Source organism: Erpetoichthys calabaricus, chromosome 5 (genome assembly GCF_900747795.2).
Source record: "Erpetoichthys calabaricus chromosome 5, fErpCal1.3, whole genome shotgun sequence".
In the NCBI taxonomy this organism is placed as follows: domain Eukaryota; kingdom Metazoa; phylum Chordata; class Cladistia; order Polypteriformes; family Polypteridae; genus Erpetoichthys; species Erpetoichthys calabaricus.
In genome coordinates, this window is record NC_041398.2 from 113521938 (window position 1) to 113584982 (window position 63045).

The 63045-nt window shown below is 37.8% G+C and overlaps 1 protein-coding gene across 2 annotated transcripts; it reads left to right on the top strand.

Annotated features, from left to right (window-relative positions):
• Positions 1-15242: 15242 nt before the first annotated feature.
• On the top strand, positions 15243-59351 carry smim14 (small integral membrane protein 14). Of its 2 annotated transcripts, XM_051928072.1 has the most exons (6): positions 15252-15384; positions 21622-21724; positions 26120-26203; positions 28960-29008; positions 50344-50492; positions 57118-59351. In XM_051928072.1, the coding sequence occupies exons 3-6, from the start codon at positions 26129-26131 to the stop codon at positions 57154-57156; spliced, it is 312 nt and encodes a 103-aa protein (XP_051784032.1). In that variant the 5' UTR covers positions 15252-15384; positions 21622-21724; positions 26120-26128; the 3' UTR covers positions 57157-59351. The 2 variants fall into 2 exon arrangements, with proteins under 2 accessions (XP_051784031.1, XP_051784032.1); XM_051928071.1 differs by lacking the exon at positions 21622-21724 and having other exon boundaries at positions 15243-15384.
• The last annotated feature ends 3694 nt before the right edge of the window (positions 59352-63045 follow it).

Here is a 63045-nt window from a genome sequence, read left to right on the forward strand (position 1 = left end):
ACTGGGTGAGGAATTCTAACCTGAAAGGAGTGGCATTCAGTTAAGGGCTAGTTCATTTTTACATTTAAATTTGTTAGAATGGGCTCTTGATCTCTGTAGCATTATAAAGGAATATGCAGGTTAATTAAATTTGTACGGTACGCCTGTCCAAGTCTATCTACATAACTCATACACTTTGGTCTGCTTAATAAGGTCCAGGACTCTTCTCTCTTTTCCTAAAAAATGCCTTTTTTAACTAAATACTTGTGTTTTCTAAGATAGTTCTTTCCACAAAAGCAGGAAAAAGTTAGCAAAGACTTCCTGTGTTCTCTTCTTCTGAAATTATAACTTTTTGTTTGATTGTTTACTAACTATAAAACACAAAGATTCTGTTTCCCATTAAACACATAATTTTCCCTCTGTTTTTTTCAGATAGACAATGAAGTTTTCCTTTGTGTTTTCACAGTACACTGTACACTAATGTTTTCCACTCCTTTTTCCATCCAAACACAAAGCTTTCCTTTGTTCTACTTTAAAATGTATAATGCAGCACAGTAAATATAATGAATAATTGGTATGTTACTGTAATCTTTTCTTTAAATGGCTATGCAGATATAAATGTGACTTTTTTATTATAGGTACAAAGTTACATTTAGATTTGGCTTGCATATATACACATATATAAATGTATTTTAGCTTGTACTTGGAATATTAGAAGTTATAAGACCTAAATGGCAGTCTTTTTGAAAAGTAAATATCCACAAAAGAATCAGAGAACAAGATTAGAACTGAAGGTCAGGCACAACTTGAGAATATGCACCTTAATAAAAGGATAAGTGTCTGTGTATCCATCCAATTGCTATGTGTCTGTCATTCCAAAAGATTGGACATTTTTAGAAATAAAATGTATTGCATTTGTCATTCCAATAGATGGTGCATTACAAATATTAGTGCTGCTTTTATGAATTTCATACTAAATGGCATATACAGTAACAGAGAAATATGCATTATATGGTGCACTACAAATGTTAACACTGAGGTCTACGTTGATTGCTTAGATTTTCTTTCACCCTTAAATAATGGTTCTTCAATGGCATTTTATGGTTCTTTATTTGGTTCCTCATATAATTATTGCTTGACTAAGCACCATTACATTCTGAGAATGGTTCTTTGCATATGAAGTTTGTTATTTATGCTTTGAAAAACTTCCTAATACTGTATGTAGAAAAAACAAAATCTTTAATATATGGTACGCTACCTAGCTGGACACTAACAGATTAAGAAAACCAACTTAGCCTGTGTTATTGTATGCAGCAAGAATCCTTTGAAAATCATGATTTATTGGTATTTCAGAAAATGATTACTGTCTATCCATGGTTGTTTACCATATGGAACTTGTTATGAATCTAAATAAGTAAAGGTTATTTTATATCTTCATGTGGATGGGTCTTTTGGGAAACAAAAATGGTTCCCGTATGGCATTGATCTGAAGAAACCCTCTGGTACCTTTATTTTTTAAGAGTGTAGATGGGTAGTACAGTTAGTTTTGAATAAAAAGAGAAAGAGAGGGAAGGAGGATTGTATATAGAATTTTATCATTAATTGGATTTACTTTTGTAAATAACATTTAAATAAGAAAATAACAGAACTTGATGATGCTCACTCACAGTCTTTCTGTCTTTCTTAATGTTTTCATATCTCAGTGCTGTCATTTTTGCACATCCCGCCTTTGAAGATTTCTTTAGAACCATGCTGTCTGGACACTACCTGAGAGGCAACACTTGGACTTCAGATGTGGCATAAGGCGCTATATAGGCATCGACCCGACACAGACTGACACCGGAGGCATGTGAAATTAAAAATGTATTTTCTTCAGCCGTGGGGCACGTCTTTCCTGTGTCCCACAGGCCCTACACAGTCCCCAAAACACACAAAAGAAAAACACCAACACACGCTCTTCTTCCTCCACTCCTCCCAGGCAGCTTTATCCTCCTCCTCCCGACTCTGGCTTCTGGAGTGGTGGCTCCTGGCTTCTTATATAGCCCACCCGGAAGTACTTCAGGTGATAATTAACCTAATTCAGGCTGCACTTCCGGGTGTAGCTGGATTACAGCCCATACGGGCTCAGGAAGCCGTGCAGCTCCCCCTGGCGGTAGCCACGGAGCCCAACAGGGATGAGCTCCGGTTTTCCAGAATTGTGGCCCCTGATGCAACCCGGGGGCTGCACCAAAGTGTTCCAGGGGAAGAAATAAGCTTCCAATGGCTGCTCCCCCAGATTCATTGCCAAAGGGGCATCCCGGCCGGGTGTGGGTCCCAGGCATCCGCCACACAGGCAACAAATTTCTCTTGCATATTTTGTACAAGAAATTCTTGCTTGATGATGTGGATATGTATCTTCACAGAACTTAATCAGGATTAAATTCAAACAAAGTTCTGTTTTTTTCTAATTATTAAGTTTTGGGCTATGAGACAAAATAACATTTCAGGGAACATGTGTCCCCTACAAAATACACAAATAAAGTTTTCATCTGAGTTAAAAGCCTATGCTATAATTAAACTAACTATTTTCAAATCAATCTCCCAACTTGTAAAGCTTTTTCTTGTGCCTAATTCTAAGGTTTCTCTCAAAATAGAAACAAATGCTTGCTGTTATTGTAAAGTTCAGATGACTGTGTTCTGTTTGCCTGTAAACTTTTGTTTAAGCCAGCAAACATGATATGATGTGTGCTTGCACGGAAAAACAATGCCTGTAAATTACTATCATACAATCCATAGCATGCCCAATTACCCCTTCAGCATACAAGCCATGAGCACCAAAGCATAAACCAGACTGAATATAATATACAGTAACACCAAAAATCAATGTAGAAATGTCTAAGGCATGTCCAAGGATGCAATTAAATCCTAAAAGAATTGGTTCTTATTTACAAAGACAGGTGTGCTCTTCTTGTCAAAGTAGACCAAATACAAAGGCAGATGTTCATAGAAGTTAATGGAAGGTTTTGTATTACATTAAAGAAACAACATATAAAGTAATACACCACTTTTCAGACACAAACCTAATTATTCTGTAAGTGCAGAGCCCACATAACAAACAGGTACTAATGATCAATAACCCCAGGAGCTAACTGAGCCAGTGCCGTTTCTGGAAGCTTTGGCGATGATTGCTCCTGTGAAACTTAACAAAAAACTGAAACCACCTTCCATTAATTCACAACAGAATCCATTACACAGCCTCACAGCAAAATCAAACAGTGTGTGGCACACACAGAGGAGCAAGCTATAAAGAAAATACTACCATCAAATAAGGCAGATGCTGAAAAACATTTTAACTAGAGAAAGGCTGATTCATCAGACACTAAAAAACTGTTAGAAAAATATCTTAAAAACTGTTTTGAATAAAGAGAGCTATAATCCAAAAGTTTGAGCACTTATTTTTGTGAAAAAGAGGGTGAAACTGAGTGAAGGTACTTAGCCTTGTGTTGTTCATTTATTGTCCCATGTCTGTATGTCTGCATATACCTTGTCATCTGTTATCATTATATCATGAATAAAACTAGAGTGGGCAAAATATGATTTTGCATTTTGCAAGAAATCTATTATTTGAAGAAAAACAGCAATCTATTATTTGAAGAAAAACAGTCTATTGCTATATCCAAAGCAAGAAAATGTTAATTGGTGATATGTATGCACATTCTCCAATTTACAAACTATCTCTTAGTAGTTCTGGTACTCTGGTGAAGTCTGAAACAGAGTTATCTCATATTATTTATAGTCCTCTGTGTGCATGATTTTATATGTATTTTTTCCCCTTGGGTGCTGCAATTTTATGTTTCTGGTTTCAATGGTGCGGTTGTTGTATGTGTATGGAAGTTATAAAAATGCCAAATGATCCATTAGGTCATGGTAGAATTTTTAGAAAACTTGTTGCATAGTTATGGCAGTGTCTAAATGATAAAGAAAAACTCTCAAGATACTTTATTTTAGGTACTAACTTTTAATTTTAATGTTATTGTGTACATGGCTGTCTTTCTGGAAGCTCACAACAGGATGTAAATCCTGAATAGCTTGTTCCAGAATTGTTTACAATTACGGTATTTCAAGCACAGGTTTTGGCTCCCAGATGGACTGTTTTGTCACCTTGCATATATTCTACACAAGAAAACATTGAGCTTTACATTTGTGGATTGATTTGTGAATGACTTACAATGAGAGACAGCTGCTACATTTTGAATTTGGCAAAAATATTTAACAGTATTTCTTCAAAACTTTAAAATTGATTTTCCATATATAAGCCCATTTCTGAATTTTGTTCTTCTGCAGAATTTTCCCTGCTTACTAGTCCACTCATTTATGTGTTGTCTTCACATTTAACAAAAACATTATCTAAATTTGTTTACTAACTTTTATTAACCTTATTCCACCAGTACTGGGTATTGGAGGCCAGTGTAGTTCTGAAAGCTTTGGAAATTAGAGCTTTAGTAATGTATCAAAACATCATTGATGACCTTCACCCTGCCAAATTACTCTGACAATTCTATTGCAGATCCTTAAAATAAACCCCTCACAAACACTTTGCTTATTGGACCCTTTTATTCATCGTAGTGAACATATTTTTAACATCTAAAGTCATTATGGAGAGTTTTCTGACAGAAGCATGTCTGCAGTTGATAGATAGCTTGTGCGGTTTCAAACGCTGTGGCTTGTTCCTGTGAAATGTAAATCTACACTATTTATGTCAGAGAGATGTTTAAAGTTGTTTGCAGTTGCTGTTCAGTTACTATGCTTTTGTCCTCATATTAAATATTTATTTGGAAAAATAACTATTTGCTGAAATAAGTATGCAGACATAAAAGATGAGGTGATTTTTTTTACAGAAAAAAATCATTCTTCTTTATTAGACTGCAGGAATCACGTTGAAGGGCTGAAAGGAATGGCACAATGCATCAGAATTGCACTTCACTTAACATCTCAATTTTTAACTTCATTCTTCAATACCTGAACAACATTCAGCTCAGATGATGGTGTTGCCCTAAACAACCAGTGTGATAGTTTTTTTCCAAGGTATGGTAAGACATCAATAATTATGCAGCTACAGTATTTTCACTTTCCCATTTGTAATTATAACATATCAAGACAAGGTCTGACTAATCTGGAGGTGGTGGTCCTTTAATAGGATAATGAAGCAGGCACAGACTGCCATTGAATCTTTGTCTGAACACCTTGGTTTTAAGTCTCAGCAATATCATCCAAGTTTGTGTCAACATATATGGCTTTTGCTTCTCAGGACAGATCTAGCAAGTGTAAGATGTGACAAAATCACCTGTCCACTAAGGAGAAAAAGTATTTCACAATAGCCAAAGGCATTGCCCTACTAAGCCAGATATGAACTATACTATATATGCCTTCCCAATATAGACAAAAATATCAGGTAAATAGTGACAAAAGTTCTTGAAAGCATGACAATGAAAGACATTTCTCATTCAAAAAACAAAGGAAATTAACTATTGGCAGTAAAATAAATATATGTATATCTCTCTATTATATATAAAAATCTTGGGACAAGATGAGACTTTTTCAGAGAGACAAGACATGACTTTCTCAGAGAAACACTTTCATGTCCCGTGAGACAAAGTGTAGATGACAAAGTAGAACGTCATAAAGAATTCAAAAAAACGTTGGTGTGATACACATGCAGAGCAGATTAGAGATACAGTAATGGAAGTACAAAAAATTTGAAAGTCTCCAAAAAATGATAGTAAAGATCGGATTAGTGCAAACAAAACAGAAATTATTACTCAGTAAAATAACGAAACAGCGAAAAAAAGATTGAATATATTGTTTGGATTTAAATTTTAAGTCAGAGACTTGTAGATTATCTAATTCGTGCTGCCATCAGGGAAAAGTACCATTTCTTCCTAATGAAAAGGCATATCCGCAACAATTAAAAGATTTGTTGTTTGGTGAAAGTGAAATCCACATATGCTGTCATAGAGTTGCACAGAAACACAGGCGATTTTAGAGACAGAAACGTTTATTCATACACTTCAAACAAACATAAGTCTCTTTCAGGAGTGAATTGAGTTCTGTGTGTAGTCAGAGGGGACAATTCCGTCTCTCAATGAAAAGAATAGAAAATCTTCCACTTCATAGGGGCGCGCCTCAGAACGGGACCCCCAACAGGAGCAGAGAATGTCTGGGGGAGAAGAGAGACAAGGCAGTGAGACAAAAAAAGAGCTGCTGTACAGGCCTTTAAACGTTCAAAGTGCCGCACAAGATGCAGATCAGCCAGCAGCTGATCGAGCAAAGAGGAGGTAAAAAAAAACTATTTTTTTCCCCATGGTATCACCATTTAAGAGGGGGTTTCGGGGGAGCGACCGCGCCTCCTTGGGGTGCGTTCAGTCCCCCTCTTCACAACGCGAGTGGCAGAGATACGAAGGGGTTGGCGCAAAGCACAAGCCCAGGAAGGGGGTGGTGTTATAGGGTGGATTGGGCGAGAGAAGCGTATATATACAGTATATCTATATATACTGTATAGAAATATCCACCTTAATAAAAGACCAAGTGCCTATGCTTCTGTGTATTTGTGTATCCATCTCGCACATCACAAAAATGAACACTGCTTTTACAAATCCAATACCAAATGGCATATAACTGAGACATATGCATTGCGTTTGTAACTTCCAACAGATGGTGCATCACAGACATTTTTAGTAACAAAATGGATTGCTACAACTGAGTATATGCATTACAAAATACATTCCAATAGATGGTGCACTGCAAACATTAACACTGCAGTCTACATGGATTATTTAGATTTTTTGAATTTATTTGAACTTTTTTAGTGAGGGTTTACTTTATAGTGGGTTAGAATGGGGAATCGTTACAAATTCCAAGTTCAGATATAGTTTCGGAGTCTCTTATCAGAGCTACATATACATACAGTATATGTCAATATAAATTCTATTTTTAATTGAAAAATGATTACTACCTCATTTTTTCCAATGCATATTGTGCACATACTCATCACTCACCTTTTTTGAACTGCTGATTGATTGGGACAAACACTATTACCTCCAACAAAATGTCTCATTACAGTTTCTAGAAACTGAAAGAATATGTGTGCCAGTCTTAGGAATGCACAGATGCATGTAAACAATCTGTTTACTCTTTGTTCTCTTTGACTAAATTGATTATCATTAATTGCAACTTTCATTGCATTTAATTTCTTCTTCCTGCCTTTGTTAGGTCTTCACAGTGACCTGTAAGTGTTATAATTTGTTCTATGCAACTAAATATTTGTTGTCCGTACAGCAGTCTTCAAATACATTTCTTAGTAAACCTTTAAACTCAGTCACTCATCAACGGAATCAGATCCTTTTAATTAATGCTTACAGTTGTAGCTCATACTTAAGAGTCCTTTTATCTTCATGATTTAAATTTCTTTCACATGTTCAACACAAGCCACACACACAAAAAAAAAAAAAAAACATTGACAGATAAAAACTGTGCAGATTTGTCATGGGGATCACATTTCTCTTGACTATGCTTTCTGATTAATACAAATGAAGCACTTATAATCTGTACAATTTAAATCATTCAATTGCTTACTGAAAAAGTTGTATTTTATCTTTTTATTAATAAGAACAACAATTAAGGAGACAGCATGAGTTATAATTTGTCCAGATCAAATCCTTCTAGTGTGCATTATATTGAAATGTGCAAAATAAAAACTGTCCAATCAAGTCCAGTCAAGTGGCTTTATTGTCATGCAATCCATACTCAGTAGTTCAGCATACAGTGGCATGAAATAATGTTTTCCAGGACCTTGATGCAGCATATAAGCACAGGACGACTGCAAGACAAGTAGTGAACTATACTATGCTATAAATAGATAAATAAATAATAGGTAAGTGAATAGATAGTAATAATTTGAAATAGACATAAACAAACAAACAAACAAACAAATAAATGAATGAATAAATGAATGAATGAATGAATGAATAAGAAGTAACAAGTGTAACAAGAAAGCAGAGATGCCACTGCCCCTTCTTGGCTATGGAGGTGGTGTTAATTGTCCAATAAAGGTGAGCTGCCAACTACACACCAAGAGATTTGGTGCATTTGACCAGTTCCATCACAGACCCCATGATGTACAGTGGGGTGTGGACAGCATAGGCCTTCAACATGCATCTCTTTCATCCTATCTACATTAAGAGAGATTATTACACTTGCACCAGTCTGTCAGTCATCACATTGCAATTCTGTAAGCTGATTCATCCCCATTGCTGATGAGACCCAACACCATTGTGTTCCACAAACTTATGATGATGTTAAGATTTGTATGGAGCCATACAGTCGTGAGTCAGCAGAATGAACAGAAATATACACACCAGTGCTCAGCGTGATATTACTTGAGATTGTGTTTCCAATGCTGACACTCTGGGGTGTTTCTGTCAGGATGTCCAGGATCCAGTTGAATAGGGAAATGTTGTAGCCTAGTAATTTCCCTAAGAGATTCTGAGGGATGATGGTGTTGAAAGAAGAACTGAAGTCAATGATCAGAATTATAGCAGAAGTGTGTTTTTTGTCCAGATGAAGAGTAGATGATATGACTTCTTCAGTGTAATAGTTCAGGTGAAAGACAAACTGGAGAGGGTCATGTGATGCATAAATTCGGCTTACAAGTGGCCCAAGACGAGCCTCTTGAAGCCCTTCAAGATGAAAAGTGTGAGTGCTATAGGGCAGGGGTAGGCAACGTCGGTCCTGGTGAGCCGCAGTGGCTACAGGTTTTCACTCCAACCCAATTGCTTAATTAGAAACCAATCATTGCCAATCTCAGACCTTATTTAATTTTATGGCTTGTTAGTCTGTGCAATGTAAGGCTCTTATATCGTAGATTTTTTTCCTTTCCAAGGATATCATCCAAATGATATGAAGCCTAAAACAGATCATTTTCAGTCTGTCACATTTTTCTATTAAGTGTTTTATTAAATCAAACAGTGCATGATGAACACACACAGATGTAATTGGAAAAAAGCTAGCTGGAGAACTGCTGGCTGCTTTGTCTTTTACATCTTATTGCTAATAAGGAGCAATTAAAACACTGAATGCAGCAGTTTAAGATTGAAATAAGCAATTAAGGTTGGAGAACCTAACAAGCGAGACCACTAAAATGAAGCATCAAAATGTCACTTAAGCAATATGTGCTTCATCAGCAATAATTGAGTTCTCGTTAAGGAACTGGGTTGGAACAAAAACCTGCACATACTGCGGCTCACCAGGACCGACGTTGCCTACCCCTGCTATAGGGCGATAATCATTGAGTCAGGAGACAGAGAAATTCTTCGCCATGGGTATAATGGTGGTGGCTTTGAAGCACTTGCCTCAGGGAAATGTTGAAGATGCCTATAAAGATATCTGTCAGCTGGTTTACACATTAGCTGAGCAATTGGCCAGCTATGTTGTCTGGTCCAACAGCTATGAGTGGGATTACACACAAAAAAGTTCTTCACACGTTAGCAGTGGACAGTAGACTTCCTCACAAGTGTGTTGTTCAGGGCATCAAACCGTGCATAGAAGTTATAACTGACAATTCAAAATGCTATAAGAGATTCCTAGAGAGACCTTGGGGGGAATCGTTTTTGTGAAAATGCATATTATACAAAGTCTCTACCTATTAACGACACTGGGGAGGAATTAACAGTTGCCCATCAAGTTAGATGGGTATCTCATTGTGAGCTTTATGATAAAGTTAGCATGATCAGATATTTCTATGGTAGCAAATTTACATCCATTAATCAAAGACAAACATTTTGTTTTAGAAATAAAGATATAGTCAATTCTTAAACAGCTATTAAATGCTGAAGAGAAAAATTAACATGTATATGTAAAACAATTTATGATTGTAATAATTTGTGAATTACTGTGGGGAATTTAGACAATAATGTTAAACTACACATAAGCTGGGTATAAAATAAAATTAACATATTCAGCCAATACAAACGTAGGATCATATATCTTTAATCATATTTACTTAGTGCATACACGTTGTCTTGGCTGTCATCATCCTATACATCTCCTACTTAAGAGTTTCACCTCCCTAACATTTAGTTTTAACTAGGAAGCCACTCTTTGAAAACATTAAATCCTCAAATCCAGGTGTGCAAAGCTTATCATGTCATACCCAAGAATACTTCAGACTGTAATCACAGCAAAAGATGCTCAATGAAGTATACTTTTGTCAATGGAATATTTCAGTTTTATTATTTTAACACATTTGCAAACATTTCTAAAATCCTGTTTTTGCTTTGTCATTCTGGAGTATTGAGTATTGATTGACATGAGGAAGAAAATGAATTTAAATGGTTTTAGCACAAGGATGCAACAGAACAAAATGTGAAAAAATTGAAGGGGACCTGATTGAGTCCACTGTATACATTGTATACATGTAGATGTATATACACCTTTTGAGTCAGCAGATCAAAAAATGCTTATTTAAATATTATGTAAATATAAACAAAAATAAAAATGAAGACTTCAATTGAATTCAGATTTGATATCTTTCGCTCATTAGCATTTGCCATTTTTATTATGCACTTGGAGTGACACTCAAAAAAGCAAAAGAAGCAGTTAGTGACAAAAAGACTGAGATGGCTTTAGAAGAGTGAAGAAAAAATAGAGTAAAGTAGTAGAGTTTTGCCCCTGACAAATAAGGCATTTATTAATTCATTCCTGAACTTCTTTATTCCGATACAGGGTTGTGGGAAGCTATGGCCTAGCTCAGCAAAATTGCGATGTAATTTATAACAAGGACCAGCCATGGATAAGATGTCAGTCGATTTACACATACATACCAATTTAGAAACCATGCTTCTGATGCTGTTTGGCAACAGTACTTACCACTTTGTCACTTTGTTTAAAGAAAAGACAATACTCTGAATGGGAAAAAAAATACCCAATTTAGTAAGAATTGTTTCAATAAAGACATATACTTGGAAATTATCCAGAATGTAACACTGTCTGGAAAAACAGCCTTTCATTTAATGTATTTAATGTGATACAAGTTAGGATAATTAACGTGTAATTTCTAGGGTCCCTCTAGCATGATTTATTGTATAAATAAGCTTATCCGATTACTATGATTAACCTTTTCTATCTGTAAATGAAACACTTCTGATCCTTGGTTTTGCATTCAATAGAAGATCCAGGTTTTACGTGCACATTTTTAAACAGATATTGCTTGATGTTCACTATAGTACCAACATTTACTACATGAAATAATGAAATCCTCAGTATGTGATTTTGTTTACACAATTGCTAGTTTTGAGATTTGGTACCTGATTGTTCACCGACAATTCTAACAAAGTCCATGACAGTGAATTATTTTTTACCTAACATTTTACCACAGCTGTATTCACTTTGTGCCAAAAATAATGTAAACATCATTTCAAGGCAATGATTAATACATGATTCACCGGTTCAGAATTCCAGGTCCTCTTGCATTCATGAAGTAGTCATGTCCAAGGGGGAAATCTCAAATTCTTTCATTATTGCTTATTGTCACTCCAAATTTTTCAAAATTAGCTTTGCATCAGAATAAGCCCTACCAACCCAGGCCTCGTAAGATCTGTCATGTTCTGCTAATTTTACTTTAAACAACTCTTTACCCACAGTACAACAGTTTTCTAAACTGATGACCAGTTCTTGCAGCAAATCTACCTCCCAGCCTTAACTCTGTGCCTCTCCCTGCTATTCCATATACAGTGCATCCGGAAAGTATTTACAGTGCATCACTTTTTCCACATTTTGTTATGTTACAGCCTTATTTCAAAATGGATTAAATTCATTTTTTTTCCTCAGAATTCTACACACAACACCCCATAATGACAATGTGAAAAAAGTTTACTTGAGGTTGTTGCAAATTTATTAAAAATAAACAAACTGAGAAATCACATGTACATAAGTATTCACAGCCTTTGCTCAATACTTTGTTGATGCACCTTTGGCAGCAATTACAGCCTCAAGTCTTTTTGAATATGATGCCACAAGCTTGGCACACCTATCCTTGGCCAGTTTCGCCCATTCCTCTTTGCAGCACCTCTCCAGCTCCATCAGGTTGGATGAGAAGCGTCGGTGCACAGCTATTTTAAGATCTCTCCAGAGATGTTCAATCAAATTCAAGTCTGGGCTCTGGCTGGGCCACTCAAGGACATTCACAGAGTTGTGCTGAAGCCACTCCTTTGATATCTTGGCTGTGTGCTTAGGGTCGTTGTCCTGCTGAAAGATGAACCGTTGCCCCAGTCTGAGGTCAAGAGCGCTCTGGAGCAGGTTTTCATCCAGGATGTCTCTGTACATTGCTGCAGTCATCTTTCCCTTTATCCTGACTAGTCTCCCAGTCCCTGCTGCTGAAAAACATCCCCACAGCATGATGCTGCCACCACCATGCTTCACTGTAGGGATGGTGTCTGGTTTCCCTCAAACGTGACACCTGGCATACACACCAAAGAGTTCAATCTTTGTCTCATCAGACCTGAGAAATTTCTTTCTCATGGTCTGAGAGTCCTTCAGGTGCCTTTTGGCAAACCCCAGGCGGGCTGCCATGTGCCTTTTACTAAGGAGTGGCTTCTGTCTGGCCACTCTACCATACAGGCCTGATTGGTGGATTACTGCAGAGATGGTTGTCCTTCTGGAAGGTTCTCCTCTCTCCACAGAGGACCTTTGGAGCTCTGACAGAGTGACCATTGGGTTCTTGGTCACCTCCCTGACTAAGGCCCTTCTCCCCAGATCGCTCAGTTTAGATGGCCGGCCAGCTCTAGGAAGAGTCCTGGTGGTTTCGAACTTCTTCCACTTACGGATGATGGAGGCCACTGTGCTCATTGGGACCTTCAAAACAGCAGACATTTTTCTGTAACCTTCCCCAGATTTGTGCCTTGAGACAATCCTGTCTTGGAGGTCTACAGACAATTCCTTTGACTTCATGTTTGGTTTGTGCTCTGACATGAACTGTCAACTGTGGGACCTTATATAGACAGGTGTGTGCCTTTCCAAATCATGCCCAATCAACTGAATTTACCACAGGTAGACTCCAATGAAGCTGCAGAAACATCTCAAGGATGATCAGGGGAAACAGGATGCACCTGAGCTCAATTTTGAGCTTCATGGCAAAGGCTGTGAATACTTATGTACATGTGCTTTCTCAATTTTTTTATTTTAATAAATTTGCAAAAACCTCAAGTAAACTTTTTTCACGTTGTCATTATGGGGTGTTGTGTGTAGAATTCTGAGGAAAAAAAAATGAATTTAATCCATTTTGGAATAAAGCTGTAACATAACAAAATGTGGAAAAAGTGATGCGCTGTGAATACTTTCTGGATGCACTGTATATACATTATAGATCAACTGCATGTAACATTATCTACATATCTATCACATCAAATGTATATCTTTTGTGAGGATGGTGACAAATAAGTTTCTTGGTTCACCAAATATTGACTTTTTTCATCTATTGCCAAAGGAGATTGTTTTAACTGAAACAAGGGAAGAAAACATATAATGTATAATCTGCCCTGTATTATGAAAATCTGACTAGTTACAGTATATAGTATAATGGGGCAAAACACCATCACCCTTAATGATTTGTTAAATTATCCAGTTGGTTCTACTCAAATATTCTACCTATGCTGATTCTACCTATGATCAGTAACTATTTTGAGAATTCTTAAGATGTACTGCTATCTTCAAGGTGAGTTTTTTGTTTTAATTTATTTTATTCTCTATAATAACTTCTGTCTCAATAAACTGGTTACAATTAACTGAGCTCTGTAGATACTGATATTTTCTTAATTCTTTATTCATAAAAATGCCTGAAGCATTAATATTTAGTGTTTTAGCAGAGCTTATAACTGCTGGCGGGGCTTAACACTAAACCACATAGGGTCAGAACTACAGTCATAGAAGTAGGCAAAGAAAACAACCTAGCACATTTGATTTGTAATACAATTTCAAAAGCGCAGAGGTGAATTAAATATAATGCATTAACAGTTGCTTTATTATTTCCAAATCTCTTCATAATTTGCTTTAATAATTTTAATAATTAATAATTTTTATTACATAAATACAAAAGAAAAAAATCTTGTAGGTCTGTTTTTTACATTGCTGGCAAAATCGCCAGCTGCGTTTTAGTATTTTCAATTTAATTTTAATTGATGAGTTCATGTATGAAGAGCACAAGAAATTTTACAATCAAGACGTGATCTTTCAGTCCATCAGTTAGGAGATCCCTGTATGAGAAAAAAATACCTTCAAGAACTTACAAATACTGTATAATCAAACTATTAATTTTGACGTTCAATGTCGGAAAAGACAAGTCGTTAAAAACAATGACTCTGAAGAATTTCTTTAGTACCAAAAAGTACTTTGTGAGAAACAGTTTACTGTTACCAATATACAGCATTTACAGGTTGGCAATTCAGTAATAGAAGAGAGCACCTGGTACCGTCAAAAATTCAAACACAATGCACTAATATACATCTTTTTATATGGAGGGCAATGGAAACCGTTTTAAGAAAACAATGCATATAATTTGCACATATAGCTATCAGAGAAGCGTTCCAATTAAACGCAGACGCATGACCAAATTACTGGTTATTTTTCCATCTTCTCACGCCCAGGACAGGATCCACCCCAGCAACCGTCCGTCCCTGAGCACATTCACTTGTATCCAATTCACTCCCCAGTCACCCCGGCAAAATGTCAATCAAACCTCAAGTTCAGTGACGTTTCATGATCAGGGCTGGTACAGGAATCATTATTAGACCACGCCCTCCTCTACGGATCATTGCAAAGTCCAAACTTTATTTTCTTTAAAAAAAGTTATTCGCCGTGATCCGTAGAGAAAAGGCGTGATCTACTGATTTCTGTGCAAAACCTGACCGTGGAACGTCACTGATTTTGGGGTTTGACTAACATTTATGCCAGGATGGACCAAACAACAACCCCTGTAAAGTCATCCAGTAACGTCGTACATAATTTTTGAAGAGGTAGATTTGGCCTAGATTAAACCCCACCTAATCACGAAGAGAACATACAAAGCTGAAATATAATTAGGCGCTGTGTACGATGAAATTCATACCACTACTTACATACTGCTACCACATATATTAGCAGTTTGTCTTAAGACTGAAGACGAAAGAGTTAAATAAATAGAAAAGTGGGCGGTACAGAGAGTGAGAGGTTTGCCGACATCTCGCGTGATGTCAGTGACGTGGCCAGATTTTTTTTTCAGTGTATCAAAACAGAGTAAGCAAGGCGGAGAAGCTGTGTGCGAGAAGCAACATTGGTTCGTAGGATGTTGGTTTGGCTGCTTGCATAGAAGACATATTTTATAAGAACAGCGCTGTTCTGGTGGGTGAATTGTCAAGTTAACTTTTTTCGCTGTTATTTATTTTGTCAGCGACAGTAGCATAAAAGTTCAACCTTAACTGTAACACTCTGCTTCAGTGACGATGATACTAACTGATTTCTAAAAAAGAAAGCTGACCGATTGCAATCTGTCTGTTCATTTACCGGATTGTGATCTTGATGCGTTATTCTTTTGGAGGAGTTATGGGCAATGTAATAAAATTCCGACATTATCCAGATTTGCATCCTACTGAGCCGTTTGAACGCTACTCCTTTTCCTTAGAGAGGAGACTTAAGGCATAGTCATCACTGTCTGCTATAAAATGCGGATATGCATTTTGAATGCCTCCAAGTTTTGAGGCAGTGATCATGTTTACTGTACCTCCTCCAACTTAAACACTTGCACATGGGCGGTGAAGAGAGGGAGGGGCAAGTCGGCTTGTGAAAATAATGCAGTTCTTTTAACGCCGTTTGCTCTGTGATCGAGCCTAAGTTATAAAAGAACAGAAAAGGTTACAGAAATATTTGGCGAAGTTATCTTTAGTGTTAACAGGCGTCTACATTGGTTCTGAATTGAGCGAGAAGATGCAGAGAACAATTGTGTAATACTTTCAGAGTTCGTTTAAGCTAAAACATTTCAAAAGAAGCCAATTGCATGTAAGGCTACTGTACTACCATATTCATCTTTGTAGTCTGTTCCTATATCCACAGGCCTGTGTATAAAGAATCGATTCTTCGTATATTATTTTTTTTTACTTTGATCTAAAATTAATACTCAACTGATCTTTTTTACATACACAGATACTCAAACCCACTTAATCAAATCCAGGATGGGGCACAGCCAGTTCCAGTGTTCTCCAATTCTTTTGCCACCCTATCACACTTCACTGCGGTACACTAAAAGCAAGGCAAGCAAAAATCGTACAGATATGGCTGACAGATCAAACTCGCTATCAGGTTTTGATGTTGTGAGAGACAGGAAAATATGTATACAAAGATTAAAAAAATGAAGCAAATGCTATGAATTAATAAAAGTAAAATACTTCAATGAACTGTGGGAACTGTGATTAAAGTATTTTCTTCTTTAAATATGGCACCAGTAACACTGTCACTTGTGCTGAGTGTGTACTGCTTCATTGATAAGCAAGGAAATCTTGCAGTTTCCTATCTTTAGTCAGCCTTTCAGATTTATTAAACTAACAGAAGAGCATTGGAATGGCTTCACAAGGAGGACTTCCATTTTAATTCAGGTGCCAACTAATTTTATTATTTACCATTTATCTAATTTGTTTCTCTTACAGTATGTATTTATATTTTTTTCTCTGTTGTCTTAAATTGACTCTCACAAGTCAGCACTCCAGTGTATAACTTATTTTGATGCTATAACTAATTTTATTTATTTTCTTATTTTTTTTATTAATTTTATTTCAAGAAAATAATATTCCATGCTGAATTTATACAACAAAAGACTTCAAAATCAAACTAGAAATTAAAAAAAAAAAACACACCAGAAAGTTAGAACAAAGACTAAACCTAACAAAACAGAATCCCCTCCCGAGAGAAAGAGAAGAACCTAGAGCATGGGCCAAAATAGTTACAAAAAAAGAAACGCAAAAAGCATGACAAGTCTATGTGCTAGAGACAATTACAATCAGTTTGTCCTTCTCCACTTTAAGCCTGTCTGGAAATACTCTGATACTGTACCTAATTGTAAACTATTCAGCACACACAAAATTAAAACTGTACGACTTCGGTAAAACTCAGTAACATTTCTTATGTCTTAAGCTGAGGGAATACTAATAAATAATTGTAATCAATTGTAGCAGTAAACCAGAAAAAAAAGAAAGTGTCCGTTAAACTTTTGCTAACTGAGGCAACTACCAGTACAAGTTTTTACACATGTGGTAATCAGGGTAAATATAAAACACATTATAATCATATTTGTAAACAGACTTACAGGCTGGATCATTTGCTTATAATCTTTTCCATTTAAAGACATGCAGTTTTAAATTTTGTGCCTTCCCATAAAATGTAGAGCTATAGCTATTTAATGATATTTCTGCTTGTTATATGTTTCTGTGGTTGATGCAAGGGTTATTTTTAATGTAAGGTGATAGCTAAATACAGTATTCTAATCCAAATTAGGGATGAGTGGTTCTGAGTCTTTAAGCGACCAAAGTTCTTTACTGATACACACCTACAGTGTAGCCATGACACACCAACAGTGTAGCCATGAGCAATACCTGTAAGACTGCTCTTTCCTTTTCGCCCCCAAAAGATCCCTATTACAATGTGCTGTAACTTTTAATGCATTCTGTTACCAATGGTTTGACATTGGGAAAGTTCAATGCAGTACATTTTGTAGGTAGTAACTGGTGACATTTTACCTTCATATAGTAAACATCTATCCTGCAACTCCCCTATGACCCTAATTGCACATGGTGCAGTCTGGCTTATTCAACTAAAACTGAGTAAGGTTATGGTATATTAACACATTTTCAAAATGTTCTTTAGTAAAGTCAAATAAACGATATTATTCGGAGAACAGTATATGCAGCAGTGAAATGCATATGTTTGTAGCAATTACCTCAGTTACCTAATTTTAATGGAATTCAAGCTTTCACAGTAATACAGCTAACCTCGATTTCAGGATGCAGTGTAGGTTAAGTAAAATTGTGTTTTAGGAGTTTGGTCTAACTCACTTTTCTGGAGCAGTAAAAACATACTATGTAGACTCCAAATGTGTCTAGTTAGTTTTCTGTTATGTGCCAAAAGCAATATATTAGATTATACTGTATTTGTCCCCAAGAGGAAATTTAAATTTTACAGAAGTTCAAAAATACATATAATAAAAATAAAAGAACAACCCACCCAAACACACACGTTCTTGCTGTGGTAATAGAGACATACTGCTGCCAGTGTTGCCAGATATGTGGCTTTCACGCCAAATTGTGCTGTTTTTGAAAGCATTATGTAGGAGAACATTTTGATTTGGCTGTGTGTGGGTTCTTGTGCTGTTTTTAAAAGGTTATGTGGGGCCACCCAAATGGCAAAATTCCAAGGACGATAGCGGCAAAACTCCAAGAGGAATCTAGCCTGGATGTCTACAGCCCCAAAACTCCCTGCGGTTGTCAACAGTGTCATTCATTAGGCTTATCCACAGCACCATTAGGCAGGTTTTCAGCTGTCATTGGACTGGAAATTTTTCCAGGATTTCTGCTTCACTCCCCTCACTTCTGCTCCTAATTTTAAATGCAGTACAATTGTTACTGCTACTGTTTTTATTATTAGTTATTTTTTATATATTTACTACTGTTTATTTCCATTTATTACTATTAATGTGTATTTATTAATTTATAGTCTGTTATTTTTTATTTATTTACTATTTATTTCAATTTGCCACTATTCATTTACTGTTTATTTATTAATTTAAAGTCTATTGTTATATTTTATTTGTTTATTTTAATGTTACTCTCTATTCATTTACTGTTTATTTATTAACATCTTGCAGTTGTCCTGTGTTTATGTGTATGTTACAGTAAGATCTTGGGATCATTATTTTGTGCCATAATAATTATGACAATAAAGCTGCTAGACTTGGAAAAAAAAATAACAGGGTTGTAAGTGGCAGTAAAATGAGGTCAAACATGCTCTGATTACACCACAGGCTTAAATATATAAAGTCATTAATATTTGTATAGAGCAGGTCCAGCTTGTAGTATCAGTGAGTGGAGCACATAAGTGTGTTTTCTTGTATGAAGTCGCCAGCATTCTGAGAATCATGTCTTTTGCAGAGTCAGTGACTTACTTCCCTGGGCAATGACATGGATGAATTCAGTCAAAATTTGAATGTCTGTATCACTCATTTAGTTTTAATTGTACAATTCTCACTTTATATTTATTATTATTCATTACAGTCCTCTTGCTTATACAAAAATAAATATAAAATAAGGAGTTTTTGTATGGGTGGCGCAGTGGCTAGCGCTGCTGCCTTGCAGTTAGGAGACCCGGGTTCAATTCCTGGGTCCTCCCTGTGTGGAGTTTGCATGTCCTCCCCGTGTCTGCGTGGGTTTCCTCCCACAGTCCAAAGACACGCAGGTTAGGTCCATTGGCGCTAAATTGTCCCTAGTGTGTGCTTGGTGTGTGTGTGTGCGTGCGTGCGTGCGCGCATGCGCGCCCTGTCCGGGGTTTGTTTCCTGCCTTGTGCCCTGTGTTGGCTGGGATTGGCTCCAGCAGACCCCAGTGACCCTGTAGTTAGGATATAACAGGTTGGATAATGGATGGATGGATGCAGTTTTTGTATATTTTCTGTAATAGATTGAAATCACCCTATTCAAAATCCAATTGTAAAAATAATAATAAGCAACATATTTGCTATGTGGATAGTACACTAACCAAACATAAACACCCCACCCCAGCTACTGGGTTCAGGTGCTTCAACTGCAGCCGTTGTTATCAGATGCATAAAATGAAACACATAGCCATGCAGTCTCCATTGACAAACATTGGCAGAAGAATGGGTCATACTGAAGAGGTCATTGACTTTAAATGTGGCACTGTCCTTTGACACCACCTTCGCTACAAGTCAGTATTTGAACTTTCTGCTTTGCTAGATCTGCCCCAGTTAATTTTACTACTGCTGTGAAGTGGAAGTGTCTGGGAGTAACAACAGGTTACCCATGAAGTGGTAGACCACACATTCTCAGAGAGAGGGGCTATAACCTGTGTTGCATCAATTATAACCGAGTTCAAAATTTCCTCTGGAGGTAACATCAGCATAAGAACTGTGCGCCAGGAGCTTCATGAAATGGTGTTCCTTGTTGTGCAACTGCACACAAACCTAAGATCACTTCTCACAATCTCGATCATTGCCTATAGTGATGTAAAGCACTTTGAGCTACATTATTTGTATGAAAATGTGCTATATAAATAAATGTTGTTGTTGTAAGGCATGATGCTGCTAGACTGTGGAGCAGTGGGAACATTTTCTCGGGAATAATAAACCACAATTCACTATCTGGCAATCTGATGAATGAATATGGATAAGGTAGGACATTGCTGCCTTCTGGACTGCATAGTGCTTGAGTAAAGTTTGGTGGAGGAGAGATCATGGTCTGGGGCTATTTTTCAGGGTTGGGTTTAGGCCTGTTGGTTTCAGTGTAGGGTACTGTTGATGCAACAGCATATAAAGACTTTTTCGATAATTTTGCGCTTCAAACTTTGTGCAGTAGTTTGGAGGAAGGTCATTTATGTTCCAGCATGACTGTGCCCCTTTGCACAAAGTGGTTTGAAAATATTGGTTTGGAGGAACTCGAATGACCTGCACAGAGCCCTAAGCTCAACCCTGTTAAACAGCTTTGGGATGAATTGGAATGTCAATTGTGAGCCAAGTCTTCTCGTCCTCACAAATGCTTGTTTGGCTTCATATTCATCTCCATGCTTTTGAAATGAGAAGTCAAATAAGCTAATATGCATGTGATGGTACCATTTAATGTATCACTGTTTGAAATGTGCTGCTGCTAGCAAGGTTATTATAGTTAACGAAAACTAAAATCAAAACTGAAACTATAATTAAAAAAGCATTTTCGTAAACTGAAATAAAATAATTAACAAAACCGAAATGAAAAACTAAAACTAAACAAAACTATTAAAGTAGGTGAAAAGACTTAACTGAAATAAAATAATAATTTACTAAAAATATTTTAGTTTTCACTTTTGAATGAATATTCTTGCTGTTAGTCTTTAACCTTTATAACTTTTAAGTCTAAAACTGAAAGTCATCCACCACAAGCTGACCGAACATATTCATCCCGTGAACAGCGGCTGGTGACGGAGGGCGGCTGTTCACACAGCATTTGCGGTGATAGTGCGAACTGAAAACACGTGTAAAGCCTGTGGAATAGAAAGAGCCTTTCTTTGCACTTGTTGTATATCAAGATGTAATTTAAACGCCTGAAATCGGAATGTGCTGGTCAACAAAACCTTTACCTGAATTGGCAATGTCTCAACTGAACTACAGGTAGGTAGGCGAAGAGAGTCTGCCAAGTGATGAAAAGCTAAACATACTAATTTGTTTTTGTATTTATTCTATATTTATTAATTTATCTTTAAAGCTCATAGTCATAGCTCAAAATGTTTGATATTGTGAATATAATCCAGTAGCAGAATTATGTTTTAAAATATTTGTCCCTCCAAAGAAAGATAGTTGAAATATCATATTCTTTTTGTTCTTAACATCAGCCATATCACATATTGCATACCAGGGATTTTCCTGCCTTGCATCCAGACCTGCTGGGGTAGGCTTCAAGTTTCCTGTGATCCTGATCTGGATAAACAGGTTTAGGTAATGTATATACAGTATTGTTCTTAATCTCAGATGCTGTCTCTGTCATTTTGGGCCTGTTAATACACCTATTACCTACTCTTGCTCAGCTCATTAAAGGTTTACCATTCTTAAGCTATTCAAGTCTCAGTGCCTCTAACCGTCACACTACCTGCTTGTTTTTCTTTGTTTCCCTCAGTACAGCTAGGTGGGTTCTGCACACTGATTCAGGTCTAAGACCACTGTTCTTCCTAAGCCAAATTTGAGACTTTTGAATGAAATATTGAAGGCCTTCATTATAAGCACATTGTGTTGAGCAGGATATGTTGTGTGCTGTAGACATTTTGAGTAAAAAAACCCTCAATCCTTATAATTCACCTAAATTTCATTACAGATTGGCCATTTCTAGGCAATAAAAGGAAAAGATGAAAAGTGTCAACAGTCAGTGCAGATTTGTAAAAATTATATAATTGTGTAAAATTGCACATATTCAGTATCTGGTTTTGATTATGCTTGTTTTTATCAGACAAAAACAAAACCAGATGGCAAACCATGTGGTGTAGTAAGCTTCCACTAACATTAAACTCATATCCAGATCCGTTTAGTGTACAGTTTTGATCATGAAACAAAAGTAAACTCTGTAAGAGCTCCATGCCATAATTACTGAAACTAATAGATATAAAAATAAAATAGAAATGTGTTTGTGAAATAAAAACTAAATCAAAATTAAAAATACACGATGAAGGAAAACTAAAACTAAACAGAATTTCCATGTAAGGTCAGAAAAAAATATTGAAATAAAAATTAATTTAACAAGACAAAACTATAATAACCTTGGCTGCTAGATAGTTAAGGCCAATTCAGAACAACAGAATTCAGCTGTATTCCACCTGGCAGCTTCATGTGCTTGTTGCACAAGAAACACAGGTGAGTGACATCATTCTTTACATTTTTAATTTTAATGAATGGGTGGATCTCCAAACGGGATTAGTCATATGTGGGTGTCAGTGCTGTACACACCTGAGGCTAAAACTTGCACTGGTTCATATGGTCTCTCTTTAGTATATTATATACTGGGCCACTGTCAGGGTTACTGTGTTATATCAGTGTCACATTGAAATGATTGGTGATCCGTGTCTGAGTGTTTCCATGTATCCTCTGAACAAACTATGAACAGGCCTTACTTTCAAACATTGTGTTTGGCTTTGTTCATGCCAGGAGAACTTCATGGTGTGGATAAATTTGGCCTTAGTGCCTTTGGAAAGGCATATTGTTTCTTGTATGCCTGCTCTCCATCGTGCCATTTTTTGCTGCAGTACGTTGACTTCAGGGAGATTTTTCATTGAGTTTGATTTATTCCTATATGACCCATCTTATAAATAAGTTGAACTAGTTTATGAAAAATAAACCCCGGCATAGATTAATCCTTTTCTTTTGTTTTTCTAAATCTTATAATCTGTGCTGTGATGGTAGTAAATCGTTTATACTCCCTCATGGTTGTATGGTCCCTGTTCAGTGTATACATATAACTTTCAGGCTTATTTTCGTTACAGAGATGGATTCATTTTTTCTGTATATTTTTTGAATACTTGAATTAAAGGATTATCCTATTTCAGAATTTATTTTCTCTTGTGTGTATGCTACCAATTTAAAGAATAATATACCTTATGTGAAATAGCACAGGATTACATTTTTCTGTCCAAATTAAAAGTATATTTTAAATTCAAGTTTAAAATGAATTTATTGTCACATGTATGGAGTATGGTTAAAAGAGAATAACTGCTTTTTATGACAGCTTTTATTGAAAATGTCACATTTATATTATTTATTTTTTGGGATGTTAGATTTATGAGGTAGCGGTAGTAACCACTGTACTATCATTTGACCCTGTGTGGCGCTTGCACAGTATGGGATTTCTTCATTGAATTAAATTTGCCTTCCCTGTCTCAAATTGATGGAAGCTGACTTGATTAGTGACTTTAAAGTGGCCCCAAGGTGAGTGGAATTGTGGGTGCTTAAGTGAATTCTCTTTCATTTTTTTTTTTTTGGTTCCTTGATAATTGCATTAGTATGTGTAAATCAAGACACATTCTAATGGATGCTGAACTGAAAACTTTAGGACTGTTTCAGAGATTCTTTGATCAGATCCTCTCCCCTACATTTAGGTCAACTGTCTGTTTGTAATTTTTGGTGTTTATGTTATTACACCTTTTGTATGCATGATTCAGTATTAAAATCGGGTACTCGCGTAAACTAGGACTGACTCCCCAACTCCAACTTACAAGAGTGTCGAAAAGCTGATTTATGCAGAATTTAGAAGCGACAAAGTGATGTAATCAACAAGTAAGTGGAAAAGCATGATGCTTCATCAGAAAGTACCTCCTCGCAATTATGAGTTGAAGTGTTCACAGGATATTTTCCCTTGATTAAGTAACATGGATTATCTATTAATCTTTGCAAGCTGAATGGTTTTCATCATATTTTACTTGTGTTTGAAAATGTAATCATTTATTACGAACATAGCAAGTTCACAATCTAAAAGTACCTCATGGCTGTGTACTGTACATGTATGTAAACACAATAAATTTGAATTCTTCTCGGTACTCAAATGTGGCACTTGGTGCCACAGCCCACCTGCCAAGTTGTTTTGCCTGCCTAAGGAAAAGTCATCCCAGATGGAGGATCGCAGGAATCGTGGGAAAGAGGGGTCCTTTCATCGGATTGGCTGACCCAGCACTGTTTCAGCCGTGGAATGGCCAAATGGGGGAGGCAGCTTGAACGATGAGGTCTCCAGGACTCTACACAAATCCAAATCTTATTATGGGATATATCATCTACTGTTAAATTCTGCTCTGTACTTCTAAAATTTATATTTTTTATTTCTTACTATATTGAGGAATTGTTCTGTGTATTGCATTGTATTGTATTGACCCCCTTCTTTTGACACCCACTGCACGCCCAGCCTACCTGGAAAGGGGTCTCTCTTTGAACTGCTTTTCCCAAGGTTTCTTCCATTTTTTCCCTACAAGGTTTTTTTTGGGAGTTTTTCCTTGTCTTCTTAGAGAGTCAAGGCTGGGGGGCTGTCAAGAGGCAGGGCCTGTTAAAGCCCATTGCGGCACTTCCTGTGTGATTTTGGGCTATACAAAAATAAACTGTGTATTGTATACGTATTTGCATATATTTAAACATATCTTAAATCTGAAACATTCTGATATCAGTGGGTTGACTGGCCTACTGTAAACACAAAGGATTATCTAACAAAGATCAAGTATGTGTCATATACTGTATCTCAGTATCCCATGTCTTACTAAGATGAATATGGAGATACTTGAAATTCATTTCCACAACAAAAAAGGTATGATGGATTGAGTCAAGAGTTTCTCTTGTTAGGTGTCACAGATTGACATTTTTGCCTATAGTGATGTGCTTTGGATTGTCATTTCAGTTAAATAAAAAGTGGATAATGTTCAAATTATCATGTAATTAAATAACAGTACTTTTTATTGGAGTACTTGCAGTATTTATTGAAAAACAAAACAATCTCAATATCATCATAATCCAAGTATCAAGATAGTGTATCATACTCTCGTATATGATCCCTAGCAATTTCTATCTCCTGTCTAGGGCTCTTTTCTGTCTAGCAGCTGGGATAGACTGCAGCCTCTTGGCAATGTTGAATTAGAATTTGTCGTTTTGAGAATACTATATTACTATTCTACACCAAAAACGGATGTAAGCCTCTTTCACTGATAGCAGTACAATCAAAGTTGTAACTTGTAATTATCATTATTTTTTCAATTATGTTGTTAACCTAGGTAGATATTGTCCAGTGTACATTTTACAAACAAGTAAGTCCAGAGTATCTTTGCATAGCATAAATAAATAATTAATGGACAATATATTTTTAGATCTTTAATTGCTTTTCTTTCACCTGTCAGTACAGTAAATTTTGTTTGATTGGAAACAAAACACTATGAACAAATATTTACCTGTACTCTGATCATTTGTCTTTTGAAACTTTTGACTATTGCAATGACCTCCTTCACACTCTCGTTTTGAGTTTCTTCTGCTTATTTTGATGGCTTTACTCTGCTTAATTGAATCATCCTCACCCAGGTATTCCCTTCCAGCCAAGCCAGATAATTTCACACAATATGAATTTTTGTATTATATGTTCCAAAAGGGTAGTTGCAAGTTGAACTGCAGTGTGTAAGAGGCATAACATCAAGGCTGGAGACTGATTACAGGTGTTATACACATAATTCATAAAAATTGCAAAAGTTAATCAAATTAAAACATCATTAGTATGATGTGGTTTAACAAAATGTAGACTGTGTATACCATTTTGTTTTGTAATGTATGTATTTTCACATGCATTTCATTGTTTTGCCTTTCATGTACTATTCAACAACATAGAGGTACATCATGGCAGAAGGAGGGTTTGACCCTTGTGAATGCATCTGTTCTCATGATAATGCTATGAGAAGATTAATTAATTTGGTAAGTAACTCATCAATAAAAAAATCTTGTATTATTATGAAGGATTGGATACAATTTGCTTCCTACTGTTTGATTTAGTTTGGTTTGATGAGTTGTATATGAATGTATGCATAGTTGTGAGAAAAAGATATATAAAAAAGTACCAGTTCACTGACATGTGAGCTACAGTTTAACAGATGCCATTGATTCAATTATTTCATGAAAATGTATTTGCTCTAGGATTTTTTGTCTGCTAATCCTGTTCAGATAACAAACTTGTTGATATAGTGATTCAGACTATGCAGTTACGTACTACACATACACTTCTGCAACAGGATATAAATGACATTATCACAAAAGCAAAATAATATTACCTGACTTCTCGGTACCTTAGATATTTCAGCTTGTCTACTTCATCTCTTTCTGTCATCTAATCAGTTTATTCTGTCTTGTCAACCCGCATATGATTTTCCTGTACATTTTTTTCATCCCATTCATTGTCTAATGTTTAAACTCAGTGGCCCATAATGTGAGTGTTAGATTTATGCCCTGTTTGTACAGGGACACACCTCACCATAAAACCGATTAGGCCACCATTTTACATTGCTTCTTGGTAGGCACTCATTACAGACATGAATGCCAAAATTCAATAATAGGCAAATAGTTTTCGTTCTCTCTCTTTTTGTTTCTTTTTTAGTTTGGTCATTGGGGATTGTGGTAGTGAGTCCGTCATTAACAACAAATGGAATAGATAGGTCATGGAAAAGTTGTTTAGGTTTATTTCACACTGGTTTATTTATGTACTTCATGCTTCTAATATTAGTTTAAAATGAAAGTGGAATGTAAACATGGCCACATTATATATTGTGGAGAAAAGAATGTCAGACATGTATTTACTGGCTTGCTTTGCCTAAGTTACTTATTATTATACAGTTGACACATTTTCGGAAATGGAAACACAAGAAAAGTGATGCTTAAGGTACTGAATTACATCATTTTAAAAAGAAGTCTTTGTGTTTTTTTTATTTTTTTGGGTTGAAGCCGATCATGTTTATGTTTGTAGAAGTTATCATCAGCAGTTTTACTGTTAGTTTTCTATCCTGCTAAAACAGGATGCATTGAGAAGAAGTGTGGGTTGGGAAAGAAGTTTCTTTGTAACTTCAGCTTATTTCCATTATGCACTGTATTTGCATTCCAGAAAACTTTCACCACTTAAGCATGTGGGGAAAAAAAAAAAGGATTGACAGTCTTTATAATGTTTTTTTTTTTTTTTTAGGCGACAGCCTGACAGACTGAGGATTTAATTATTTCTCATTTGCAAATTGAAATTATTCTAGATGTTCGTATTTGTTTTATCCTACACAGTTTTGAATCAAATTTATCTTCATTTAGTATGAATCATACATTTTTACTTCCAAATATGGATTGGATTTGGATGCATGGCCACATTATATATAGCCCTTCTACAACTATATACAACTTGAGTTAAATATGTGCGCAAAGCAAGAAAGTCTGGTTCACTTTGAACTGTTGAAAATGCAAAAGCAGTAATGCTCCTGTTTACACTTTTCTAAATATAATCACGGACTCCCTAATGTCTGTCTTTTTTTGATTCATGTGATTAAGTTAGAGTGAAAGGACTTCAGAACATATACATGGTACTTAGTTTTAATGCACTTTTTGTGTAAACTTTGATATTTTGCACACCTTTTTTGTATATGATTTTTTTTTCTTTTTTTTGGCCTTAAAAAACATTAGAAAGCAGCAGTGGTTTATCGGGGACTTCATTGTATGTATTTATTTGTTTTGAAAAAACAGGCACATTATCAGATAAGATGCTAATAAGATAATTAAGAGGCTTATCTAAAGAATGTCACATTTTATTCCTTTGCATTCTTTAGATGCATTTTTTAACAGTTTATAATAAAAATGTTTTTTTTTATTCTCTCATCTCAGGTAAGCATAATTATTCTGATATTAATGTGAACCTAGTGAGAGTTTCTTGCCATTTACCTGTGGTTGAGTTTCGCCCAGCAATGTGAAAAATATGGCAAAAGAAGGCAACTGAAAATGCAAAGTAGGAAAGTATATATTCCCGGCTGGGAATCTGACATCTTCACTATATACAGTTTTTATAGTTGCCCCCATAGGTGAAATTTAGTTAAAAATCTTTCAAGCATTCACAACTTACTGTCTACTGTCCGTTGTGGATAACAGACATGAGTCACAGATCTGTAGTCTCAGAACAAAGTTAACTAAATACTTACAGCAGAGAACTACATTTATAATACATTTTGCATTGTTAAATCTTGGGAGGTGTATTGAGCAATTCCCACACAAACAGTCAAGGTCAACATAACAAATAATGAAAACAGTATCACAGAGCTTTTTACACTAAATTATTCACCAAACATTTTACTAATTCAACATGCGCCTAATTCATTAGAGGTTATCTTTTATTGTTATGATACCCAGGGTTATGTTTAATAATATTTGATCGCTGGCATTTTGATGCCAAGATGGTTGGAAGTCTAGAAGTAATTTTCAAGGCATGGTGTTAAAGTGGATTATTTATAGACTTTCAGGAAAATAGTGGGCAAATATTGTAGATTTAATCTCCATTCTACTACCTAACTAGGCAAATGAGAAAACCTCATGCTTTTTTACTTACTCTGTTGTGTTCTTACACCATTGTTTGTTACATCTCCTCCTACTGATGCTTGAAGGTAAGTAAAAAGCAGACAGATTTCTTATTTCTATCATTTTATGTGTTTCAGCTAAGACAGTCCCAGTCCTACTGTACAGATACAGAATGTCTTCAGGAGAGTAAGTTAAACTTATTAGTGTATTATCGATTAATCTATTATTTTTTTGTTTTGCCTTGCTCAGAAATTCAGTGTTGAATTTTGTCACACTTTTTTGGTGAAGCACATTTGTGATTTTTTTTGTTTTGGGAATGTTTCAGGCAGCGGTTCTAAACAATGGAGACTTGAGAAAGTATTCAGAAAATTGTGAAATCATGCTTCTAAAATGTGTTTTAAGTAGTTTTAAGATGATCAATTAGAAAAAAAATTCATATTGAAATGTCAATAAGCAGCATCACTGGTTGATTGAATCATAGTCATGTCATGTCATTTTCAAACCCACTTAGTCCTGAACAGGGTTGCGGGGGGTGCTGGAGCCTATCCCAGCTAGCATAGGGTGCAAGCCAGGAACAAACCCTGGACAAGGTGCCAGTCCATTGCAGGACTACTGTGGACACTTTTTGTGACTGAAGACAGAGAAGAAAATTAAAATTAGTAAAAACCTTTTATTGATACATACCAGGCAAGGGTAAAATGACAGAGAAATACAGTCCTAGGACACCGCAGTTCATCTGCCTCGAGCGCAGATGTCCTTGCTCTTTTATAGCTTTTCTAGTCTCCTGATCGTAGACCACGTAAGCAATAAAAATAGCGTCCTGACTCATTTTGTATTATTCCAATTGGTAAAGTCTTTACCCTAAAGGTACATTTTCTTGTCACACACATCATTGAAAGAAAACTTACAGAAAGTATATCTGCTTTTTGTCACGTACGCAAAACACAAACAAGTTTGATCATTCTGTCCTATTTTCTGTACTTACACACATACATTTTGTTCAATTACATCATTTTATGTTTTTACACTCCTCCCTTTTTGAACAAAATGATGTGGGCAGTAGAATTAAATTGAAATGGTTGATGAAGGGGAAGGGGGGGGGGGAGGGGATGGGGAGGAGAAAATGGAAGAAGCTATACGAGACATGTGCTCCTTATGTAGCATATATGCCCTTTCCATAGAGGCGGTAAAGTACTTAGATATTATGTAGCGAAACAAAGGGATAATACAACAACCAACCAGGAGGAGGAGGCAAAATGCCACAACCAAAGAAATAAAAACAGATCTTATCCATTATCCCCAGGATCCGAAGGAGGATGCAAACCACTGATCCCAGGGATTTGTAATGCCAGAATTAGTGGCAAGTTCATTAGAGAGAGCAGTGAGACCTGCCAATGCACGAGTTATTGATCCATCTGGCGCGGTATTATTAGGAATATATGTACAACAAGCATCGCCAAACATAGCACAGACGCCTCCCTTTTCTGCAAGTAACATGTCCAAGGCTAGACGATTTTGCCAAGTCATAAAGTATTTTTAAGATAGCCATTTCTTGCAATGCGATGCGTGGATCCAGGCAGGCAGTCCTTCAACTTTCACGGCATGTGGTGTGGATAGAAGAATTTGGAATGGTCCTCTCCACCTAGGCTGAGGCCAGTGTTTCCTCCGAGTATCTCGAACCAGGATCCAGGTGCCCAAGGGAATTGGTAAATCCTTAGAAGGTGGGCTGGTCCTCCAGGCTTGATTAACCTGCTGGTGGACTTCCTTCAACGAGGTTCGGAGACCTGCAAGACTAGAGAGAAGATCATTGTCCACAGTATGCAAATTCACATTTCCTATTGGCATGGGACGTCCGGTCAGAATCTCAAACGGCGATAGTCCCAGTTGTCGGTGTGTCCGTCCCCTTAGTCCCATTAAAGCTAAGGGTAGTGCATCCGGCCATGATAAATTAGTTTGTTCACAAATTTTTGCGAGTTTAGCTTTTAAAGTGCCATTGCATCGTTCTACGATGCCTCCGCTTTGGGGATGGTATTTACAATAATGGTGCACATTAATTTGGAGCCAGGTGGTTAATTCATTTATAACGGAGTTCACAAAATGAGTGCCATTATCTGTTTGTAACTTTTGAGGGATACCCCATCTTGGAATAATCTCTTTAATTAGTGCTTTAGCTACTGTTTTGGCATCGTTGTGTTTTGAAGGGAAAGCCTCTACCCATCAGGAGAACACATCGACAATCACAAGGCAATATCGGTACCCTTTAGACGGGGTTAGTTCAATGAAATCCATTTGGAGGTGTTGAAACGGACCCATTGGATTAGGGGTAACGGCGGGACTTACCTGGGTACCTTTTCCCACATTAAACTTTTGACATATTGCACAGCGTCTGCAAAATTGCTCTGCATATGTAGAGAAACCTACAGCTTCCCAATGTTTTTCAACATCTCGAACCATGGCATCTCTACCTGCGTGATCGAGGCCATGGGCGCTTTTTGCCATTCCTGGGAAAGAGACTTTTGGGAGAAAAGGTTTGTTAGTGTGTTTATGAGTCCAGACTCCATCAGAGAGGGACCCCTCTTTGGACCATTTTCTCCTTTCGATATCCGTGGCTGCACTCTGTAAAGAAATAATTTGATTATCAGGGTCCTGGTCATTTCTCTGTTGGAATAAAGAAATTGGTGTGTTATTATATGCAGCCTCTTTAGCAAAGTGGTTAGCTAATTCATTTCCTTTGCTAACAGGATCCTGTTTTCCTGTGTGAGCTTGACATTTAACAATCGCTAGCTTCAATGGTTTGGTTATAGCTTCTAAAAGGGATTTGATCAATTTCTGATGTTGGATGAGTTTGTCAGTACTGGTCTTAAATCCCCTTAGTTTCCATAGTGCTCCATGATCATGGCAGACTCCAAAAGCATACCTGGAATCCGTATAAATTGTTATGATCTTCCCTTCGGACAGCTGACACGCTCGAGTGAGTGCTACGAGTTCAGCTGCTTGTGCACTCAAGCTTGATGAGATTCGATTTGCTTCCAGCAGGCGGTCCCCTTGGACCACTGCGTAACTGGTTGAGGGTGCTCCATTTTTCAATCGCAAGGAACATCCATCCACAAAAATCATTTCTCCAGTTTCTAAAGGTGTTTCCTGTAGATCTACTCTAGGTTTTACAACCTTTGCTATTTCATCATGGCAATTATGTGGTTCTCCTTCGTTGTTAATTGGGAGAAGAGTGGCTGGATTTAAAGTGGAGCATCTTTCAATTGTAACATTTGACAAAGTACACAGTACATTCTGATAGTGTATTGCCCTACCAGTATTGAGATGTGAAGTTTTGGCTTGTACTAGGATAGAATGTACAGCGTGAGGCACTTTAACTGTTAGGGGGCTCATGAGAACTACATCCGTGCTTGCTAATACAGCTTCTGTTGTTGCAGCCACAGCACGAAGACACGGAGGAAGCGCTGCGGCCACTGGATCCACTTTTTTAGAAAAATAAGCCACCGGTCTCTGTTTATCTCCATGTTGTTGCGTCAGTACTGCATTCATAAATCCCTGCTTTTCGTCCACGAACAACGTGAATGGACGAGAATGATCAGGCAAACCAAGCACGGGCGCAGATAGAAGAGCAGTTTTTAAGTCACAGAGAGCCTTCTCAGCCTGTTCATTCCATTGGACCTGGCCAGAGAGGGGGATGCCAGGAGTATTAGCCAATTGTTGCAACGGCTGTGCTCTTTCAGTAAAATTTAGAACCCACTGTCTGCAGTAGCCCAGAATACCTAAAACAGACATAACCTGTTGTTTAGTGACCGGTCTAGGAAGATTTTGGACGGCTGTAATGCGATCGCTAGAGAGAGCTCTTGTTCCACAGGTAATGTCATGACCTAGATATTTTACAGTTGTTTTGATTAGCTGCAGCTTAACTTTAGAAACTTTATGGCCATTGTCCCCCAAAAACAGCAACAATTTCTGGGTATCTTTTGCACAATCTTCTTCCGTAGCGCTACATAGCATTATGTCATCTACATACTGTATCAATGTACTACCTCTGTCCGGCCAAAATCCTTCTAAATTTTGGGCAAGAGCTTGTCCATATACACAAGGGGCTTCAGTGTATCCCTGAGGCATGACGGTCCATGTCCAACGGCGGTTTTGGAAAGTAAAAGCAAACCAAAATTGAGAATCAGGGTGTACAGGGATAGAAAAGAAAGCATTAGCTAGGTCAATAACGGAGAAGTACCGAGCGGAAGGAGGGATAGTAGAGAGGATAGTGGAAGGATTAGGGACGATAGGGGCCCTAGGGAAGATGGCAGAATTGACTTGTCGCAAGTCTTGTATGAAACGCCATGAACCGTCAGCCTTTTTTACAGGTAGAATGGGGGAATTGACTGGAGAGTATTCAATTGGAATAATGGCACCGCGTTTGACGAGATTGGAATGTACGGCGGAGATGCCAGCCTCTGCTTCGGGAGACAGAGGATATTGGGCACGGTGCGGATGGAAGGAGGATTTCGGGTGGATCACCAGAGGCTCACAATGGGCTATCCTTCCATAATCATTCTTTCCCTGGGACCATAGTGAATCAGGGAGCGTAGAGAGCCAAGAAGGGAAAGTGGTTTGCAATGAACAAGCAAAAGAGGAAGGACGGCACAAAGCACAATGTACTAAAAAATCAGTTTGAAGCACCACTTTAGTTATTAAACGGTCAGGAGTATCAAAAATACCTGGAGCAACTTGTAACCAGTCTGTTCTTTTAAGGCATTGTTCTACCCATGGTCCTATTTCCCCCCATTTAACAGTGCGTGATTTAGCTAAGGAAATATGAGGCACTGAGCCGCCAAGATAAAATATATGTTGTGAGCATGTAAGATGAACAGAAGCAGCTGCCTTTGTGGATGAAATAAAAACACAGGAGATGTGAAGGGTTTCGGGGCGAGTACCAGAAGTAAGGAAAGATTCTAGCCAGGGGGTGTCTACTTCTATAGGGAAGTATTGGGCAGTACAGTGTAAAATGTCAGGGGCCTGTAAATTGGGAAAGAGACAGGGGGAAAAAGAGTGTAGGGCTTTGAGGAGAATGGTGTGTGGGGAAATATTTAAAGTCCAAGCTGCAAAAGAGGGTTTGGGGTAAGGGGCAATTTGACACAACAACTTGGGGGTAGAACAGAAAAAACCTTTGTCAGTCATAGAAATAGAAAGAGAAAGTTTTGTCATGAGATCTCTTCCTAAAAGGTTAACTGGACAGAGCTGATTTAAAAGAAAACGATGCAGTAAGGTATGTCCGCCAGGACGTGACTGGACTTGAAGAGGTTTTGATACTTGGAGAAGGTGAGGTTGTCCAGAAACAGTAAGCACAGTAACAGTCTCGTTCGAGGCAGGGACCTTTGCCAGCGAGAGGGTAGATCGAGTGGCACCAGTGTCGATTAAGAAAACAGTCTCAGTGCCATCAACGAACAATGTCAGTAAAGGATCAGTCTCTGAATTATGGGTGAGCAAAGGTAGTTGGAAAGAGTGGCTGGAGGTCCCTGCGTTTTCCTATGGCCAGTATTGTTGGTCAGGGGTGTCAGAAAAAACAGGTGGAATAGGGGGAGGCGGGGGCTGTTGCTGTCTGTGAGGGCACTCCCGACGAAAATGTCCAGTTTCACCACAGGCGTAGCAAGAGTAGGAATTAACATTGGGATTAAAGGGAGAGGGAATAAAAGGATTCTTATTGTGGTCAGCAGGAGGAGCTCCAAAACCACCTCGTCCTCTTCCTCGTCCTCGTCCCCTTCCTCTAAGGCCATATCCTCGGCCTCGGTCAGGAGTATTCCTGGTATAATAGTTCATCTGTGCTGCCAATAGTTTGGCATGAGAGTCCGATTCCTTCTGCTTAGTTTGTTTTTCGGCATGTTCAGCATGTCGTTTGACTTCATCAAACGCGGCACTTTCCCACCCAATACAGGAAGTGCGGACCTTGTTTTGTATATCAAGGCGCAAACCAGAAACAAAAGGTGGAACTGCAGCTCGGGTGCGGTCATCAACATTTTCCAAGCCCGAGTGATTAGCCATAAGGTCTTGAATCCTATGTGCCCATTCATCAACCGTCTCGTCTCTCTTTTGTTTTGCAGCAGAAATAAGGGACCAGTCCGTTCCTTTTTTATATTTTTCTGCAATATTTTGTCTCAACGCCTCCCATTGTGGGTTAAATTCGCCTTCTCCACCAATCCCCTGTCCTCGAGTTAAAGCTGGGTTCCATACCCATGGAACGTCATTGCGGACACCCTTGCAAACAGTGGCCCATGTGGTCCCAAGCTTTCGACGAAGTACCTGGGTCCATTCAGCAGCGTTAGGCTTATACATGCTATCTAACTGATCAAGTTGTTCAACAAATTTTAGTCCTCCTACTTCCTTTGGATCTGGAAGTGCATTCACGACATCCTTTAGTTCTTGGATGTCCCAGTTCTGATTTATCATAACTGTTGTGGGATTTTGGGGTCCGGCTGGATGGGCAGGGTTATAATGGGGATTGGGAACTTCTATCAAAGGGCAAGTAAGTAAAGGTGAAGGATCAGAAGAGGTTGGAGAGAAAAAAGTTGGAGCTGGTTTGTGGGTAGAGGTTTGACTTCGAGTGCGTTGGGAGATGGGGGTTTGTCTAGTACGGGGTGGGTCATCACGATGGGTAGAGGGGTCATAGTGATCTGTGCCTGGGGGATCATCGGGGGAAACTTCTGCCAGTTGTAGTGCAGGGGGGGCAGTTGGAATGGGGGATAGAGGAGGGGATAGTGGAGGTGCCTGAGGTTGGTACTGAGGAGAGGAACAAATAATAGGATAAAGGGGGTCTTTATTCGGATTATTCTTCCTTTTCCTCCCGTCTGCCTGTGGTTCCGTGCCTGTCTGAACTTTCTGTAATGTAATTAGTAATTACTCTTTCTCCTTTTCAGCCTTTCCCTCATTTGCCCGCAACAATTCATTCTGTTTCTGTACTGCTTCTAAATTTCTGTCTTTTATTACTAATTCCGATCTATCGAACATATCCATTCGATACGGTCCACTATTATAACAACCCTGCTTATTCCTACACAGGATCTTTCTAGTTTCCTGTATTTCATTTGCATCTCCTGTCCCCTCTATCGGCCAACGCCCACCACTCTGTCTATTCCATTTCCTACATGCCTTCTTGAAATCTAAACCTGTCTTCTTTTCTACAAATTTCCTAGGAGACCCATTTTTACGGGGCGTCTGTTGATCCTCCGAAAATAATTCTTCCAGCATTAATGATTTTGATCCCCCTGTGCGGCGATTAACAGGCTTACTGTTATAAGTTCCCATTATGTCCCCTTGCTCTTCCCGAGTCCTGTATTTAATTTTCCAACTATATACTGATTCGTCTAATCCCTTGTACGTATGAATTAGCGAGGTATTAAGTGTGCCACTCACTGTTCCCTTACTGTTCCCTTCTTTAGTCCCAAGGGGAGACACCCAACTATCGGTCCTGTCCCAGTTCCCAGGAGAACACGGTATTCCTATTAGTATGTAGATTTATTTATTCCGTCCTAACAGCAAACCTGCAATCTGTGCTCTTTTTCTGTTTATGTTTCCATATATATATATATATATATATATATATATATATATATATATATATATATATATATATATATATATATATACCACCCCGTTACTCGTCCCGTTAGCCTGTCCACTCACATCCCTGGATTCCAGCTCAGGTGACTTCGTGTCCGATTCGGTTCAGCAGAATACTACATCAATACGTCCAGCCGAGTCTAGGATATGGGTGAGGCCAGTATCCTTTCGTCAGACCTTTCGTATGCGTCAAAAACTGCTTGGGTCAAGTCTCCATCACCTTAAGCAACCCGTTGAGATATGAATATGACTAGACGGTCAACAGGAAACTCGCCCTCCCGTAATTTAGAAAATAAAAAAATGTTCGGAAATTCCCCGGTGCTTACCCCAGCCTGGAAGTGTGCAAACTCTGTCTGGAAATCCGTTCAGTCACCGTGGATGTAGCAAAGAGGAGACCAGGGGCTCCTCACGCAAGAACTCTTTCAGGACAGGGCAGTCCTAACTTTTGCCGGAGCTGCATGCTCTGCTGCCGGAGCTCAAGTTGACGGCAGTCCGCTGGTAAGACGGATCACTGAAATGGTCTCGCCGGAGGAGTTGACCGGCCGTCTCCTGCCCCACGTTGGGTGCCAAAAAACTGTGGACACTTTTTGTGACTGAAGACAGAGAAGAAAATTAAAATTAGTAAAAACCTTTTATTGATACATACCAGGCAAGGGTAAAATGACAGAGAAATACAATCCTAAGACACCGCACTTCATCTGCCTCGAGCGCAGATGTCCTTGCTCTTTTATAGCTTTTCTAGTCTCCTGATCGTAGACCACGTAAGCAATAAAAATAGCGTCCTGACTCATTTTGCATTATTCCAATTGGTAAAGTCTTTACCCTAAAGGTACATTTTCTTGTCACACACATCATTGAAAGAAAACTTACAGAAAGTTTATCTGCTTTTTGTCACGTACGCAAAACACAAACAAGTTTGATCATTCTGTCCTATTTTCTGTACTTACACACATACATTTTGTTCAATTACATCATTTTATGTTTTTACACTACATACACCCCAACCTCACACCAGGGCCAGTTTAGTACCATCAATCCACCTAACCCGCATGTGTTTGGAATGTGGGAGGAAACGGGAGCACCAACAGGAAACCCACATCGAAAATGGGGAGAACATGAATACTTCATGGAGGGAGGACCCAGGATGTGAATCCGAGTCTCCTTACTGCAAGGCAGCAGCGTGTGGTATAGCGAGTCCACAGCTCAAGTCAAACAGGCCACTTTTTAAATAAATCACCACACTTGCGTCTTAGAGGGGGGCATGGTATGTGTGGCTGAGCGGTTCCCGGGTGTTGCGTGATGCAGACGGTCCTCACTTAAGTGCACAGATGAGGAGTCGTCCGCATCCGTAATTGGTGCCGGGAGCTGCTAATTGCCACATCTGATCCACGTCCCCGTAATAAATAGAAGCGCGAGGCGGCTAGGAGGGGAGAAGGAAAGAGGAATCAGAGGGGAGAAGAGACAAAAAAAAAATGTGAACGGAGGTCAAGGGTGAGGAAGGCGGCAGGAAGCAGGACGGAGAAAGCCGGTGGGAGCGAGCGAGCGCAGTCTCCCGGATGTAAGCAGGCAGCTGGGAAAGACGAGCCCTACCAGGTGTATGGCCAACACCCAGGGCTGATGGTAGTGGTCATACCTGCTGAGCATGTGTTGGGAGCAGGAGTGACCGGGAGAAGGTTGGCTCTCCGCAGCGGGTGTCAGGGACTTGGGAAGTTGAAGCCCCAGCGTGAGTGTCCTGGTCGCTGAGGAGCCCAAATCTCGGTCTAGTGAGAGCTGAATGGAGCCAGGGACCGAAAAGCTTCTAGACTAGTCAAGTGAAGAAGGTCAGCTACAGGTAAGGTAGCTCCCTTGGTGCATAGCCTGGATGGGAGAAGCAGGGGAGTCACCAGTAGAAGAATGCACTGGGCTTTGTGTTAAAAAGGACAGCTTCCAGCCATTGTTTTAACCTCGTGATTTTAAAAAGATTTATTTATTGGATTTTTAACCTCCACATTTTTCCCCAGCTTTTATTGGATTATTTATTTGACTGACTGCACTATTTATTGGAATACTTTTGATTTTGGTGATTTTAATAAAAGCACTTTGCACTTTTTGCCCCATCCTCTTGCTTCATTGTTAATTATAATAATAATACATTTTATTTATATAGCGCCTTTCCCATGCTCAAGGCACTTACAGAATATAAGAAAGAACAGCAGGGTATACAGTATATAGCAATGTACAAACCAGATAAATAAATAAAGAAGATTACGACCGTGAATTTAGAGAAAAAAAAAAAGCCTAACAGACAACATAATTGATGGTCTAGCACACACACATACAGGTTACATGAGCATCTTGACACAGAAGTAAACCGAGAGAAGGGTAATAAAGTCAAGTAGAGCTAAAAGTCTTCCTGAACAGATGAGTTTTGAATTGTTTTTTAAAGAATTCATGGAGTCAGCTGATCTAATTAATTTCGGTAGGTCATTCCAGAGTCTGGGCGTTATACAGCTGAAGGCCCTGTCACCCATGGAGTGTAAATTAGTGTGGGGCACAACAAGATTGCCAGAATCAGAGGACCTTAGTGGGCGGGCAGGCACATAGTGATGGAGAAGGTCACTGATGTAGTTTGGCACAAGGTTATTTAAGGCTTTGTAGGTTATTAATAGGATTTTATATTCGATTCTGTAAGACACGGAGCCAGTGAAGACGGAGCAGGGTGAGTGTGATGTTGATATAAGATTAGAAGGGGCACCTGCCAGTAGGGAATTACAGTAGTCATTGCGGGATGTGATAACAGCATGGACAAGTTTCTCAGCATTAGAGAAGGAGAGGAAGGAGCAAACACAGGATATGTTACGGAGATGAAAGTAAGAAAGTTTCTTAATGTGATATATGTGGACGGAATAATAGAGGGAGGAATCAAAAATGACACCAAGATTCTTTACAGTAGAGAAAGGTCTGATGAGATCACTGCCAAGATGGACTGGGAAGGAGCTGATTTTATTAAGTTGCATTTTAGTCCCAATTTGCAGGAGTTCAGTTTTGTTGTAATTTAATTTTAAAGAGTTCTGCTCCATCCAGGTTTTAATTTCACTAAGGCAGGTTGTGAGCTGAGAAAGCTCTGATGAAGTTCCACTTTTAACATTGAAGTAGAGTTGAGTATCATCTGCATAAAAATGATAACTCAGTCCATAGCTACGGATAATATGGCCAAGGGGAAGCATGTAAATACAGAAGAGAAGAGGGCCGAGGACAGAGCCCTGAGGGACTCCTTGTGTGACTGGCGCTGAGCTAGATCTGCTGTTGCCAAGACTAACAAACTCTTGCCTATCAGTCAGATAGGACTTGAACCACTGGAGGGCAGTGCCAGAGATACCCAGCATGTTCTCCATTCTGGACAGTAGAATGTCACGTCTGACAGTGTCAAATGCTGCACTGAGGTCTAATAGAATTAATATGCTGGTTTGTCCAGAGTCTGCTGCCATAAGCAAATCATTGGTTACCTGTAGCAGAGCAGTTTCACAGCTGTGCTGCGCCCTGAAACCAGACTGAAAGGGTTCCATCAAATTATTAGAGGTTAAGTAATTGGTGAGTTGGGTAGCTACAACACGCTCCAGAACTTTTGACAGGAAAGGTAAGTGGGAAATAGGCCGGAAATTGTCAAGATTGTCAGCATCAAGACCAGACTTTTTTAACATTGGGGTTACAGAAGCAATTTTAAAAGTGAGTGGCACAGAGCCTGTGTCAAGGGATGAGTTTATTGTTGTAACAGTTGGAATTATGGCATGAAGGCAGGATTTAAGTAGTGTGCTGGGGATGGGGTCCAGTACACAAGTAGTCGGCCTCATCTTACAAAGCAGGTTACAGTAATCCCTCACTTATCGCGGGAGATAGGTTCCAAGGCTGACCGCGATAACTGAATTTCCGCGAACTAGGGACACCATATTTATTTAATTATTTAACGTGTATTTGGACGTTTTTAAACCCTCCCTGTATTGTTTACAACCCTCCATTTACTCTATTAATAACAGGGACAACTGCTAAGCAATATGAAATCGGTAGATAAGTTTACACTTACTGTATAGCGAAGTACACGTAGCAGCTTGTAGGCGGTCATGACGTCGTCGACCTTGTTGCAAAGATTCCTAAAGAAGATTCCATCCAGACTACTGCCTTATCATGTCCACTTGCAACTCGTTTTGCACCCTGGTTAAAGGACACTGCGGCCGTAGATCTTATATGCTTTTCCTCCTTTTTAAATAAAAAGAATCGGTGTCCTGCAGCGGTGTAGCTGTTCCCTTCCTTCAACATATCCAAACTTTTACCTTTTCTGCAATCATTTCCATCTTCTGTTGGTGCCTGGACATGGCCCCTGCAGCAGTAGCACGTTAATGCTGAATGAGTGAGATGAGACTTCCTGGTTAATGCAACACTCCGTCGCTGAGCCAATCAGCAGCACACAGGAACTTAACTGCGTGCTCTGATTGGGTAGCATCTCTTGTATGAAATCAACTAGGCAAACCAACTGAGGAAGCAAGTAAAAAGACCCATTGTCTGCAGAAACCCGCGAAGCAGCGAAAAATCCGCGTTATATATTTAGATATGCTTACATATAAAATCCGCGAAGTCGTGAATCCGCGAAAAGTGAACCGCGAAGTAGCGAGGGATTACTGTATTAACAAATGCAGATGTGATTGGTGAGAACTTAGAGAAGGAGCTGGATGGAATGGGAAAACAGGAAGAGATATAAACAGATGATATATTTATTTTAGTTGAATTATTTAGATCTTTAATTTTGTTACTGAAAAAGTGGAGGAATTCCTCACAGACTTCAGTAGAAGAGCTAGTTGGGCCAGATGCGGGTTCAAGTAGTTTATTAACTACAGAGAACTGAACCCTTGGGTTATTGCGTCCACTTTCTATTATTCTGCCATAATGGGTGTTCTTCGCAGAAATTAGTGCTTCTCTATAAGCTCTTCGGTGGTCAGAGAAAGCCTGGATATGAACAGTGAGGCCAGTCTTACGTGACATTCACTCAAGGCGTCGGCCAGCTGCTTTCATAGATCTCAATTCTGAATTATACCAAGGAGCTGAACGTTTAAAGGAAACATCCTTATGTTTTAAAGGAGCTGTATTATCTAATGCTGAATGAAGGGCTGAGTTATAGTGGTCAACAAGACTATCTGGTGTTGACAGAATAGGTGCAGACAGTAAAAGATCAGAAATGGATCCAGAAAGGGTTGTGCCTCACTGCCTAGCACATCGGTGACATTACCAATGGTGTCGAGTTCAGAGCTCCCAGAAGCCGGATGGGAGCATGGAGTGGAACCCGCATCGTCACACATTGCTGCCACTGTACCACCCTTGTACCACTTAGAAATGGTAGTAATAGTCACTACGATGTCCCTGCCTTGTTTACATGCATTTGAATATCTTTGTTTAGAACCACCATCTTGATTTCCCAGAGTAGCAAAGACAAATTCATACACTTACACATTAAAGAAAATAAATAAATTTATCCCCTGAGTATATATTCTGCACTGCTGCTAATGTGTTAGATGTTGCAAAATTCAAGTGGTCTGTCCCAAGTTTTAAAGTAGTATTTTGAGTTGAATCACACAAAACGACAAAACTAACTGTATGATTAAGGTATATCCAGCAGAGAGTGCTCTTTCTCCCCGGGATATATTTCTTGATTCTGTATTAACTTGAACCAATACCATCCCTTTTGTGCTCATGGCGTAAAATAATTACAAGAGAGAAATATGGTGCAAAAAAGAGAAATATGTATTTAAGTTGCTTTAAAAGATAACATTAATTCCCAGAATATAATGCATAATCCTGTGTATATACACTGCCTAGCCAAAAAAAAAGTCGCCACCAAAAAAAAAAGGTCACACACTCTAATATTTCGTTGGACTGCCTTTAGCTTTGATTACGGCACGCATTTGCTGTGGCATTGTTTCGATAAGCTTCTGCAATGTCACAAGATTTAGTTCCATCCAGTGTTGCATTAATTTTTCACCAAGATCTTGCATTGATGATGGTAGAGTCTGACCACCTCTCTTCTTACCCTGATGCACCCATCACTCTGAAACAGGGTAAATCTGGACTCATCAGACCACATGACCTTCTTCCATTGCTCCAGAGTCCAATCTTTATGCTCCCTAGCAAATTGAAGCCTTTTTTTCCGGTTTGCCTCACTGATTAGTGGTTTTCTTACGGCTACATAGCTGTTCAGTCCCAATCCCTTGAGGTCCCTTCGCATTGTGCGTGTGGAAATGCTCTTACTTTCACTATTAAACATAGACCTGAGTTCTACTGTTGTTTTTCTTCGATTTGATTTCACCAAATGTTTAAGTGATCGCCGATCACGATCATTCAGGATTTTTTTCCGGACACATTTCTTCCTCGAAGACGATGGGTCCCCACTATCCTTCCAGTTTTTAATAATGCGTTGGACAGTTCTTAACCCAATTTTAGTAGTTTCTGCAATTTCCTTAGATGTTTTCTCTGCTTGATGCATGCCAATAATTTGACCCTTCTCAAACAGACTAACATCTTTTCCACGACCACGAGATGTGTCTTTCGACATGGTTGTTTAAGAAATGAGAAGCAACTTATTGTACCAGTTGGGGTTAAATAACTTGTTGCCAGCTGAAAGATAATCGCCCATGCAGTAATTCTCCAATAGGAGGCTCGTACCTATTTGCTTAGTTAAATCCAGGTGGCGAGTTTTTTTTTGGCCAGGCAGTGTATATATCTCCCTTGCTCGCTTCACTCGCCAACCCCCGTGTTTGGTTAAGCAGATATACAATTTTAAAAGCTTGTCTTTTTTCTTTGGAATTGTTTCAGTTTCATTATTTGCACTTTTACTTTAAATCTTCATTAAAAACAATATTTGGAATTACCTTTTCTTCAAGATCGCATTGAATTATGATTCTGTTTTTGGACTTACATCATGACAACGCAACGTATAACTCCCCATGAGTGAATATAGTTTATTTTTCTCTAATAAATAATCCGATTTCTTGGAATGTTTGTCCCTGTGATTTGTTAATTGTCATAGCAAAAGCTATTCACATGGCAAACTGTAAAAATTTTAATACAAATGGCATATCAAGGTCTCCTTTGGTATCTAATGTTATTCGCGGAATAACATTACCTTTCTTGTTGCTTGTTAAAATTTGCATCACTTCTCCGTGATCATAAATATACACCTGACCGAATTGTGGTTTCTTCGAAATTAAACTTGTCGTTGTTTTAATTGTTGAGAGACTACAGATTCTCATAGTGTATAGTCCATTATTGTGTTAATCTACGTTTTGAGCATTGAATGATGCAAAGGCGAAAAAATTATTTTAGACTCGTATATTTTGCCTGTAATGTTTGTGGATTCTGCGGTGAGCTGGCACCCTGCCCGGGGTTTGTTCCTGCCTTGCGCACTGTGCTGGCTGGGATTGGCTCCAGTAGACCCCTGTGACCCTGTGTTCGGATATAGCGGGTTGGGGAATGACTGACTGACTGTTTGTGGATTTCACTTTCCCCAAACATCACATCTTTTAATTCTCTTGGCTACGCCTCCTCATTGTGTAGAAACACTACTTTTTCCTGACGGCAACACAAATTAGATGATCTACAAGTCTCTGACTTGAACTTCAAAGCCTTACAATATTTCCATACTTATGACATATCACCTATGTCCTCCATATATTCTCTATTCGACTTTCTGTTATTTCACTAAATAATAATTACTGTTTGTTAGATTTTTACTATCTTTTTTTGATACTTTCAAATTTTTCTGCTTTTATGCTTTGTCCTGCTGTGTTTTCAATTACACCTGGTCCGTGATGTTATTATTTTCCCTTTATTCGAGTAATAATTTCCGTTTGTTTGCGCTAATATGATCTTTACCATCTTTTTTTTGATACTTTAGAATTTTACTGCTTTCATACTCTTTAGCTTTCTCTGCATGTGTCTCGCGCCAACCTTTTTGAACATCTTTCTGAAGTTCTACTTTGTCTTTTATTTCTGAATCTGATTGGACCTGCTTGTTTTTCAATTCCACTTGTTCTGGGCTGATTATTACTTTCCTTATTTTCTGAATTTGCACATAAATTATTATTTTTCTTATTTGCATTTTTTTCTCTCCAGCGCTTTTGGGTCTCTTTTTTCCGCTCTGCTTTTTCTTCTTCACTTAGTCGTTGACGGTTCATCTCGAACGTATTGTCCTTATATGCTTTATATGAGCTGAGAGCACAGGATCTGCGTCTGCTAAAAGTCTTTACATGACTGAGAGTTTTGATGACAGTGGTCTTATTTGAAAATGGTTATAAGTAGTGCGTGACTTGCAAGAATCTCATGTTCCACGTCCCAGCGAGACAGTCCTGGGACAATCTCTTGGCACCAAGTCTCATGTTTAAGGTCCCCGCAAGACGCTGTGTGGCCAATCTCTTTTGTCTCTTGGGTCTTTTAAGTGTCTTCCGAGAAGATCATGTCTCGTCTCCCTTCCAAGATTTTTTTTTATAATATATATATATATATACACACACACATACATACATATTCAGTCGGAGAGAAGCAAAGGGACATCACGGTCAAGTGGGAGATTGTTGACACACAGATGTCCCATTCAGCAGCGAGGAATGTCAGTGGCACAGTGAAATGCTTCTGACTTCATGCTGGACCCCCATCATTATAAACACTCACATAATTACATATTCATATAATTTATGTCAGATATAGATGACTACCAGAAGAACTGGCTAGTTATTAATATCTTCACAGATTTCACAGACTCTGGGGTTTTTAACCATATTAGTCAAGCAGACATCAGCACCTTTTAACATAACCTGCTTGTGCCATTCACAACTATCATTTGTCAGTCTCCCTGGCAGTCTCTTTCTCTCTCTCAGCTGAACTGCATGACTTTGTGAAATAAATTTCACAAATTACATTTGGCACAAATAACTTTCTTGCTGCATAAGGGTGGTTATGTGTGGCAGTGGCAAACCATCATAAGTTTGGGTCCTACCTCTGGCCAAGGGCAGCCACAATAGGCAGTGGCTCCATGTGACCATGAACTGGTTAAGCTGGTTAGATAATGAAGGACGTATGACTTTAGCTATATCCATTACACACGGGATGAATGAAATTCCAAAATCTAAAAATGTCTGAAAGACTTTGTCCAAGCCATTTTGGATTAGGAAAAAGACAACGTGTATTAACTGTAGTGTACTTGATTCACTGGAAAAAAAAAAGTTTCGACTTAAGTTCAATAACATCTTTTTACTTCAGTTTCTTTTATTCTCAAATATCTGAGATATATATTTTTTATATGCAAAAATGAAATTCAAAGTAATGTTCTGAGGTAAACAAAATTAAGTAAAACAAGTATCACGTAAGGTCTAAGTTCAATAACCATTAAATAAGCCACTTGAAATCCATTGTGAACCCTGAGCAATAGCAATGAAATGTAATTGAAATGGAGAAAAGACAGCATGTCTGCATGTTCAGTTCAGGTTTGCTCTTCTTTGAGTAAATGTGTCCTTGCAACAGAGAATAGATGCTCTGACATTGATGGTGCAGGAATACAAAGACAGCCCCACTCTGATTGACAAGTGTTAGAAAGTGTCCTTCACTCGTCTTTGTGCATTCTCTTAATAGAACACTGATGATTAATCAACACAGCTCATATCAACTGGGTTAGCACAGCAGTCAGTTGTGATCGTATTTTTATTTCACAAAATGAGCTATATATTCATTGATAAGGTTTGTTATCCCCCCAAAATGGTTTTTGCAACCCAATTGATGTTACACGATGACATTATCAACTGCTGATTATTAAATTAAAAATGTAAAAAGTATCACATTTTTACTTCTGATAATGCCAACTTTATCAATTTTTAATAGATGTGTGTGTGTGTATATATATATACTATATATATATATATATATATATATATATATATATATAATATGGTAATGATTATGCAAATAAAAAAAATATGCTGCCAATAGTATATTACGTTGAACTGCAACTCAAGATCACGTCTGATTGTATTCAAAAACTTACTCTTATGACTTGTGTAATTTGATAAATGTTGTGGTTTTATTGATTTTGGGAATGGAAGCTAATTTTTTCAAGCTATTCCGACCAATGAAACTATGGGTAACTCAATTTGTCAGAATACTGCCCAAGCCACCAATGCAGTGGCATTTGTAAAGTATAAGTGTAATAACCTCCACATCTACTTGGTTAATATTAAAAAGTTTGTAATTTGAATTTGTGGTAGCACTTTAGATAAGATACTGCAAAATGCATCTATTTCTCGTTTGATCTTATGTAACAGGACCTTCTTTAAGTTTTCATAACACTTACAGTGCATCAGCAGACTGTTTATTCATCTCTGTAATGTGACCTAGTAACAAATCTTCACTTTTGAGTGGTCTAAGATGTTTAAACTGAGACACATTTTACTTCATATTACATAATTAGTATATTTAGTATAAGCCCTGTGAATCCTTCATATTAACAAGTAATTTTACTGTCATGTCAAGATGCCACACTGCACAGAGCTGAATAACTTACTGATGTTTTAGAAGTTCTATGAAGACCAAAACAAGTCTTTGTTAAGGTCTTGTTCCATAAGAGTAAATGAGTAATTGATGCATTTTTGCAGTAACTAAACTAAAGTGTTACCAAATGTGTTAATAGTAAACATTTTGCTCTAAGGTTAATTGTTAACTAGGTTTTCATTTTTTATTTTTTTTTTGTCCTGTTGTTACCACTGTTCTGTGATTAATCACAAGATCAGAAAGGGAGGGCTAGTTCTCATTACTGTGCTATGGAGGTTTCTTACATACCAAGTTGTTTCCCTTTCATGGCTCAAACATATACATTGTACTGCCATGGAATGTTAAATCAGCCTTGCATATTCTGTATGTCTGCGGTGGGTTGGCACCCTGCCCGGGATTGGTTCCTGCCTTGTGCCCTGTGTTGGCTGGGATTGGCTCCAGCAGACCCCCGTGACCCTGTATTTGGATTCAGCGGGTTGGAAAATGGATGGATGGATATCCTGTATGTTATGGTGTTACAATTTTCTTGTAAGAATTTCCACCATTGTCCATTTTTCTTCAATCCATTTTATAGTTACAACACTATTCAACCCCCTTCAAATTAAGCAATTAACCAGCTAGAGGTTTGAAAATTTAAATAAAAAATTGACACTGAGAATATGGAACAATTGTTTCAGCCCTACTCGACTCCAGTAAGGATACTTGGTTGGACTTAGCTGTGCTTAAACAAATTAAGTACTGTATTCTGAAAGAAAATAAATTACTAATTTCAAATTAATAAAAATGTGTGTTATTTTCTAGTAAGGTAGACAATTCACCAATTTCACGTGAAATTGCCATTTCACGTAAAATAGTTGGACAAATATTTGAAAGTTAGTGATAAATTTAAATTCATATTAATGTACAAAGCTAAAACAAAGTTCACAAGCACTTAATTTTAAGCTGGGGCTTAAATTAGAAACGGAAAATAATTGTCCCTGGTGTTACCCTGCAAATAACACACATAAGTATCTATACTTTAGTGTTGGCATGAAAAACAAAGGCAATTGGGAGAGGTAGCTGAGTGTTGAACTGAAAATTATAGTGGTCTAATCCTGCTGTTATGTTGTGCTATGGAATATGATATGAAGGTAAGACCCTCCAACAAAATATGGTTAAATAAATTTTATGAAGTGAAAGAGGTATTCAGCTTGAATTCCTTTGGATACGTTTAACTACACATTCCATTTCAAATGCCACTGGTACCTTGATTGCACTTGGGTGTTCACTTTATGGCATAACTATGTGTCAGTTGCTTTAAAATGGCAGACCAATTCCCAAGTAAGTATATAAAACATTTTGAAAAACCTGTGTTTACATCAGTGGCCATTTCTGTAATCCAATGCCAATATAGCTCATGTAGTATTTCTTTAAAGAATACTAGGGGGCTTCACCCCCTGCTCACTTCGCATGCCAACCCCCTGGCCTGCACTACACGCCAGCCACTTCATGTCTCTGCTGTTCCGTTATTTTACCGAGTAATATTTTCCGTTTTTTGAGCTAGTGCGATCTTTACTATAATTTTTTGAGACTTTTGAATGTTAGTACTTTTATTATCTCTAACCTGCTCTGCATGTGTATCGCGCCAAAGTTTTTGAATTCTTTACGACATTCTACTTTGTCATATACTCTGTCTTTTATTTCTGGCCCCTGGTGTGGTTAAATCTCTTGGCACAAAGTCTCGTTTCGCGGGATGTGAAAATATCTCTCTGAAAAAGTAACGTCTCGTCCCAGGCTAAAAAGTCTTGTCCCAGGATTTTTTTATTATAATAGAGAGATTTATAATTTAGTATTGCTCTTATTTTACAGTAGCTTTTGAAATGTGTAGAAGTAATAAACTTAAATGTCTTTAAACAAACAGATAGATAGATAGATAGATAGATAGATAGATAGATAGATAGATAGATAGATAGATAGATAGATAGATAGATAGATAGATACTTTATTAATCCCAAACAGACATGTCTTTGTGCTATGTGAAGTGAAAATAAGTGATATATGCCACAGTGGGATCTGAAATGTTTTTGATACTGATGATTCTGGTATGTTACCTAAAACAATCAGAGAGCTATTTACTAGAAATAAAAGAATAGGGTTATTGGTCAAATAAGAGACCCTAGGTAATTTAAAAATTGTCTGACAGTTAAGTTGGCCTTCATTCTAACTTGCTTGTGATTTACCTCAGTTAGAGAGAACTACTGCAGATAAATAATTTACAGTTTTTATAGTCAAGTTGCTCTTTAAAGCTAAGCTTCCTAAAGCAATATATAAAAACACATATGGTCGAATGTTTGAAAAACACTTCACAAAGTTTTTACACTAGTTCTGTCTCCTTTAAAACATTTCATTTTCCTTAGAATAGCAGTTTTTACCCCTTTTCTTCTGTATTAAGATAATTGGTCAGCTGGTTTATCAATGAATTGTTTTTAAATATTTGTAGTATTTCACTATTTCCAAAGTCTGGTTTTAATTATTGTTAAGAAATGAGAGTGAAGGATTGGGTAAAAGTCCCAGCCATATCATCAGTTCTAAAGATATACAGATGTATATCTTTAGTCACCATAAATAGGTCTGCAACACTCTTTATTTATCTTGTAAAATCTACTAAAGTAACCTGTCTTTACGTGAACTTCAGCAGTTGTCTCTTATACAAAAAAGAATAGGAGGCGGGCGACAGCCTTGATGTGACCCAGTAGATGAAAATAGATCATTAGAGAGCGTTCTGCTAAAAATATTCAGAACCCAGTCAACTAAATTAGGGCCTAAACAGAAGTTGTCTAAGTATTGACCATGATGGAAAAGATGATTTATTATGTATCAGTATAAATCTGTGACTGTGTGTGGAGATGTTATCCCTGTTAGACCATGTGAGTTTTCTCCAGATACTTCAGCTTCGTCCTGCATCTCAGAGACATACACATATTAAGATTCATTGGTAGCTGTAAGCTGGCTCTATATGAATGATTATAGGTGTGGGAATAAGTGTACAGAAAGTAGTTGAGACAAATTAGAATCACTTCTTCATATGAAGTATCCTGGAAAACCAAGACATGACCCCTGTATTTCTCAAATGTTCATTTTAAAATGGTAGTGGACTGTGTGGACAATTGTGGCTTAATAAGTACACAGTTCCTATGAACAGTGAGATTTGCATAGCCATGTTTTACCTAATTTAAATGTTTCTACACAGTAGGATAGCTACTGTATATTATTAAATGCAAGCCACCCAGCCTCTGGATAGATTTGGATTTGAAAAGTTATTGGCCACATTTTGTTTTAATTAGCTTTTTCTGTGTTTATCTTTTTAGTGCCAGGACCAAACCCTTCCAGCAATGGTGACCTTACATTGCCAATGATAATGGTGGCATGGGTAATCATTGCTTTGGTTCTGTTTCTTCTAAGACCTGCCAGCATGAGAGGGCCAAGTGCAGCAGGAAAGTCCTCTAGTCCACATAATGTAAGTATTTTTTTTTTTTGTTCTTTATTTCGCCTTACACAACTTCTTGTATTAGGAATTTGTTCGTTTTCGCATACCCCTTGGGGTCAGAGCGCAGGGTCAGCCATTACAGGTTAAGGGTCTTGCTCAAGGGCCCAGCAGAGTAGGATCTCTTTTGGCAGTAATGGGGATTTCAACCGGCAACCTTCTGGATACCAGCACAGATCCTTAGCCTCAGAGCCAAGTATTACAGCTAAGTCCTCAATTTGCTCCAGCTAACTTGTGTACCAATGGAATGGCAGACCTCTATTTTGGAACTGTGTTACACTTTCAGGAACATTCTACTGTTACGTGAATATTTGTGTTTAACCTCATTAATCTAAATGTTTTCCTTAATTGAGGAAAATCAAAGCTAGAATTATAAGGGGCAATCAGAAGTTTTGAGATGAAAACCTGAAAGGATTATTCTGAGGTAATAATGAATCCAAAAGTGACAGTGCATGAGAAAACACACACTGCTAGGATTAGCTAGATCAATTCTTCATGAAATAAATTCAGTGTTTTTCACGTCAGTTCTTTTTTCACAGTTCTGATACACATTAATTTGTCAATACATACCGTGCCGTTCAGTAAGGCTTTTTTTTTTTTTTAATAAATTAAAAAATACTGTGCCTGTTCTTGTGCTTTTATTATGGGGTCTTAGGGGTAAAGCAAAAACTATAAAACTTATCAACAAGTCTGGTTTCAAGGCAGAAATAAATTTCCTCTGTGTCTGGAGATTGTACAGATTGTAAAAAAGCATGTTTTCTGGAAAAAATATTTTTGTAAGATTCTGTAATTTTAAAAGAAGTTGGACTATGCTGTTTATTCAGTTTCTGCAGCATTCTTACAAAACACATTTATTATGTATGTGTTTTTAATACATGTGTTTTAGATAATACAAATCTACACAATATGAAGTGAGTAAAAGTTGCTGTTTGGTAACAATGTAAATGTCACTGTTTTTTGTGAACACCAGTGCACTGTGATTTTGATACTTGACTGCTGCATACATTCAGATCCCAGACACATGTAGTACAACTCTACTAATCATGAAATCAGTGATTGTACATCTGACTTTGTATGAGTGTGTTTTAAATTAGCTACAGTATATCATGTAAGAGCTTTAGGACAGACTGGCATTATCCATTTTGTCAGGCTGGAATCCAACTCCTGGCTTAGGGTACTGCTGACAGACAATTTTATTGTCAGCTAAAAAGTTTGTTTGCCTGAATGGGCCTCCCTTTAGTATGCAGCCTCTGCAGTTTTATCTGATAATATGATAAATATCAGACCATGCACTAGCCAGGGGCATCTTTCTTGAACACTTGAACTGAACACTCAAGTTCTGAAACAGGGACCATAAATTTAGGATGAGTAGCATTGATGGACAGAACTTTGCACCAGTGGTCAACCAAGAAAATGGGATTATGTGCATCCAAGAAGCCAATGACAAGACCTCTGTTTCTCCATATAAAAGCTCCTGTAACACCCTAACTAATGGCTCTTTTTCACCTGAGCTGCAGCTTAGCCTGGTCAACGTTGAAGGTCATGTAGTCAGATAGGTTGAAGCAAAGCCTTTCACTTCAAAGGGGCAACTGCACTGGACTGGAAGGATGGAATACCTGTCTGTATTGGAGTTTAGACAAAGTTGCTTTTAGTCCAAACTTGCTGAGGACATGAAGTGCATAAACGAGAGAGATAGAGAGACCATACGTAAACCATGTGTTTGTCTTACTGAAACAGCAATTTACTACCAACCAAGGACATGTGCATTTCAGGGGAAGAAGAAGAAGACTAGTTCCTGAAACAAAAGAAAGTATGCTTAAGATTCCTGCATAATGTCTAGAGAAAGCTGACAAGAAAGGAACTGCATTACTCACAAGCCAGGTTTCCATCCAAGGAGTTTTTGCGAAAAAATATTTAGCGCTTCAAATTTTTTTATCGATATAGCTGATGGAAATGCTAATTATCGATAAAATGTTGTACATGTCGACATAATATTTTTCCGTTTAACTTTAGTGCATAAATTCCATATCGATACTTCAGATGTCGCAAAAACTACATTGGAAACACTTTTTGTCAGAAAAAAGGGCTTTAACGCAAATAAATGTGTCACATTTTCATCACGTGCAATCAAAACGAGAATGGCGGAGCGGTTCGCATGGTCTGATGAAGAGAGTTTTTTTTTTTTATTAAATGTCGTTATTTTGTATTAATTCAAATTTCAGTTTTAATTAAAAACCTTAAGGGAAGCAGGTTACAGTACTAATTCAGTTGTTATCGCACTGAGAAGGGATGTTGAAAGGTAGGCTCACCTGTACAGATCCGATGCTGCAAACACAGCTGCATCATGGGCACTTCCAGGAGTGCCAACGCAAATGTCTCGTATCATGCACCTGTCATCAACAAGGGCCTGGAGAACAATAGATGGTCACCCTTTGCGATTAATGTAATCGCGGTAGCCTTCCGTCGGGGGAAGAATAGGCACATGCGTGCCATCCAGCACACCGTAAATCTGTGGCACAAGATGCACCAAGGAATTGCGGTATGCAATTTCATTGGCCTCCGCTACAGTCGGAAGTCTGATATAACGCCGCATTAATTTTTTTTAATAGCGGTGCACACGGCATATACACATCGATGGACGGTAGTTTTACTAACCCCGAAAGTTTCTCCAACTACTCTATACTCGGCGCAGGTTGCCAGCTTGTAAAGGGCGATGGCAATCCGCTTTTGGGTTGGAACCGGTGGTCGGTGGCAACCTGTGATGGGCGCAACATCAGGACTGATGAATCCACACAACATCTCAAACGTTGGCCATGTCATTCTAAAATGTTGCAGCCAGAGATTTTCTGTGAAGTGTCTCTCCACCACCTCCTCCCAGAAGGTCTTATTCCGTCGTCTCTCCCATACCCGTGGGTTTCGTCGCACTGGGGTACTTTCTTCGAGCTCTAGGGCTATCAGACAAGCAACTGCTTCATTCTGCTGTCGTCTTCGGATATTATGTACAATTCCAATTATTTGTGAAACTGAAATAACAGTAAGCTGGCGAATTTCAAAAAACTGTCTGAATAATCTCTCCATTTCTTTGTTTCTTTGTTTAGAGGAGGGGGTGTAATGTGGAAAACAAAAGGTAGATAATTTGCGACATACACAAAATTATGTATGGAAACGGCTCAAGGGCAGATTTTTTTCGCGATACAACAAAACTTATGCGACAGTTCGTTTTGGGGGGGATGACGTCATCATGCACACCATTTTATCGATAAAAAGCCAGTTGGATGGAAACAGGCTGGAGACAGCAAATTTCGCACATTTTTTTTACGTATATTCTGTTTGTCGATAACAAAACGTCGCAAAAAACTGGATGGAAACTTAGCTACAGTAACCATAAGGATTACTTTGATTCTGAGGGCTATTAATTCTAATTTAATATATAGGAATATATAGGAAAAGCCAACTATTGTATTATGATACTGGTATAACCATAACTAAAGATAATAACCTTGTAAAAGATGAGTTCTGTCGCTGTGTTGTAAGTTCCTTCCCAAATCCAGACAAAAGATACATAAGCTTGATAACCAGCTAAAAAACATATCATCTCATAGTTTCTCTATGAGAGTGAAAAGCTCTGTCTAAGATAGAGACCTGAGTCTCCTTAGCAAATGCAGTATGCTCTGACCCTTCTTGCACAGAGCCACTGTTGTCAGACCAGTCCAATTTGTTGTTTATGTAGACCCCCAGGTACTTGTAGTTTTGCACCAATTCCATGTCCTCCCCCCAAATGAGGAATGAAGTCCACCACCAGCTCTTTTGTCTTGCAGGTTGTTGTCCCTCCACCACAACACAAAGTCCTCCATCCTTTCTGTAGTCGGACTCGTCTCCATTATTAATGCAGCAAATGATGGGCAAATCATCCAAAAATTTCTGTAGGTGGCAAGCACTGGTTATTGCTGGAAGACTGTTGTGATGAAGGGACATTTCCTTGAGGTGCTCCAGTATTACACACTACCAATTTTGAAGCACAGTCCCTCAGCCTCACAAACTGCTGTCTGTTGGTCAGGTAGTCCATGATTCAGGGCACCGTGGAGGCATCAAGTTTCAAAGCCTTGAGCTTTTCTCAGAGTCGATGAGGCAGAATGGCATTACAAGCACTGGAAAAGTCAAAGAACATTATCCGGACTATGGTGCCTGCTTTGTCCAAGTGGGAGTAGGATCTGTGGGGCATGTAGCATGCAAATTCAAGGAAAGGCAGAGCAGGTGTTGAGGGGACCCTGGCAGTCACTTGTTTTTAGCACCCTGGGCTGATTCTGTCTGGACCTGAAGCCTTGTTTATGCAGAGTTTTCCCAGCTCTCTCCTCAATTGATCAGCAGAGACACACAGTCCAGAAAGTGGAGGGGGGGCTGGAGACCACAGGTGTGATGTAATTGTCTATGTCCTGGCTGTGTGACTCAAAAAGCATATCCCAGTCAGTGTTTTCAAAGGGATCCTTCAGAGCCTTCTCACCCACCGTTGTCCATTCCTGTACGGTCCTGATGGTGGCTGGCATCCGCTGGTCAATGACTTTATATGCAGGCATGAGGTATACCAAATTATGGTCGATTGGCCTAAAGTCAGTAAAGCAACAGAGTTATATGCCTCTTTAACATTGGCATACAATAAATTCAGGGTCCTGTTTTCTCTTGTTGTACAGTCCATAAACTGGTACAAATTGGTGAGGGTGGAGGAAAGCAAAACATTGTTAAGTCCCTAGAAGTTGTAATGAAAGTACTGGGATGGTCAGTAGTGAGATTGCCAATTACAGAATATATTGTGTTTAATGCAGTTGCCACGACTGCTGAAGGTGGAATGTTAACTGGCAGTAGTACAATGGCATGTGAAAACTGTCTTGGCATGTAAAGTTGTAAGCCCACGGGGAGCCTCTAAGTATTCGAGTTGCATATCTGTGCTTTAATAGTAATGTGCCTGGGATGGCACCATTTGTCATTCATAAAAATTGTTTCCTTTATAACCTTCCATTTTCTTTGTATTTTATATCCTCATATTTCTGTTCTTGAGTCCCAAGTCTATAAATTCTAAACTTGTTTTCTCTGTGTACCTAATCCTTTCCTTTCCATCACTTTTCAGTTGGTCACATCAAGTCTTTTCCTCTTATTGTTATATGGCATTAAGATGCTTTTGACCCTCGTGTGTATTTGAGCTTTTTGCAAAGTTTACCAACTTCAGCTTACAACCTCTCTCACACCTTTCCTGAACATATTTTGCTTCCCACCTTCAAATTTGGGATTCCGGGAATAATTTAGATCATTTAGAGGTAACATTTCATACTCCTCTCCCAGCTTGTCAAACTGTCAGTCTTTTTTTCCCTCATCTACCTACATAGTGACATTGCAAACTTTTACCTTTATCCAAAGTTTGCATATCCTGTTGTTAAACAATTTTTAAACTGGTCTGTAATTATTAAGCATATTTTGTCCTAGATCAGATTCCCACATTCCCTCCAATAATCTGATGTTTGGAGCTTTTAATACATTAGGTGTAATGCCAAATAACAGAGATCTGTTGATAAAGTTAAAAATTGGTACTGTCAGAACTCTAATTGAGCATTTCACTGGTATTGTTGGGACTAGTTATGACTGGGGTCATGTGACCAGTTTAATTTTAGACAGCTTAAGCCTTTAAGAAAGACAGGTTTATACACATGGGAAAAGTGTGTGTGTGTGTGTTTTTTTTTTAAAGACTTCACGTCACCATTCCCAGCCTCGTACCCTAGTTTTTCTGGAAGAAAAAGAGAACCTAAGGACATGAGCATACATAGTAGTGAACTAGTTCATGCACAGTGTTAAGTAAGTCTTGCCAAAACGAGGAATGTCTTGTGCTCCATATCAATAATACTGTCCGCATTCTGAGAGTAAGAAGGAGCAAGTGTTGAAAGGATCATCCAAGACAGAAGACACTTCTTTATCAGTGTGCTTAAACTATTTCTCTGAGACTGTGTTGACTGATACAAAAATCTGTCAGTTGCTTTGATGTGTGCTCTCATGTAGTCAGATAAATGATATATAGTGGGAATGGGACTGTCAATAAGGAACTGTGACTTGTCACCTGACTCCACAAATGGTGGATGCCTTCATGCTAATGACAACTTGAGTTAGAATGCTAGAGTGGAGAATGTTTTATATTGCTTGCAATTTAAATTGTAAGTAAACAAATTTTAATTTCAGTGAAAAATCCAAATGTACTTTTACCCTGTTGAAAGATGATTACAGTGTATTAATGTCCTATAACCCATTTAATTTTATCAGCATGGCATACCACTGCCAATTTTCTGGTGAAATGATATTAGTTTCATCTTTTTGACTGCAAAAATTTTTTTTTATAATGCTATGCCCATTTCATTTTCACATTACATTTATTTGTGGCAGTAAACTGTGTTCTGGTTACTTAATGATCAAATACACATTTTTCACCATCACTTCCAGACAGAATGGTAGTTTTCAGGTGTTGTCTTCCTTGCTAGTTAACAAAAATTATAATCTTTACAATTTCAATTAGGTAACACAATACAGTACTAATAAATTGTTCTTTTTTTATTACTCTTAGAATCAAAGACGTGAACCCCCGGCGCCCCCTGTGGATTAGATGGAGAACTGAAAAGGTGTTCTGCTGACAGGAATTTGTATGACCAAAAGTTGTGGCCTCTGGATAAAACTCTGGAATGTTTACTCACCTCAGCTAATCCTAATCAGTTTTTTTCTTAAACTATTTTTACCTACTTTTCTTTTTGTTGTCAGCATTCTTTTTATACATTATACTAGTTTTCTTAGTTTTACATATATTTGAATGAGCTCTACTTAAACAAATACTTTTTAGTTTCCACATTCCAGCTAAAGTTTTTGACCTTCTCTCCTATTTTTGTTTGATTTGCACCCTGTATAAAAGTTACAAGCCTTAGATTACAAAGGCATAATTGTTAAAGGTAAAAAAGACCCTTTACAAGGGGTAGGATAGTACCATTAACTTTTGATACATGGTGAAATTATTTACTTTAAGTAGATTATTTAAAACTATCATTACATATTATTACATACATCAGTGTGGTACTTAATAATGAAAGCAACATTATTACTACACCAAAAGAGGAAATAATTACCTGAGCGTTATTTATGCTAATGATGAACGGACTGTTAGAATAAACATTGTTTCAGGGAATAAATTTCCTATACAGTTTTTACGATGTTACAGTTTTTCCCATCCCTATTTTCACTACATTGAATGCTTATTTTTATTTTCGTTATTATCTTTCATGAAGCTTTCATACGGTTGAACCATTACTTGCTAAAGCTGTTGCTTTCTTTTATTTCTAAAGAACATTTGAACTAGTACAGCATTCTTACTCATGCCATTTTTTTCCCTTTTACTTTACTTAAAAACTTATTTTGCACAACAAGATGGGCCAACAAGAATTCATACTAAATTTTCTATCAAAGGAAATTGGGTATTTGGCCACAACAGCATTTACAATTGTATCAGATTTTTAAATTAGAAATTGTTAATGAAGGTAACATTTCTGGAAAAGTGCCTGCTGAAGAGCCACAGACTTTTGATGATATTTAAAAGCTTTTTACTTCCACAAGCAGAGACAGGTGCTCTAATTTTTATTCATTCATGTGCCATTCTGCATATTTCTGTCAGTTTTATTTAACCCAAGTATATATTGACCAATAGTGGGCCACCACATTTTTCTCTTTATGTAGATGCTGGAATTAATTAAATAGATTTTCTGTTAAAATACATTGAAATAATTTTATATGGATGATGTTACTTTATAACTGATAACACTGTACCCGTTCTAGCAATGTCTGCTTGTAATCATTTAAATCCAATATGAGATACCTCATTTATTTATAGTTTTGCTCTGTTAGTTTAAATATCAATAATTCAATGTTTTGATCACTTGTAATTTAGCGGATATTTTGCTTGTTATTGCACTTTCCATGTATGTATGTATGTGTTTTTATATATATATATATATATATATATATATATATATATATATATATTATACAGTATATATAATATAAAGTATATATAAATCACATTCTAAGCAAACACTACAGTACAATATTTTTAAAATATTAATTGTATTTTTTCTTCATGAAAATTTGCAGCTAACAAACTGTTTATTGTGCCTCAGTTCTGATAAAGTGTTGGAGTGGGAGCCTCCAGACTGTGCTATGGACAAGGTAAAATAAGAGTATACATTAGTGGTAACATGTTGTGTTCCACTATACTTTTGTTTCCATTCTGTATAGACATGGAAGTAAAAGATTGAAAAGCTTGAACACTAATAGTTTCACTATTCTCTAGCCTGTTTCTATTTGCACCATTAAGTACTTTTGTTTACCAAAGTCATAGGTGACTACTTTATTTTTCTTATTGCAGTTTATATTATTTGAAGTTAGCACTTGTGCTCCTTGCAGTTTTACACTGAATTGAACCTATGGGATTGCTTCTTTTGCTTTAATTACTTTGAAACTGATTATGTAAAAACATACAATAAATACTTATACTGCATAAGAATATTTTCATATAACTTTAATCATTTAAAGGTGTGAAAATATCAATTACTGTATAACTTGCCAAATCAAATTGTTTTATTTTGTGTATGAATATTTGTATTTAGTTTTTGAAAGTCATGGTATTGGACTTATAATTTAATCTTGTATGAAAGGCTGAAAGTGAGATAATGGGCTTTTACTATGCACTTTCCAGCTAAAGGGCTTGTACTGTGTACTTTTTTTATTAGTTCAAAAAATATATGTCAATGAATGGTATATCATTGAGTGTGTTTTTTAAAAATTTATTAGATATTAAGGATGAGAACATACTCAGAATTGTTTTTGTTAAAAATTGAATACCTGAACCATTATAAAGTATATGGATTAATGTTACAAAATATCTATGGGAATGATTCAGTAGATCTTCAATCAATTATTTAATTTTTAGGTCAATTCAGGGTTGCAGTGGCCAAAGCCAATCCCGACATCATCCAGTTCAAGGCACATCGCCACATTCACTCATATGGAGCTGGTTTAGAGTCATCAATTAGCCTAACATGCATATCTTTGGAAAGAGGTAGGCAGTAGTTGTACATGCAGAAAGCTCACACAGCTGCAGGGAGAATGTGATGACTTCACACAAATAATGCCTGTGGTAGATGTTTAACCCAGTGCTTTGTAGTTGTAATGCAGCAGTACTAACCACTGTGCCATTTCCTTTCTGTGTTAGGGCCAACTAATTAAAGCATTGGAATTACTTATTACTTTGTACATCCATTGGAATTTAACTCATTGTCACCCTCCTATAGTAATGGCAGACACGAAAAAATTATAACAGTTCATATTAGAAAAAAAATTTACATTTTTGCGGCTCTCGATTCTGGCAAAAAGAAAAAAGACATTGCTAGTGAATTCAGTATTTCGCCATTGACACTGTCAACTTTCTTGAAAGACTGAGGGAAAAAAATAGAAGAAAAATCTCGGGTTGCAAACGTATGCGAACTGCTGAATTTGAAGACATCGAAAAAGCAGGTTTCATGTCGTTCAGTGATGCTCGTTCAAGAAACATTAATATTAATTCGCCACTCACACTCAAGAAAATGTGCGGTTTCTAAACTCTCTTGTAGAGGTTGGCGGTATGACCAAAATTCTATATCACAGTATTTTTCTAAATTCTGCCGGTTTCACGGTATTAGACGGTATTTTTTTCCCCATGCATGAGTGGATGTTAACCACATTTTCCACTGCAATTACTGCAGTAGACTGGCTAAGAATAACCTATTCGACTGTTATGAGAATTGTACATCGTACAAAAAGACATTTTAATGTGCACACAAGTATTAATCCAGGTTTGCATGGCCCCATAAAGTGATAGTTTTCAAGGGGGTGGCACTAAAGAGAAGGAATCACATTGCATGACAGATGCAGTCAAAATATAGAACCTTTTAATTGAACAAATTTTGCAAAAGCTTAAACTATGATTTTGACAACATATTTTCAACGATCCAAAGAGGCATTTAGACTTAGTAAAATATCCAGAAGTGTTTGTCAAAAGTTGGATTGCACTGAACACGTATTAGAAAAGGAATAAATAGTAAATATTTTTTGTAAACCAACTACACTTTCTGTTAATGTTAACAGTCTCTGTCCACTGACATGTTAAAGTGACTTTTTAAACAATTTTACGATAATTAAACTGCATAATATTTAAACTAATAAATAATAACAATAAAATACATAATAGTATTACCGATAGTTGCACCATTACTTCAAAGCTTCAAGCCCAGGTGCATTGCACAGTATTCACCAAATTAAAATAAAATAAAACAAGTGCAACTTGGTGATGACATCTTACCAACTGTACCATCATTTAGGCAAACTGCATTAATATGGACCTTGCTTCAAGCTAAGCTATATACATAAATAATAAAACTGCAACTTGCATTTATAATGCTGTTTGTGGTATAGCCCTATGGAAGCGCATTAGGGCCACTGTGAAGAAAAAAAAATATGGACACGGAAGAAAAAAACAAACTATATGTTGAGAATAAATTCGACATGTTGACTTTATTCTTGACATTTCCACATTAATGTTGACGCTTATGTCAAGATTAAAGTCGACATTTCCACTTTATTCTCATAGTTTATTTTATAATTAAAGTAGAATGTTGTAAACTAAACTTCATCCTAAAATCAATGTTTAATTTACTAGATTTTCTCAAACCCCGTCATACGTTAATGCAGCACATCAAATGCTTTGTGTTAAGTGTTCCCCGACCCAGTCGTTAATCACTACGCTTCTTAAACTGACTTCCTCCGCACTAAGAGCAGGCGGCTGCAGCAATCACCGCACAGAATCCATTCACTTCATGATATTCCTGCTCTCTACCAAAACCCCAGTTCCTATCTTTCCTTTGTCTTTCTCCACATTACCAATCACCACACGATAAACGTCTTTGTGAAATTAAAACTAGTTATTAACTTAGCCGACGGAGTGTTCAGAACTTTAAAAATAACTGCGTTATACATGTTTAATTATGCCATCCATTCAGAGTTGCGCCCATCTCCGAACGAGTTGCCAGCACATTGCAGGATGAATTCAAGCAAAACATACACTAGCAAGTACAAAAACAAGTACAACTTGGCTTGCAGTATTATCCAGTAGTATAGAAACAGTATTTACACATCTGACCTTTTAAAACTAAAGAATCTCCAGGCGACGGACGTGACTCCTTTTTTTCGGCAAAAGTTCTTCTGTTGTTCATGTTCAACTTTATCGTCGGCTTGAGTTTCGGAATGCTCTCTGTCCATTTCTCACATTTCACAGAACTTTAATTTATTTGCGCATTTATTTATTTATTTAATTTTGTCCGAAATAGTCCTCCATATACCTATGCTACCACCCACTATTTGGTGGTGTAGCAGTGAAAAATAGCCCTAGTGCAACAAATCTGTGTTTAGCGGTGTAGCAGTGAAAAAGGTCCCCACTTGAACAGTTTCCCGCTGCGCCACATTCCGAACGTCGTTTAGGCAATTTAAACCGGTGTTGTGGTATAAGAAAAATCCATATCATAAAAAAAATAAAAAACGGTTTTCGGTATGAACCGGTATACCGCCCAGCACTACTCTCTTGGGACTTCCCCCAACTGGACAACACGCCAAAGAGCGTCCCGAAGTGCAATCACCGCGTCTGTGGAAGACTGTTTATCCATTGCCGGGGCAACAGCAGGCTCACAGCTCTGCTGCAGCTGTCCACTAAAGCAAACAGAAAAGATCTCAGTGGGTGATGCAAGGAACATTGTAAATGCAGGAAACAGTATTACTTGACCACTAACCTGGCCACAACCTTGCCTGACTGCTGTGTCTGTGTATAGGAGAGTGGCACATCATGGTACAATAAATAATCCTGCTGTTCCTGTTTCAAGCTGAATAAAGCTGGTTTTGCTAAAGTACCAATACTCAGCCTCGTGTTTTGGGGTGCAAGACAGGGACGTATAGCGCGACCTCAATATTTTAGGATTTGCTTCTGTGGCGCTTCACTGCAGCGCCGTGAGCCTGCTGTTGCCCTACCCTGGCAATGGACAAACAATCTTCCACAGATGCGACATTCATGCTCCGGGACGTACTTTAGCGTGTCGTTCCTGTTGGGAAGGGAGTGGGGGGGATTCCAAAGGAGTTCAGAAACCTCACAATATGAAGAAGAAGAAAAGGATGATTTGGCTTCTGATTGATAACTCTGCTGCCCACAACATGCTTCCACATTTAGATAATGTTCGTGTTGAATTCCTCCCACCCAATTTCACAGTAGTGCTTCAGCCATTGGATTTGGGCATCATTCGTACCCTGAAAGTGTGTTATCACAAGGAAATGCTGAGAAAAATTCTTGTCAGCATAACTTGTAGACAGGAGGAGATTAAAATTAACGCGAAAGAAGGTATTGAAATGATTGCAGACTCCTGGATGCAAGTTA

Coding starts and splice junctions, on each gene's coding strand:
- smim14 (XM_051928071.1), top strand. CDS start 26,129: ATGGCAGAAGGAGGGTTTGACCCTTGTGAATGCATCTGTTCTCATGAT. Junction 26,204..28,959: donor TGAGAAGATTAATTAATTTG/GTAAGTAACTCA, acceptor TATGTGTTTCAG/CTAAGACAGTCCCAGTCCTA. Junction 29,009..50,343: donor TACAGAATGTCTTCAGGAGA/GTAAGTTAAACT, acceptor TTATCTTTTTAG/TGCCAGGACCAAACCCTTCC.